This window comes from Euphorbia lathyris, chromosome 4, assembly GCF_963576675.1.
Source record: "Euphorbia lathyris chromosome 4, ddEupLath1.1, whole genome shotgun sequence".
Classification (NCBI taxonomy): Eukaryota; Viridiplantae; Streptophyta; class Magnoliopsida; order Malpighiales; family Euphorbiaceae; genus Euphorbia; species Euphorbia lathyris.
Genome location: NC_088913.1, coordinates 11,102,287 through 11,174,062, shown reverse-complemented (window position 1 = coordinate 11,174,062; position 71,776 = coordinate 11,102,287). Strand labels below are relative to the sequence as shown.

At 37.1% G+C, this 71,776-nt stretch overlaps 4 protein-coding genes and 2 non-coding genes across 15 annotated transcripts; 2 read left to right on the top strand and 4 right to left on the bottom strand.

The window, feature by feature from the left end:
• The first annotated feature begins 28,922 nt into the window (after positions 1 to 28,922).
• Positions 28,923 to 32,609, top strand: LOC136227744 (protein TIC 21, chloroplastic). Its single transcript, XM_066016485.1, has 4 exons — positions 28,923 to 29,270; positions 29,379 to 29,636; positions 30,741 to 30,944; positions 32,185 to 32,609. Exons 1-4 carry the CDS (start codon positions 28,971 to 28,973, stop codon positions 32,296 to 32,298), a joined length of 876 nt encoding a protein of 291 aa, XP_065872557.1. The 5' UTR covers positions 28,923 to 28,970; the 3' UTR covers positions 32,299 to 32,609.
• A 2,858-nt stretch (positions 32,610 to 35,467) lies between these two features.
• On the top strand, positions 35,468 to 36,385 carry LOC136227976 (large ribosomal subunit protein uL10c). The gene has a single exon (XM_066016775.1). It carries the CDS (start codon positions 35,520 to 35,522, stop codon positions 36,195 to 36,197), a length of 678 nt encoding a protein of 225 aa, XP_065872847.1. The 5' UTR covers positions 35,468 to 35,519; the 3' UTR covers positions 36,198 to 36,385.
• A 5,045-nt stretch (positions 36,386 to 41,430) lies between these two features.
• Positions 41,431 to 45,211, bottom strand: LOC136227358 (reticulon-like protein B11). 4 transcript variants are annotated; one of them, XM_066015995.1, is made up of 6 exons: positions 44,944 to 45,211; positions 44,645 to 44,825; positions 44,371 to 44,512; positions 44,167 to 44,236; positions 43,490 to 43,659; positions 41,431 to 41,759 (listed from the first exon to the last, which is right to left on the bottom strand). In XM_066015995.1, the coding sequence occupies exons 1-5, from the start codon at positions 44,999 to 45,001 to the stop codon at positions 43,490 to 43,492; spliced, it is 621 nt and encodes a 206-aa protein (XP_065872067.1). In that variant the 5' UTR covers positions 45,002 to 45,211; the 3' UTR covers positions 41,431 to 41,759. The 4 variants fall into 4 exon arrangements, with proteins under 4 accessions (XP_065872067.1, XP_065872069.1, XP_065872066.1 ...); XM_066015997.1 differs by having other exon boundaries at positions 41,431 to 41,721; XM_066015994.1 differs by having other exon boundaries at positions 41,431 to 41,787; positions 44,944 to 45,209.
• Positions 45,212 to 50,511: 5,300 nt separating this feature from the next.
• On the bottom strand, positions 50,512 to 54,567 carry LOC136226717 (uncharacterized). 7 transcript variants are annotated; one of them, XM_066015354.1, is made up of 4 exons: positions 54,382 to 54,547; positions 54,173 to 54,292; positions 52,349 to 52,738; positions 50,512 to 51,033 (listed from the first exon to the last, which is right to left on the bottom strand). In XM_066015354.1, the coding sequence occupies exons 3-4, from the start codon at positions 52,607 to 52,609 to the stop codon at positions 50,719 to 50,721; spliced, it is 576 nt and encodes a 191-aa protein (XP_065871426.1). In that variant the 5' UTR covers positions 52,610 to 52,738; positions 54,173 to 54,292; positions 54,382 to 54,547; the 3' UTR covers positions 50,512 to 50,718. The 7 variants fall into 7 exon arrangements, with proteins under 7 accessions (XP_065871426.1, XP_065871427.1, XP_065871424.1 ...); XM_066015355.1 differs by having other exon boundaries at positions 54,411 to 54,543; XM_066015352.1 differs by lacking the exon at positions 54,173 to 54,292 and having other exon boundaries at positions 54,411 to 54,567.
• A 2,807-nt stretch (positions 54,568 to 57,374) lies between these two features.
• On the bottom strand, positions 57,375 to 57,446 carry LOC136228342 (small nucleolar RNA Z105). Its single transcript, XR_010688667.1, has one exon. It is a non-coding gene; the product is annotated as a small nucleolar RNA Z105 (small nucleolar RNA).
• A 12,741-nt stretch (positions 57,447 to 70,187) lies between these two features.
• LOC136228270 (small nucleolar RNA R71) lies at positions 70,188 to 70,294 on the bottom strand. The gene has a single exon (XR_010688598.1). It is a non-coding gene; the product is annotated as a small nucleolar RNA R71 (small nucleolar RNA).
• Positions 70,295 to 71,776: the final 1,482 nt, after the last annotated feature.

The window sequence follows — 71,776 nt, the reverse complement described above, 5'->3', positions numbered from 1 at the left end:
TGAAGAAATCAGATTGAAATAGAAGAGGCATAGACTACTGAAATCGGAAAAAGCAGATATGTCAGAAATTACAGGAAATTGTTATGTTTGCGAAGGTAATTATTCGATTGTTTTTCCTATGTAGTAGTTATTTTGTTCCCAATTGTGTTGTTCCACACCTCTCGCTGCCTTATCTATGTTTTTTTATTTGTCTTTTTTTTCAAAATGACTAAATAAAGATTTGTATATTTTCATTCTTTTTTACTATAAGTTGCTAAGTATAATCATTTGAATTGTTAATTCTAACTAAAATATGGATTTTCGGCTTTATATGAACTCAATTGTTAGGTTTAATTGGAGTTATATTATGATAACATTGGGATATTATCCAAATGATCAAAGGAGATATTCTCCTAGAACGGCCACGTATTGATCGCCTGATATCGGAATGTTAAGGCGTATCAAGCAAAGGGATCCGACAGGCGGATCACTAAGACCTCACCACAAGGGATCCGCGGGCGAACCTATGTGGTGAATCGCCATAACCTCTCAATCCGCCAGCGGAACAGCTGAGTCGATCCCGCAATGAAGACCATTAATAAGCTATTAATAAGCTAACGGGCATACTTAAAGGAAACCAGTAACCGCCATTAATGAAGCATTAATGGAGACTTTCTAGTTACTAATGGTTACAATTTCACTACTATATATAGCTTGTATCTCGAGCTATCAAGGTACACATACACACAATCCTAGAAACCCTACTTTGTTAATTCAGTTTACTCCTTCAAACTTTATACTAACTTTGGCATCGGAGCTTCCCCCGTCGAACCCAACGACGCCCCCCACAAGGACGGAAGCTGATCGGAAATTCTCTACAAGTCATCAATTTGTGCGGTGAGCGTGGAACCCTAACCAAACAAGGGTTTACATTCGTATTTAAAACACATGACGAGTGGAGAGCAAAATCCCACCTCAGGGATTGAAACAACGTTGGTAACACCATCAAGCCAACCTGTAACTAGCGCTGCACGCGTTGATATAAGCACTCCAGCGCCGCATGATGGAAGGAGTATGTCGCTGGATACATTCATCGAAACATGTGCGGGATCCATAGGAAGAGCGTTTGGCCCTGAGATGGAGAGTCGCCTAAGGTCGTTCATGATCGTTCCGGAGCTTCGGCGTACAAATCCTACATCATCTCAATGGCCACAAGCAGCTATAGGATCAAACGCCCATAATTCTTCATTCTTCCAGACTCAATTCACGGATTCCATGGTGACTACTACTGTAGTAGGTAATAACCTGCCACTCAATCGGCAATTATTTTCTGATGGAGCGGAGGGGAGTCGAAGGAATAACCAAACTCTCCTGGAAAGGTCAGTAAGCCATGGGATGATTCTGGGCGGATCAGGTGTCCCAAGTCGCCCGCGGTCGAGTCTCCCAAAAGGCGGATCAGAAGGTCGAAGACACAAAAAGCGGAGAAAGGGGAAAAGCAGGTGATCAAAATCACCTTCGCCCCCAAGACAAAGATCTTCCCGTCGGGGTAGATCACCCCCGTCCTCCGGTCGTAGACAGAGCAAGAGGCTAGTAGAGACACCACATCCGAATAGGCCACCACCCCCGCCAAACCAATGAGAGGATAGACATGCTCTTCCAGGAGACCACGAAGGTGATGATGGACAAGATCCTCCTGGGGGACCTGGTGGTGGAGGTGGGCGTTCGCCATCAGATCCGTCGTCCGGCTCTAGCTCCTCATCTTCTCCGAGTAGATCGCCACGTCGGGGACGCCCCAGAGCGGGTCCGGAAAATTTTGACGATCGCGTTAGAGCTGCGGTGCTCCGCATAAATGAAGAGAATGCCAGACCTAACCCATTCGCCAATCGTGATTCGCCCTTTACGGCATGGATCGAAGCTGAGGAAATGGACAGGCATTTCAAAATACCTAATATCCCGGTGTACATGGGTGCAGACAACCCCGAGGCCCATGCCAGAAAGTACCGAATGTTGCTCAGCCTTAACCGTGCAAGTGAGGCGGTATTATGCTGGATGTTTATCACCATACTAGGAGGCCCCGCTTATGATTGGTTCCAATCTTTACCTCCCGGATCGATTGTTGGTCCCTTATTTAGTTGCAAGTATAGTTCCAAGGGGGGGTTAGGAACTATTTAAACTTTTTCGCAATTTAGGCAGACTTCTTTTACTAAAGAAAATGTTTGAACAGCGGCGCTGAGTAAACAGCAAGATACTGGCTTAGTCAACAGGTGACTAGGTCAGTTTCTTAGCTTGAGTCGGGAGATAGCACTTAGAGTCTATTCCTGAGCTCTTACGTTTTAATGCGCACAACTCAACTTGACCTCTTGAATTGGTCAGTTTTGATTGTTTAAGCAAGCAATATAAATAAGGAGTCAAAGGTTTAGAAATACTTCACTCAGCAGATTTATCCAGGTTCGGCTTCTTCTAAGCCTACGTCTTGTCCCCGGAACACATCCGAGATTTCAAATCCTCTACTGAGCTCTTTAAATGTAGAGCCTCAAACCTTTTACAATATCAGCAATTGAGTATGACAAGAGTACCTTCCTCTATACTTCTACTCAATCCTAATCTCTCCAAGGAGTACTTAAAACCGAGTACTCAGCCTCTCCTTTCTATCTCTAGAAATGATAAGTGTTTCTGTCCTAATACAAAGATGTGCTAAGACACTTTAGATGATTTACAATCACTCTAGACTTTTACACAGATATGAAAATGTAGTGTAAGAATTTTGCTTTGCTTCTTGCTTGCAGAACTTGTAGAGATTTGGTCAGCGTAATGGCTTGATCAAGTTCTGTATATTGCGAAGCTTGTGATGGCACTATTTATAGAGACGTCTGGTCATTCGGTCATTTCTAATTTCGAAATAACCGTTGGAGGGAAACGGCTATATGTCGTTGTCATCCTGACTTGCACAGAGCTCTCGGCCAATCACAATTGTGTATCTTCTGTCCTCGGTCAGCATAGCAGATGGTCTCTCCTTTTATGGTAAAGTCAACTGGACAGCATACTGTGTCGTCTGAACTTTGCCAAAAGAGGAAACACTCTGTCTGGAAGTTTTCCTTTGCCAGCTGCTGTCTTGTACGCTTTGTCGAGACTACTCAGCAGCTTCATCTTGAAGTTGTTCCCGAAGGTCTTCTAGATCCTTCCGATTGATGAGTTGCGTTTTGAACAAAACGGCAACATCTTGATATACGCGGGCCGAGTGTACTGAGTTGTTTGACTTGGGCCTTGGCTTCCGTATTGGGCTTGGGCCTTCCAATCCTTATGACTTATAACATTTATACTCAACATTGAACAAACACATTAGTAGGATAAATCAAAGCATTTAAACTTAGTGTGTTTAGAATATGTATTTTAACAATTTTGTCAAATCAAAATTATGTAGAAAGGTGTTTCAACAAACTCCCCCATTTTGATGTTGGCAAAACTGTTCAGCAAGGAACTCAGTATGAGCTCCCCCATGATAGTTGACCTAGTATAATTAAGCAAACTCCCCCGTAAGGGTTGAGCTACTGACTTAGTTTTTCTTAAGACATTTAAGGATTTAAATGAGTAAGTCTAAGGTCAGTTTTCAGATATATGTCAGCTATATCACATATTCTATTTACTCAGTGTTAGGCGGAAGTTTTTAGACATATAGAGCACGCTGAGTAATTTGTTGTTCAATGAGTTCTTATCAGAATATTTCATAAGTGTATAGGTTCATGTCAAACATGTTATCAGCATATCTTTTAGTCAAATATTGTAAGTGTTAAACAAGGCTGATATAAATGAAGATACATAATAACTCAGTACTTATTAGCATATATCATAACTCAGTATTTGAATAGGAAAATTAAGTATGATATATAAGTTGAAAGAAGTCAGCAGTTACACAGCAAAAGAAATTAACACATAGATTACAAATGTTAAGACCTAGCCTATCTATTTCTTTTTCTTTCCCTGTGACTAACTTCGCTCGTACTGACGTTGCTCATGCTGAGCTCTAGCAGCTTGCGCTTTCTCCCCCATTTTGTCAACTTCAGGGAGCTTAAACGCATCGGTTAAGACAGCTCGAGTCAGTTCTTGTGAAAGCTCTTTGAGTTTGTCAGCACTTTCATTGACTCCATCAAAGATGGCAACTCCATCAGTTGATACTTCGACTGGTATATGAAGATCAGCAGCACTGCGCATATTTACGCTGAAAGCTTGTGCTTTGGCTTGCCAAATGAGAGCTTCAGTGAGACCAGCAAAGACTTGGTGGAAAGTTTTCAAGAGAGCTGAGTGATAATGATGACGCTGGATATTATTATGACGGATGTGATTGAAGGATTGCTGTGCGAGAGATAGCAACTCATTTTGTTTCAACGCGTCAGTATCCATCTTTTGTTTGTTGAGGTTAAGTAGCCTGATGGCCTCACCGATTTGCTCGACTGAGCACTGACTATAGGACACCATTTGCTCATTTGTCTTAAGTTGCTCAGTATGAAGCTGAGCAAAAAGCATCTTGAGTTCTGAGGAAGTGGCGTAGTCAGTGTTCACAGTAGATAACTTCTGAACTTGCTGATGGAGAGAGTTCAGATGTTGAATTGTTGACAGCTGTATCTCTGCCAACTTGGCAAGTGAATCCTGCTTAGCTTGCTGGGCTTGGAATGACAAGACTACATTCAGCAGATCCTTGAGTCCCTTGACTTCGTTGAGAAGTAGAGTGACTTGAGAGAGCTGAGTTGCGTCAGGAATTGAAGATCCAGCAGTAGGCGAAGCGGAATGTTGAAGATCGTGGATGAGTGCTTGCACTGAGTCAAGGAGCTTGTTGCCGGACTCAGTGGCATCCCGATGTACATCAGTATGACCAGAAGAAAGTGGGGTGAAAGGAGTACCCTGGTCAGTAACTGGATGACTTAACTCAATCTGCACTTAAGTTGGAGGTAAGTTTGATTGATCAGCAGAGAGGTTGTTGATGGAAGTCATAACCCGAACACTGTCTGTGCTGACGGCAGAGGGATGAGGATTCAGCATCATGCTTGAGGAAACAGCATAGGCAGTGCTTGGTGCAACCTGACTTGTTGAAGTGGTTGAAGGGTTATGCTCGGCTTGTTCCTGTTGAGAAGAAACCGAGGCTTGTTTTTCCAACGGCGTTGTAGTAGAGGAAGTTGATGGCCGTTTGAAAAATTTGAGTTGAACAGTAGAGGGGTCCTTAGTTGTTTTTGAAAGAACAAGGTCAGGAAGAGTCGGTAGTTGCACAGGAGGTTCACTGATGAGCTTCTCACTGGCTTTAACCAACTTTCGCCGTCTACGTGGTGGAGTGAAAGTAGGAGAAGCTTCTTCTTTTGAGTGAGTAGGAGAGGATTCCTATTGCTTAGTATGAATCTGGTCAGCTTGCTCTTCAACTTGTTCAACTCCCGCAGCCAACTCACTGTCGGTCTGCACAGCTCCACTTGCTAACCCAGTGTTGGCATTTTCAACCTCGATTTCGCTGTCATACTGTTCAGACTCCTCAGCGTCATCCTGACCGTTGGTTTCATCGTCTTTTTCTTCCTCCTCAGTATTATCTCCATCAAGTTCTTCCTCAACTTGGGAGATGAAGTGGTCATCTAACTGGACCTCAGGTTCCTCAGCATCAGTACCTTGGCATTGAGTGAAATGAGAATCACCCGGGCCAATAAAGTCGGTTGGTATGACGTCCAGAGGTGCCAGTGTTGAAGGCTTTTGCTTCTTCTGAGGTAGCTCAGCATCTTCCTCAGTTTCAGGCTCATCTTGCCTGGTTCTTTTTTCAGCTAACTTTCCAGCTGACCTCTGTCTCTTAGCAGGAGACTCAACAGTCGATGAGGGAGTCTCAGCAGACTTTCTCTTGCGTGAAGCTGGGGCCTTAGTTCTTCGCCCTTTCTTAGGCTCAGCAACAGTCTCCTCAGTCTGATTAGCTTGGCCAGCGGCAGCAGCAGCAGCCTTTCATTTCTTCAAGGGCTGTCCAAATTTAAGTGCCCTCAGAGAGGAAGCTGTGATTTCGGTTCCTCTAAAAGATTCCTCACCTTCGAGGTCAATCTTGTGGTCTATGAGGATCCTGGTGATGATTGATCCCAACCTCATTGTACCCGTGCTGCGTAGGAACCCAGCAACTAAGAAAACCGGCATGTTGATGGGGGTGTACGTCAGCATGTGCCATATGAAGCACTGTTCAAAGTTGGTTGCTGATGTAGTGCAGTTGATCTTTGGGTAAATGACGTAGCTCAGCAGGTAGTGAGCCATCTTCTGATGCTGTCCCATCGAAGATGCTGAGATCTCTCCTGAGTGACCCTCAGGTTTGCAGAAGGTATGGACGTAGTCGGTTTTGTCCTGATCTCCTGACTTCCTCAGCCTTACTCCCTCAGTTTTGAGCTGGAGGAGATTTCCTATGTACAGAGGGTTGATGAAGATGGTCTTCCCTTTTACTTCAGTGCTTAGGTAGTCGGCGGAGTCACTGGCAACCTTGAGGTTGTGGTAAAATTCCCTCACTAGGTCAGGATATGTCTCATCCCTGACCGAGAACAGCCCAGTCCATTCGTTCTTGGAAATCCACTCAGCAAATGGCTGTTCGTTCTGTACAAAGTGCTCCGAAACCCATCTGGAGGGTTCTACCTTCCATTCTCGTACATTGTCGAAGACCTTGGAGTAGGTCCTGATCTTAACAGCTTTCCCTTGGCCAGAAGTTTGGCCAGTTTTACCCTTGCTTGGTGTAGAAGGGTTTCGTGAAGGTTCATCGGAGCTGGACTTTTGGTGGCCGGCACCGGAGACGTTGAAAGACAACTTAGTCATTCTTCGAATATGGAGGAATTAAAGGAATTTGAGAGAAAAGAAGTTCTAAGTGATTTCTTTTCCTTAAGAATTGATTAAGCGTAAAGAGTAAAAGATGGGGAAATACCCATAATTTATAGACGAAATGAACGGTGTGGATCTTAATCGAATCCATGTGTCAGTTTTGCCTTGGGATCATGTACCGACAATGATCCTGGCATTTATGACACATTACGGCGAATACGTCATCCTAGGCTATACGCGTGCTTTGCATTTATGCTAACGGATTAATCACTCAGTATTTAGAATGTCAAGCGTTTGATATTCTGAGTGGTCAGTGCAGTATTTAAGGATAATTTTAAGTTCAAGTTCTAAACTAATTTACTCAGTATGCAAGTTTTACTCAGTTATTGTATATTCAGACAGTTCCGATGATTAACTCAGCAAACACTAAATCATTCAGTATGTAATTCACTCAGCATTCATATTCATTTAGCACATGAATTTACTGAAGAGGATTAAACATACCAATTGCTTCTCTCAGTATGCTGAACTGCTCACGAGCCAGTGGCTTCGTGAAGATATCCGCAAGCTGTTCGTCCGTTGGGACAAAGGTCAGCTTGATCTCACCCTTGAGTACATGGTCTCTAATGAAGTGATGTCTGATGCTGACATGCTTCATTCTGCTGTGTTGAATTGGGTTCTTGGACAGATCAATTGCACTTTTGTTGTCACATTTGACCTCAATTGTCTTCGTTTGAACACCATAATCTTCAAGTTGTTGCTTGATCCACAAGACTTGAGCAACACAATGACCAGCAGCAATGTACTCAGCTTCAGTGGTGGACAAGGCTACTGACGCCTGCTTTTTGCTGAACCAGGATACAAGACAGCTTCCTAAGAAGTGGCATCCTCCAGAGGTGCTTTTACGTTCCAGCTTATCTCGTCCATAGTTAGCGTCAGTGTATCCGATAAGTGTAAAATAATGAGTATTTGGATACCACAAACCTGCGTTCACTGAGCTTTGCAAATATCTAAGGATTCTTTTTACAGCAATGTAATGAGATTCCTTAAGGTTAGATTGATATCTAGCACAGTAGCATACTGAAAACTGAATGTCCGGTCTACTGGCTGTTAAGTAAAGTAGAGAGCCTATCATACCTCAATATAACTTGCTGTCTACTGACTTACCATTCTCATCAGCGTAGAGGACAGTGTCAGTTCCCATAGGAGTGGATATTGGCTTGCAATTTTCCAAGTCATATTTCTTTAAGATCTCATTGGCATATTTTTCTTGACTGATGAAGATGCCATTGTTTCCTTGTTTAATTTGAAGACCGAGGAAGAAGTTGAGTTCTCCCATCATAGACATTTCAAACTCAGTCTGCATTTGTTTGCTTCTTACTGACTGTAGCCCTGAGCTACAAGCCTTGCTTTGTTCCTGACTACGTTTCCTTGTTCGTCCATTTTGTTCCTGAAGACCCATCTTGTTCCAATGGTCTTTTGACTCTTTGGATGAGGCACTAACTCCCATACATCATTTCTTCGAAATTGATCGAGCTCCTCTTGCATTGCGTTCATCCAGAATTCATCGTACTCAGATTCAGCGAAATTCTTCGGTTCTTGTACTGAGACGAAAGCAACATTGCTGAGGTACTTCCTGAGTTGATTCCTCGTCATCAGAGTATTCCCAGCAGAATCAAGGATTGCACTTTCGGAGTGCCCTCTTGGAATCCTTATTTCTTTGGGTAGATTCATGTCTTGTGCTGTCCCTGTTTCAACAATCTCTGCAGAAGTAGATGGGTCAGTAAAAGTAATCTTAGGTTCACTCTTACTTTTGGTCAGCCTTTTCGTGAATGACTCAGTAGCTGGTTCTGAGTCAGCGATGGTTACTGAGTTTGGATCATCTTCGGTCAGCGGCTGGTATTTACCTGCAGGGTCAGTTTCATCGAACTCTACATGTATTGACTCTTCTAAAACTTGAGTTCGCTTATTAAAAACTCTGTATGCTTTGCTGTTTGTTGAGTAGCCCAGAAAGATAGCTTCATCAGCTTTTGAATCAAACTTTGCTAAGCTATCTTTGGTATTTAAAATAAAACATCTACAGCCAAAGGCACGAAAGTATCCAATGTTGGGCTTTCGTCCTTTCCAAAGTTCATAGGGGGTTTTCTTAAGTATAGGTCTAACTAGAGCCCTATTCAGAATATAGCATGCTGTGTTAACAGCTTCTCCCCAAAAATACTTTGGAAGCCTATGCTCATCCAGCATTGTCCTGGCAATCTCAACCAGAGTTCTGTTCTTCCTTTCAACAACCCCATTTTGCTGAGGCGTTCTAGGAGCAGAGAAGTTGTGGTCAATGCCGCTGGCTTCACAGAATTCAACAAACTTTTGGTTTTTGAATTCTCCACCGTTATCACTACGGATATGAGCTAATTTTAGGTCTTTCTCATTTTCAATTTTCCTAACCAAATTTGAAAATGTCTCAAAGGTCTCATCCTTGCTGGTCAGCAAGATAACCCACGTATACCGAGAGAAATCATCTACAATGACCAATGAAAATCTTCTTCCACCCAGACTCAGCGGCTGGACTGGACCAAAGAGATCCAAGTGTAGTAATTCTAACGGACGTTTAGTTGAGACAATGTTTTTACTGTGAAAAGATTGTTTGGTTTGTTTTCCAGCTTGGCAAGCGTGGCATAATTGATCTTTTTGAAATTTAAGTTCAGGCAGTCCCTCAACCAATTGCTTTCTTGCTAGTTTGGCCAGGAGGTCCATGCTTACATGACCAAGTCTCCTGTGCCATAGCCAGGAATTTTCTTCCTTTGTTACTAAGCACACAATTTTTGAAAACTTTTTCTCTAAGTCTAGCATAAAGACATTATCTATCCTAGGGGCAGTTAAAATTAACTCATTAGTTTTACCCTCGTATATTTTACATCCAGTAGCATCAAATATAACTTTTCTCCCATTGTCACATAGCTGAGCTACGCTGAGTAAGTTATATTTGAGTCCGCTGACTAGGGAGACAGATTCAATAGTAGGATTACCTCCGATGGTTCCTGAGCCTACTATCTTACCCTTCTTGTTGTCTCCAAAACTTACACTCCCTCCTCGTTTACGTTCAAACGTGATGAACTGAGTTTCATCACCCGTCATATGCCTTGAGCATGCGCTGTCAATATACCACATCTTTGACTTCTCGGCACATCTCAGGCTTACCTGCATTGTAACTAGTTACTTTTAGGTACCCAATTCTTTTTGGGTCCTGACTTGTTAGGTGCAACAGGTATAGCATCATATTTTATTTTATGGCGACATACATGGACAGTATGGTCATTCTTTCCACAGAAGTCACAACTGACCTTCTGTTTAGGATTTTTTACCGACTTGTCAGCACCCCAGTGCTGAGCGTGCCAGCACACTTTAGTAGTGTGTCCTAACTTCCCACAAAAGTCACACTGGACTTTTCGCTGGGGATTCCATCTCTGCTGAGTACCTTGGTACTGAGTTCTCAGAGGAATGTTATTTTTCTTAGGAACCTTTAGTTGGTTCTGGATGGTTGTGACGTCCTTCCTCAGTTTCTTTGAAACTGACTGGACTTCAGACACATACTCATGCATGATCTTTATGTTATCATGCAGAGTCGAATTGTCCTGAAGAAGGTATCTGAGGTCACTCAGTTTGACCTCTTCCACTTCGTCACAGCGCCTGCTGAGTGCTCTAACCTTTTTATTACACTTCTTAACAAGTGTATAGAGATCACTCAGGGCATTAACCATATCGTTTCTGAGCTGGGGAAGAGAAATTACCTCATTTGATTGTTCTTCATCATCTGATGCGATGGATGGGTCAGCATGCTCAGAGACGCATGGCTCAGCAAGTTCGTCAGCCATAAAGCATATCTTCACTGACTCGGTGGCCTCAGTTTCTGTTGATGAAGATTCATCACTGTCACTCCAAGTAGCCACCATTACCTTCTTCCCACTCTTCTTGTCTTTCCTCAGCGTGGGGCAGTTTGACTTAATATGGCCAGCTTGATGGCACTCAAAGCATGTAATGGGCTTTGAGCTGTCCTTTCTGTATTTGCTGTCGCTTGAGTCAGCCTTATACTTATCAAACTTTTTGTAAGGCTTTTTAGAATATTTGTCGTTCTTCCTGAACAGCCTCTTCATCTTTCTTGTGAACATGGCCATCTCCTCATCATCAGTTGAACTCCCGTCAGTGGAGTCAGCCTTCATGACAAGTGACTTCTGCTTCTTGTCATCGGATTTTTCTTTCACCTCAAAGTTTTTCATGGATATCTCATGGGTCAGCAATGAACCGATGAGTTCGTCATATTTGTAGGTGGTTAAATCCTGAGCTTCCTCAACTGCTGTCTTCTTTGCTTGCCAGTCTTTTGGAAGACTCCTGAGTATCTTTTTGACTTGTTCTTCCTCAGTGAAGATTTTCCCAAGTCTCTTGAGCTCATTAATGATGTTGGTGAACCTTGCGTTCATGTCTGAAATGCCCTCATCATTGTTCATCTCGAACAGCTCGTACAGTCTCATCTGCTGATTCACCTTGGATTCTTTTACTTTGTTTGTTCCCTCGTAGGTGACTTCCAGCTTCTTCCAGATCTCTTGTGCCGACTCACAACCTGAGATTTTGTTATATTCTGCAGCATCGAGCGCACAGTGAAGCATATTGATAGCCGAAGCATGGTTTTGAAGCTTCTTGAGATCATCCTCTGTCCATTCAATCTCAGCTTTAACAACTGACTGGCCAGCAACAACTTTCACAGGTACAAACGGGCCTTGGACTATAGATAGCCAGGCACTCATGTTTGTAGCTTGAATGAAGTTCTTCATCCTATTCTTCCAAAAGGTATAGTTTGACCCGAAGAATAAGGGAGGCCTAGTAATGGACAGCCCCTCAGGTAATATCTGAGTTGTCTGGTTTCCAGGGAGAAACCGAGTGCTATTTTCACCCATGGTATGGATCAACTCAAGGTTGTTAGACCTTTAGTAATGAGCTTTTAAGCTCTGATACCACTTGTTGGTCCCTTATTTAGTTGCAAGTATAGTTCCAAGGGGGGGTTAGGAACTATTTAAACTTTTTCGCAATTTAGGCAGACTTCTTTTACTAAAGAAAAGGTTTGAACAGCGGCGCTGAGTAAACAGCAAGATACTGGCTTAGTCAACAGGTGACTAGGTCAGTTTCTTAGCTTGAGTCAGGAGATAGCACTTAGAGTCTATTCCTGAGCTCTTACGTTTTAATGCGCACAACTCAACTTGACCTCTTGAATTGGTCAGTTTTGATTGTTTAAGCAAGCAATATAAATAAGGAGTCAAAGGTTTAGAAATACTTCACTCAGCAGATTTATCCAGGTTCGGCTTCTTCTAAGCCTACGTCCTGTCCCCGAAACACGTTCGAGATTTCAAATCCTCTACTGAGCTCTTTAAAGGTAGAGCCTCAAACCTTTTACAATATCAGCAATTGAGTATGACAAGAGTACCTTCCTCTATACTTCTACTCAATCCTAATCTCTCCAATGAGTACTTAAAACCGAGTACTCAGCCTCTCCTTTCTATCTCTAGAAATGATAAGTGTTTCTGTCCTAATACAAAGATGTGCTAAGACACTTTAGACGATTTACAATCACTCTAGACTTTTACACAGATATGAAAATGTAGTGTAAGAATTTTGCTTTGCTTCTTGCTTGCAGAACTTGTAGAGATTTGGTCAGCGTAATGGCTTGATCAAGTTCTGTATATTGTGAAGCTTGTGATGGCACTATTTATAGAGACGTCTGGTCATTCGGTCATTTCGAATTTCGAAATAACCGTTGGAGGGAAACGGCTATGTGTCGTTGTCATCCTGACTTGCACAGAGCTCTCGGCTAATCACAATTGTGTATCTTCTGTCCTCGGTCAGCACAGCAGATGGTCTCTCCTTTTATGGTAAAGTCAACTGGACAGCATACTGTGTCGTCTGAACTTTGCCAAAAGAGGAAACACTTTGTCTGGAAGTTTTCCTTTGCCAGCTGCTGTCTTGTACGCTTTGTCGAGACTACTCAGCAGCTTCATCTTGAAGTTGTTCCCGAAGGTCTTCTAGATCCTTCCGATTGCTGAGTTGCGTTTTGAACAAAATGGCAACGTCTTGATATACGCGGGCCGAGTGTACTGAGTTGTTTGACTTGGGCATTGGCTTCCGTATTGGGCTTGGGCCTTCCAATCCTTATGACTTATAACATTTATACTCAACATTGAACAAACACATTAGTAGGATAAATCAAAGCATTTAAACTTAGTGTGTTTAGAATATGTATTTTAACAATTTTGTCAAATCAAAATTATGTAGAAAGGTGTTTCAACATCGATAGACAGCTGGGATCAGTTGAGTAGGGAGTTTTGCGCTAAATTCGCCGGATGTATCCCTCCAGTGGTCAAGTCACGGAAGCTTTTTGAATTAAAGCAGAAGGCAAATGAACCCCTTCGAGAATATGTAGACAATTTCAACAAATTGTGTATATGAATTGTCGATGTGGATGTCTCAATGGCTGCGGAAGCTCTAGCGAAAAACACCACGTGTAAAAGCTTGCAGGAGGACTTAATTCGGAAGAAGCCCAGAAATATGGCAGAATTAATTGAACGATGCAAAGACTTCATAGAGGTAGATGACATCCGCAGAGAGTCATTGTCTCCGCCCAAGAAGGACAAAGGCGAATCTCGCCATCGAGATAAGGAGAAAGACAAGCACCAGGATTCATCCTCTAGGGGTCGGCGAAGGGGCTCTAAAAACAAATCGGCTTTGTGTCGTCATTTACGCCGCTCAATGCCTCTAAAAGCGAAGTGCTAATGTGGATTGAGAACAGCCAGCACAAGCGGAGCATTTCATACCCCGAACCAAAAGGGGGGGAGTACACCAACACTGGGAAAAATCCGAAAAATTATTGCAAATACCACAGGAAGAATGGCCATGACACGGACGCATGCTGGGAGTTAGCCAGAGAGATAGAAAGGCTTATCGAAAGAGGAAAGTTGGACAGGTTCGTCCAGAATGATAGCAAGAAAGGAGATGGTGATAGATCCAGGGATGATCAGAAGAAGAAGGCAAAAGGGACCATCAATGTCATAGCAGGCGGACCTGGGTACCAACCTGTGTTGAAAAAGGCAAAAACCACTGCTCTGGATAGGGCATCACTTAACCGCCCTTTTGCAGATGCCGTCCCGGAGATCTCTCCTCATGCGGACGCCTTGGTCATTACTATGATGGTGGAAGGCTGGGAGATGAAAAGAGTAATGATTGATACCAGAAGTTCATGCAATGTCATCACAAGAGGAGCATTCGCCAAACTCATGGTCGACCCAATCCAAGTGGAAACCGCCATAGTGGACATTCTGGGAGTAACAGGGCACACCATCCAAACAAAGGGCCAGGTAACATTAGATTGTGAGTTAGCAGATGAAGACCAAATTTGGAGAGGAGATCTAGAATTTTCCATCCTAGATGGCCAGTTAGCTTACAATATCATCCTTGGGCGACCCTTTATCTCCGAAGCTGCAGTCCTTATCTCCATACGCCACTTAACTCTTTACATCCCCACCAATGAGGAAAGTGTTGCAAAAGCCAGAAACTTCAGGAAGGTTGATGGAATGGGCAATCCGCCTAGGAGAGTTCGATGTTCGTTATGAAAGCCGATCAGCCCTGAAAAGTCAAGTCTTGGTAGACTTTGTGAATGAATTCACTGAAGAGGGAATGAATCTCCCCAAATCCAAAGTTGAGGAATGGACGATGTACACAGATGGGGCTTCTTCGGCAGAAGGTGCAGGTATAGGCATCGTGATCAAAGGTCCCCAATATATAAAGCTACACTACGCAGCAAAATTGGATTTCCTCGCAACCAACAATGCAGCTGAGTATGAGGCCTTAATATTGGGACTACGCCTACTAAAGGAAATCACTCCCGAGCGGATCGTGATCTACAGCGATTCCAAATTAATGGTCAACCAGGTGATCAAAGATTTCGAGGTCAAAGATGACATTCTTGCCAAATATGTTGAAGAGGTAAAGAAACTGCTAAATCACCTCGAAGCCAAAGACACCAAGTGGGAATTGATCCATGTACCCCGAGGATCCAACATAGAGGCTGATCACCTAGCCAAAATGGCTTCAAGCAAGGAGCATTAGGCGGATCTGCAATGCCCGTTCGAGGTTAAGACAGCATCGGCATTCTCCTTAGAGACGGTATCCTTACTCATGTCTGTGGAGAATGATTGGAGATCACCAATCCGCCAGTATCTAACAGATGGAGCATTGCCTTTGGACAAGGAAGAAGCACGACGGGTCGTAAGAAAGGCGGCCTATTTCTCTGTGATAAATGATTGCTTATACAGGAAGTCTTTTAGCCACCCCTGGATGAAATGCATCGTGTCGGAAGAGGGACAACAGATCCTCAAAGAGTTGCATGAAGGCGCATGTGGAGCTCATGAGGCATCTGCCTCCATTTTAAAGAAATCCAGGTTAGCAGGATTTTATTGGCCTACGGCGGAACTTGATGCTCAAAAGTTTGTGGAGTCTTGCCATAATTGTCAGATTCATGCAAATGAATCACACACTGCTAAGCACCTTCAAAGGCCTATCCTCGAGGGTCGACCCTTTGTGGTCTGGGGAATTGACATCGTTGGACCATTTCCTCCTACCAGAAGACAGAGGAAGTATGTTGTAGTGGCTGTGGATCATTTCACCAAATGGGTAGAGGCTGAGGCTGTCTCCTCTATCAATGCTGAACGAATGGTGGAGTTCGTCAAGGATAACATCATAGGAAGGTATGGAGTTCCTCATACGATTATCACTGACAATGGAACGCAGTTCAACTGTGCAGAGTTCAAAACTTTCTGTGAAGAATTGGGCATTCTAAACTGATTCGCCTCAGTTTATTATCCTCAATCAAACGGTATGACCGAAGTTACAAATCGGACGATCGTTAAAGGAATAAAGAAAATATTGGGAGAGCATGACAAGAAATGGGCGGATCAGTTAACGAGCGTCCTATGGGCGTATCGCACTACTCCCAGAACAGCCACTGGCGAGATGCCATTCGCCCTTTCTCACGGTGTAGAAACTGTAATCCCAGTTGAAATACAAGTCCCAAGTGACAGAGTTGCATTTTATTGCGAAGATGAAAACAGCCAAAGATTGAAAGAAAGTCTTGATCAAGTGGAGGAAAGGCGAGAAAATGCATACGTACGTATGGCGGCTTACAAGCAGCGGATCGCAGCCTATCATGACAAAAATGCCAAACTTGTAAACTTGAATGTGGGAGACCTCGTACTCCGCAAAGCAGATAAAATCCAATCTAAGGAAGGGAAAGGAAAGCTAGGACTCACCTGGACAGGTCCGTACAAGATAGTCGACAAGATTGGGTTCGCCACATTTAAAATTCAAGACATGGAGGGAAATACGCTGCCGCGTACGTGGAATCTCCAGAATCTCCGTAAATATTTCGCCAGAAAATAGAATGTAAACAAGGTCTTGAGTACTCTTTTTCCTTTAGTAAGCTTTTTTTCCCGTGAGGTTTTTCTTATTAAAGGTTTTAATGAGGCTCACATATAAGACCCGCTTGCTGTAATAAAGCGTATCACTAATCAATAAAAGGCAATTGTTCTCTTGTCAATATTCTTTTTTAAGTATTTTCTTGCAGCAATATAAATATTCCAGCCTAAAAAAGAAGGGGGGCACCCAACGCTTCCCACACACAAAAAAAATACTGCTATCATGACATAGCTACTTTTTCTCCTCAAAGATAGGAGAACAATCTCATGGGCGGATCAATCCTTAGATGATCACCATTAGAGATAGAGTTAAAACATTTCTCGGACGCGAGACCTTTACACTCTCTTATATCCTTCCCAAAGAAGGGTTCATAAGTCCTAAGGGCGGATCGATTCACCTCAAAGATAGGAAGCAAATCGATCCCTAACGGCAGCTTAACTTCCTCTAAAGGAATAAAACAACTTTAAACCTTCACAAAGGTTCACACAATGGAGTATGGCTGGCCACCTACTTCAAATCAATCCTAAAATCTATAAATTTACTTGCACAAAGCATAAAGTAAACATAAATAGTTATAGCAAGGATTAAAAATTGTACTTAGTTTTACAAAACTAAACATTAACAGGAGCATCCTCCTTAGCATCTTTTACATTAGATGCGCCCTCCAAAGGGGCTTCTTTTCTACAGAAATAATTTCTCCTTGAGGAGTGGTACCATCAGTTATCAGCTCCACATTCTGGTCATCCGTCTTCGGAGGCACTTTATCGAGGACCTCTGGCTCCAGATCGATAAGGGGTTTGCTTTCCTCGACAGATCCATTCATCACCTTGCGAATGTAATCACGGATGTAGTCCTTAACTTCCGGGATTTTGCGATACTTGAGGACCACATCCACGTCAGGAACCACGAACTCCGGATCTGTAAAATCGATCTCGGGATGCGCCAGTTTAACATACGCCATGATCCATTCGCCGTAGTAGTAAGCTCGCTCCTCCGCCAAAATCTCCGTGTCCTCTAAGGCAGCTTCATGTTCTTTAGCATCCGCCTCCATTTGTTCTTTCAATTTAAGGATCTCAGCATCCTTTAGGGCAATAGCGGACGCAACATTCTCATTAGCGACGGCGATCTCCTTTTCCAACCTTTCTATGGTTGCCTTATCCGCCACTCCTTGAAGGAGATCCGCTTCCATGGCGCGCATACGGGTATATACCTATCAATGCAAAAACCCAATTCAAGCGAAAGCACGACAACGAAAATCTCCCCCAAAGGAGATCACTCTTTCATCCAAAAATGCAAAAGGATAGAAAGAATTTACCGTGAGAAGCTCCGTTTTTCCCATCTGAACATGGGCTGATCCTGGGATCTCGTTTTGGCTCTTTCGCACCTCGCCTAATTGACCAAGAGCTTCGTCTAGGTCATTGATGGCGGACTCATTCCTCAAAGATCCCTCGTCACCATATTTGGCGGACCAGTAACCGCCTAGATCAGGCTTGACCATCTGCACAAAAGATTGGAAGGTTGAAACTTAGATTCACAATGTGGAAAGAAGAAACGTCAAAATAGCTTACCTGTTCCTTCTCCACAGCAGGTATCGCGGCTCTCATGGCATCCGCCATAAACTTTCGTCCGCCGGACACTGCAGGCTTCTTCTTCTTCTGCAGAGGAAGATCAGCCATTGTATCAGTGGGACGCTTTCCTGCGCCCTTCTGGGGATCCGCTGCCTGCTCCTTCTTTTGATCCGCCTCCTCCTTCTGTTTCTTGCGTATCTCTACAAGAGCGTGACTGGCCTTAGACAAACCCCTGACAAAAGAACCGTAAAATAATCAAGGTTCAAGGAAAAACAAAGTTACCTTCATCAATTTGTGTAAACTTCACATAAGTGATCTCGTTCCCTTCCCGACGGATCAAAGGGATGCCATTCATCATGAAGTCCAATGCATCGGCGTATGTCCAAGCCTCCACCTTGACACTTTTCATGACATTCGCCACTTGCTCATCACTGTCTGTCAATATTCGCATGTCTCCAGCCATATGCAAGGGCCTGGCACCCCAAACCGACGGAAAGCCTAGAGATTCGCCCTCCTTTATCTTTACATAGAAGAACTTTTCATCCCAAAGATGGACATTGGACATCTTGCCGCTAAACGGCGAATAGGTTCCAAACTTTGCAAAGGTGTAAAAAGACTCGGCTTTTCGTTTCGTTGGTTTGTGAAGAGTTCGGAAGGCACGAGGATTACAAACTACCCCTAAATTTGAACCTAAGTAACAATCCAGAGCTACATCTAACCAGCCATTTGGATGCAGCTGGCTGACAGTGATGTCAAAGTAAGCTAAGATGTCCACCATCATCTTAGGAAGAGGAAGCCGGAACCCTCTTTCTACGTGACAACTATATACAGATAAATACCCCGTTGGCGGACAGGCGGGTCGCTGATGAGCTTCCGCCAACATAGTCTCATATTCCTTTATCCAAGGAAAACGATCCGCCAGACTCGCTAGATCCGCGACGCTTATACGAGAGGAAGTGGACTCCGCACGAGGCGCCTTTTTCCTAGACGGGGCTGAAGAAGATGCCTCCATCCCCGAAAACCACCTAGAATCTATCGCCGGAGCAAGATGAGCAACGGCGACAGGACGGTTCCGAATCCTACCTGAACGAGTTTGACCGCTATTACACGTCGAGTTACGCAACTCGGCTAAATCACAACTAACAGTACCTTCGGAGGAATTAGAATTCTCCAAAGAGGAAGAAGTCCAGCTAACTACGGTTTCAGAAGAAGTAGTCAAATTAAGAAGCTCAAAAGTAGACCCAGAAGATGAAGAGGAACTCTTAAACATTCAGCAATCAAAGCAAAAATTCACTTACATGTGAGTTAAAAGCTCTGCAAGATTTCGAACTCTGGAAGAACTCTGGGCAAAGGAACTCGACAAAAATGGGAGAAGAATGCAAATGCAATAGAAAGAGAAAGAGAGGAAGGAAGAAGACGATTTCTCTCCCCTCGGGCGGCGCGCCCATGACACGTGTCACCCGTCGATTGGCATCGAACAGAGTGACCATTAATGCAAGTCATCATGACGGCGCGCGAAAAAGCTCAAAAGCCCTAAAGGACTTTAAAGGAACTTTAGGGGGGCTTCTGATAACATTGAGATATTATCCAAATGATCAAAGGAGATATTCTCCTAGAACGGCCACGTATTGATCGCCTGATATCGGAATGTTACGGCGTATCAAGCAAGGGGATCCGACAGGCGGATCACCAAGACCTCACCATAAGGGATCCGCGGGCGAACCTATGTGGCGAATCGCCATAACCTCTCAATCCGCCAGCGGAACAGCTGAGTCAATCCCGCAATGAAGACCATTAATAAGCTAACAGGCATACTTAAAGGAAACCAGTAACCGCCATTAATGAAGCATTAATGGAGACTTTCTAGTTACTAATGGTTACAACTTCACTACTATATATAGCTTGTATCTCGAGCTATCAAGGTACACATACACACAATCCTAGAAACCCTACTTTGTTAATTCAGTTTACTCCTTCAAACTTTATACTAACTTTGGCATCGGAGCTTCCCCCGTCGAACCCAACGACGCCCCCCACAGGGACGGAAGCTGATCGGAAATTCTCTACAAGTCATCATATTAATTTTCCAAATTCAGAACATGGTGAAGTCCACTTATTTTTTTTAAATTTGGATTTATCTAACTCATATGGATTGAATTTTTTGTTTTTATACATTTTTTGTATGAACAGATATAAAATTTTACACAGTAGTTGTTTATTGAAGTTGAAGATAATAATTAAAGAGGTATTGAAACATTATACTTACGATGAAATTTATTTCAATTATAAATCATGTTTTGTCATAATTATCATTCTAAGTTTCTTTGTCAGTTTCAGTGATGGATTCTATATCTATATTATTATATATAATAATGGAAGCAGGGAGAAATTAATTAAGAGAGTTTTAGAGGCCTTTTTGATTAATTGTCAAAATAGTAATAAAGGAAAATTATAAAAATTATATCTAACGTAATATATATTTCATAGATATAATAAAATAACTTACAAAATATCCCAATGAAAAAAATTATATGACAATAAAAAATATGTAAAAATACGTTCAAATTTTATTCATTTAACTTTAATAAATAACATTAAAACCAATATTACTGAAAAAAAATTATATTTATATTTGATAGATATAATAAAATAACTTACAAAATATCACAACAAAAAAAATTAAATAACGACAAAAAATATGTAAGGATCCATTCAAATTCCCTTTATTTAACTTTAATAAATAGCATTAAAACCAATGTAACCGACGCATTGACAAAAAAATATGTAAGATCCATTCAAATTCCATTCATTTAACTTTAATAAATAGCATTAAAAATAATTGAAAAAATTATATTTATATTTAATAGATATAATAAAATAACTTACAAAATATCTCAACAAAAATAAATTATATAACGATAAAAAATATGTAAGGATCTATTCAAATACCATTCATTTAACTTTAATAAATAGTATTATAACCAATAGAACTAAAAAAATTTATAACACATTTAATTTTTCGTTGTAATAATTAACACAATATTTAAACCTTCAAACTACTATATAAACTAAATAATTTTTTTTTAAAAAAATACATGCTTATTTCAAAATCATGGATTTATCAAAGATTCTTGAAAGCACGAGAAAAAGAATTTTGAAGAGAGCTAGAATTTGATTGAAAAAACATCGCTATAAAGTGTACGAAGTATTTTAAAATTGCAAGATTATATAGAAAAACTATTATACAAGAACGGAGAGCAAGGACCCTTGCAAACATTTCAACATGGTCAATAGATTATGACTTCAACAATTTCCAAAACTTATTATCAAGCAATTATAAAGATATGTATGTTAATTTATTTACAATTTATAAATTTAAATTATTTCAAAACAAAATATTAATATCACTACATGTAAATGATATAAATTTAAAAAATATGAAAATGTTGTACAAAAAAATTATCCACTCGCGCAACGCGCGGACAGAATACTAGTTTTTATTTAATTTCATAGGCTTTTATCGGGCCGAGCTTTTATTTAATATTCAATTTAGTTTTATCTTTAATAATATATTTATTTATTATTGATATTATTATTATTATTATTAGAACCATTATTATTATTATAAGCTTATTAATGTCCAATAGTATCATTAAAAATTTTAAAGTCTAATATCATCATTATTGTTAAATTCGGTTAAGTTCGGTAGCATTTAGTTAAATTCAGTTCAGTATTCAGTAGCATTCAGTTCAATTCAGTTTTTTTCAGCGATAAAGAACCTAGCTTTACATGGAAGTGTAAAACTACACATTTAAAAAGAAAAATTCCGCCGCCTCCCCCTCACTTTCTTTCTTTTTCTTTTTCTTCTTCTTCCCTAACCCAAGCTGCCAAGCCGAACCTCCTCGTTTACTCCTTCCTGCTGTCTAGTTGAGGAGGAAGAAGGAAGCTTGTCTTCCTTCTTCCTCCTCCCACCTTTCTTGCTTTTCTGGTTTTCCTTTGTGTAGTTGTTTTTATTCGCTTCGGTTTTCAGTTGGATCTTATATATTTTATCAGATCTCCAGATCTGTTCGAACTGTGTCTGTTGGCTACAATCTTTGTTTTTGTAACCTTTTCTGTTGTAGCAAGGACGGAAACGGTAGATCTTATCCGTAGATCACTGGATCTACGAGGTTGCAAAAGAAAGGACTTAGATCCGAAGGTTCAGAATTGTTCAAATATTGAAGATTGGTCTACAGTTGCTTTGCGGCAAATTTGGAGTTACGATCAATATATATTTCAACTGTTGTTTATGTTTGTTGTACCTTTAATGGTCTTTTCTGCTTTTAGTAGTCATTTTCTTGTCCTAGTGGACTATTTATTAGGCTTTGCCTATATGTATGTGAGGTTTTATTCCTTACTAATCTCGTGTTGTACTTGCAATTTTACTACTTAATGAAATATTAGCTTTACTATAAAAAAAAAAAAAAAAAAAAATTCCATTTTCATTTTTTTACTATTACTAGGTTATGGGTAAATCCAATTTTAATGTACATGTGAATGCACATAGTAGGTAGTGGTGGTAGTGCATTGTTTCAGTGGGCCAAATAAGAAGAAGTACTGATTATAGAATTTGAAATTCAGAAAAATAAGGTTCATAAAATTTCAAATCCCAAGATAACTTTTTCTTATATTATTTTTAATTTTTAAAATTATCATATAGTCACGAGTTCACTTCACTTGAGGTGCTCAATTATTCATTTTACAAGTCACATTTTCACTATCTATTCACATACAATACTTCCAAAATCACACATCCTTAAATAAAGGAAACTACAATTATGTGTTTTCCTTTTTATACATTAAATCCATATTCACTCAATTTTATGTCAATGTTAGTAAATAAAGTTAAAGTGATTTTTATGCTAGATTTTGATAGTCGCGGAGCTAGAAAGTTATATTTGGGGGCTAATTATAGCAGTGCAGTTGGGGGTAATTTTTCAAAAACGGTCTGAGTTAAAAAAAAATTTAGCCTTCAACACGTTAAAATATGGTCCTTTTGGCGTGTTGCCTAAAAAATTAGAAGCGTTCAACGTAAAAAAAAAGTAACATATTTAATTTTCTATAAGTTCAATGTTAATCTCTAAAAAATTATAACATTTTTACACTTTTTTATTTTAATTTTAATTTTTATATATTTTTCATAAATTAAAATTTAATTTGGAAATTAAGTTATTTGAGTCTAAAAATAAGAATTTAATTTTTTAATGGAAAAGAGATATAATAAAAATGAGTTTACAAATATATGAAAATAAAGAATCTATTGAAATTAATTAATAATAATAGTAACATAGTTCTATAATTACTGAAAAATATAATTAAAATAAATAAAAACTTTATAAAATAAAATAAGGTTAGTGTAATTTGAAGCTAAAACCTCTTGAGTTAAAACATGTATCTTAAATCATCCCATTTACTTTAAAACATTAAAAGTATACTATATAGAGTATATATAACTAATATTGAGGGTACAAAGGGCGGAGCCACCACTCCTCAAGGGTGGAGATGGTGGTCCCCCGGAGCTTAGGGGTGTACATGATTGGTTAACCAGTCCATTAGCAAAAACCATTAACCAGTCCATTTAATTTGGATAACCATATTTCGGTTAATCTATTACTTCGGTCGGTTAACCTATATTTCGGTCTGTTAAGCAGTCAATTAGCAAAAACCATTAAACAGTCCATTTAATTCGGATAAACATATTTCGGTTAATCTATTACTTCGGCCGGTTAATCTATATTTCGGTCGGTTAACCATTAGTGGATTTTCGTAGTAAATATCACTTTAAATCTATAGTTATTCACTTAAAAATAAATATATAATTATCTAAATGTTAAATAAAAATATTGAACTTCAAATTTAATTAATAAAATTGCCAAAACAAATAAATTTTAAGTTATTTTAATATTTTTAACTTAAAAATTAAATATAAATATGTATATTTATATATTGATAATTAAATTTCTACATATATTTATACTAGTTTTATGTATATCAATATATAATTGGTTTATTTTTCGGTTTCGGTTAACCATCGGTTTTTGAAATGAAAAACCATAAACTAGTCCATTGGTTACGGTTAACCTATTTTTTGGTTCGGTTTCGGTTTTGGAAATCGGTTTTTCGGTTAGTTTTGTACAGTCCTACCGGAGCTCTAAGTGGTTCCGCCCATGGGTTTTAAGGTGAGTGCTCATAATATTAATAAAGACAAAATTGAGTGATTATGGATATAATTTATCCATTTTCTTTTAGTAAAAAAAGTAGTGTATTAAAGATAATTATGTTTGGTGTAAATATACACGAATGCCTCAAATTCACATGACTGATATTTCAGTAAAATTTTATCATTTGACTTATTTTCTAAGCCAAAAAACATTGTAATGTAAATATACACGAATGCCTCAAATTCACATGACTGATATTTCAGTAAAATTTTGTCGTTTGACTTATTTTCTAAGCCAAAAAACATTGCAAAATTTTAAAAATATTTTTCTACATAATATTTTTCAACAAAGAAACGTGGCGTTAAGCAACATTTTAACTCGAATTTATGGCCACCAATCCATCCAAGTTGATGATGGAAATGGATTGTTATTTGTTGTTATAAATTTAATCTGATCCAAATACCCAATTCCAATTCCAAAGAGAAAGACAAATAATACTTCATCCTCCAAAATTTTGGGACCAACCAATTATGGTCCCCATAAAAACTCAATTTTCCAGAAAATGCCCAAATTAATTTGTCTAATATATTGCAATTGCATGCATAAAGTGTGTACTTGTGCATTTATTTTCTTTCAATTTCTTTGATAGGGATGTCTTCTCCTATCCTTCCCTCATAAAATTTTCCCTCATGTGTCAATTCAGAAAAAGAATATTTTATCATTTGAAGCTTTTATTTTTTTCAATTGTTTGTTGAAGTTTTTATTTAATTCAATTGTTACTATTAACTAATTGTAAGTAATTAAATGCATAATTTAATTGTTTAGAGTAAAATAATAAATGATCAATTTTAAATAAAACTATGTGATTTTACATTTTTGCAGATCGGTACATGTAGTTTTTTTTTGTTACAAACAAATCATGTGGTTGGCATCGTGAGCCATTTTGGGTTGACTTTGCCAAATTTGGCAAGTAACAATATCAAAATGATAATTTTCAAGAATTAAATGATATTTTAAGCAATTTTAATCATTCAACTTTTTAGGTTTGAGATCATTTAGGTGTTGTTTTTTTAGGAGAGAATAAGTTAATGTTTAGAGAGAGAAAACTCTAAAAATAGTGATTTTGAAAAATAAAAAATGTGGTTTCATAGTAAATATGATATTAAACAACTTTAATTCTTGAAAATTTTCATTTTGAAATCGTTATCGGTTAAAATTTTGCAAAGTCCACCTAAAATTGCTAATGATGCCAACCACGAGGTTAGTTTTGTTCCAAAAAATACCACAAGTACTAGATCATAAAAACGTGAAACCAACAGAGGTGTAAAAAGTTTTGAAAGTTACAAAATTTTATTAGAATAAATTATGATCATTTGAAAATGGATTATGGACCGACTCGAGGAGCCCATTTCGGTCTGACATTCGCGTCGTCCATGACAGGCTAATGCACCCCAAACTCTTTGAAGCTTTATTCGGACTCCCTGTGTATGAGAAAGCATTTCCTCTTTTAATTTATTAAAGGCTTGTAAATGGCCTTTACATATAAACCTTTGGAAATACTCTCTACCGAGCAATGTGATTAAATGAGGTAAAAGTCTAATTTCTCTCTACGTGATCATTCTAAATGGCTTACGTTGAGCTTTAACTTCTTATCATTATTTATCCGTATTGAATTCATAATATATCATTGGAAAGCTGCCACTTTACATGTTATTTAAGATGCCATCTATCCATTAAATATTTAAGTCTCAAGTTGATAAATAATACTAATTAAATTGTCATTTACGAACAATTTCTTCTATATGTGCAAATATAATTGACTGAATATTGTTTATGTAACGACCTAGTTTTCAGAGGATCGCCTTGGCAAGAAGCGATCCTAAAGAATGATGATGGAACATGAATGAACTGAATCATGTCTCAAAAATGGAGAAAAAGTGATTGAGGTGTATTAAGAACGTGTGTTTCCAATATATAGATAGATGCATTTAAAAATCGTGAGTCCTAATAAACTAGATTTAAGGTAAAGTGGGTAATATCTACATGGTGAAGCGTGAAACATCTCCTCCTTAGACGAAACAACCCTTTTCTTATTATGTGAAACTCCAAATATCGCAAACAGACTGAATACTCGACCGATCTCAAAATAGGGTTGCAAATGAGGTGAGGGTGTAATGAAAATTGTTTCCCGTATACGTATTTAAATTATATGGAGATGAGGATCCAATGAAGTAGGGAGAGAGATTCTCATCCCTCCTCAGGAGATTTTCTCTCTCATCTTCATCTCATAGAATAATAAATTGGAATCCGATCCCAAAGAGACAAATCTAGGGACAGATCCAGGGGGTTTGAGAGCTTGAGCATATATTGGTCATCAAAAAATTCCGAAAATTCTATACAAATTGCGAACGAGGCTTTAATTTTCTTTTTATATAAAACACTCACAAAATATCATTTTAACACCCATAAATCACGATAAGCACGTCATCTTAATCAATCCTGAATCTCACACAAATCCTCATTAAAAACAGATAATATCCCTTTTTTTTTTTACTGTTTTATCACATGCAACTTATTTTTAATTGGAGTTTTTTTTTTTTAATTTATGTTTATGAAGCAATTTCAGATTCATCTATGGATAATAACATTTCACCTAATACAAGACCTGTCCACGGGTCCGGGTATCCGTCCAGGCCCGTATCCTTTGAGATGGGCTTGAATTGTATAAATTAAACGTAGGTCCAGACCCGCTAAAGCCTGCCTATTTTTTGGGCGGGCTTGCGATTGATTAAATTAGCACGGACCGGTCCAGCCCGGTCCGCCTATTGATATTAACTAATTAATTTATACATTCATGTATTAAATATTTACTTTTAAATATAAAATTTATTTTTTATAATTAAAAATTATGTATATGTATTTAAGGTGGTTTATATGGGTTGGGTTTGGGATTTGATTTTTTAAGCCAGAGCCCCGCCCGGCCTGAGTCCGCCTAAATTTATAGCGGACTGGACTGGGCTTGGACTGACTACTTTTACATAAAAGCCCGATAGGCCTGACCCGCACCCGACCTAGCCCAGACCATGGCCATGTCAATTAGCGTAATTTGACATTTATAGCTTTGTTTTATAGATGATTATAAACCCTAACAACCGTGTTGTCATTTTTTTATTTTTTATTTTTGTAAAAAGGAAAGCCGAGGTCAAGGAAAAACAAACGAACTACAAGAAAAAAAACTAATTAGAAACCATTTTTGGAAGGATCACCCACACCGATCCTCAATAAAAATATTCTGGAAACCTACCGGAGGCGCATCACGTTCGTGATGATCTACAGAATAAACAAATGCGAAATTTATCATCCAATAGTAATATGATTTTTTTTTTTTTTCTGAAAGGAGTGAGCAAAATGAAAATTAAGGATAAGCCAGGTCTAAGAATGATATGTACCAATTTGTCTCGTCATAAAACACAGCACCGCCTGCGAATCCATTTAAACTTGAACTATGCGATTTTCTTTTTTTCCAAGCTAAATTAACCATAAAACCTCAACCATCCTATGATCTAATTGGGTCTTATAGGATTTGAAAGTTAGGGAATTGAATAAATAATATGATTTTCAAAGTCAGCATTAGATGTAGACTGATTAAAATCTTAAAATGGAGATTCAAAGCATCCTAAGATTTAGATTTAATCCGTCTACAGCTAACGGTGAATGACCAAATTCACATGATCATCAGTGTCCATGTGAAAAATAATGTTTTCAAAGTATTGTATCAACTTGCCCCTTACTAATAAAGAACTCCTCCTTGTTTGTACATGTAGAATAAAATAGTCGAATTACGTAATTTTTATGATTGATTATTTAAAGCTCCGGTGCATTGTTAAGCTTGCTATAGTCAACAACTGATCTAATTTTAACATTATTTTGCGTTTCTAATCTAGACTGTTCATGAGCTTGTTCCATCTTTTACGGACTAAGTCTGAACATACGTATATATTTGATTGGATTGATTGGTCTGATCCAACTCGCACAAGCCCGAACATACATATTTCATATTTGGTTGGTCTGATCCGGCTTGCACAAGCCCAAATAGGGTGGTTCATGAGTCAATCTAATGATTGTAGGATAAAAAAACAATTCAATATAATCCAATCCAATACAATCAAGATAGAAATCTATCGTTTGGTTGTTAATAGTCAATTCAACCTATAGATATTCTATATAACTCGATTGAATTGAATTAAATTTATTTTAGTTTGGATGAGATTGATTATTAACCGTCAATCCATAAATTGATTTCATACAAACTTATGGTGCCTTTTATGCTTACTTTGTTTTTGACAAAGTAAACTTTACTTTGTTTTTTCTAGCATTGAAATAATAAGTTTGAGGTTAAGTTATGCTTACTTTGTTTTTGACAAAATAAGCCTTACTTTGTTTTTTCTACCTAGAAAAAACAAGAAAAAACAAAGTAAGACTTACTTTGTAAAAAACAAAGTAAGTATAACCTAACCCCAAACTTATTATTTCAGTCAGATTAAATAATATAATCAATTGGTATCCAAATCAAATAAAAAAAATACAATTGTTTTTAATATATCAAATTTAAATAAACCTCCATTATTTTGAATTTTGTTATATTATATTTTGTTATTTAAATTAAATTTTATTTATTTTTCTTATTTCTCTGGATTTTTTTTTATTCAAAATTATGAAAGAAGCCCAAAAAGCCCAATTTCAAATTCCAAATATGGGCTTAAAAAAATGGGCCCAACTAATCTAATGGTTCTGATTTAAAACATGGAAAAGAAAAAGCCCAAACACAAATCCTCAACGTCAATTTCGACAAACAAAGGAACCAACCAACGCTCACTTCACTCACCAAGCTCATCATTTCAATATGCAGACTCTACTCCTGCCGGCGGTCCGATCACCGGCGGCGTCTACGTCCGTAACGGTGAGCCCAGCGCCTTCTCTCCACCACCGCCACCCCCTAAAGTCTCTACGACAGCTCAATTCTCCAAATTGTTCACTGAAATTCACGCAATCGGTATCATTCGCTAACACTGGATTATCTTTCAATCCTCTTAATGGCAGAGAATTATCCAAATTCTCCTTTACCAGAACAAATGCTTCTTCTCCGGTTTCTCCTGCTTTCGTCCCTTCAAGCGATGACACCGAGAGAGCCAAGCTTGCACAGGTCACTTGCCTCTTTTTAATTCTGCTAATTTTTGGTGTGAGTTTGTTTGGGGGTAAAATGTGGAATTTGGATAGAGATTGAAACTTTGTGTTGTATTGTGTTGTGTAGGTTGCGAAGAGATTAGAGAGTACATCGAGGTATTTCAAGCGGTTGGGAAGTTTAGGGTTTTGGGGGCAGCTAGTTTGCACAGTAGTGGCAGCTGTGATTCAATCGTTTTCCGTTGTAGTGACTGGGAAGATTTCATCCCCTGTTACTTTTTATGCTACTGCTGGTGGTATTGCAGCTGCATTCATTTCGGTGTTTTGGTCTTTTGGATACATTCGACTTTCTGATAAACTCAGGAGAACTTCTAATGATCCTTCCAAGGTGTGCTAGTTATTTGTTGTTGTCTTATGATTGATTGAGTTAGTGTCAAGAGAGTCAGATTTTGAATGCTTCTTATTCGTGTTTGTTTCAGAGAATTTTGTGCTCAGTGATTGAAATAAGGGCATTTTTTATTTAACCTTTGGGTTCTTCATTAGAGTTCAACTTCAATTTCTCCGTCTTGGTTTGTGTTAAAAGCCTCTGTGGGTAGATTGGTTGGTAACACATGATTAAATATCTTATGCTGTAAACGGAGATGAGTGGTTGAGGAATAATCATAGAGTGAGAGTGAAGAAGATGGACATTAAATGTGTCTAATCCAGAGGTGGAGGAATAATCAAAGATTCTCTCTCTCTCTCTTGTTTCTTCCATTGTGGTTTATGCACCTTTAAAGTCAAGTCTTTTTTTTTTTTGGACTTTAAATGTGTCTAATCCAGAGGTGGAGATTAAACATGTATCTAACTCGTTTAAAACTCTAAAGAAAAGCCCATGTGACAAATAGGCCTGCCTCTTATAACCATGGCTAGGTGCACAAAGGCGCACCTTGGCGGTCGCGTAAGTGACGACGTCTGCCTTTGGGGTGCTAAGGCGCTCGACCTAGTGCATTGTGCGCCTGGAGCCTTAGGCGCTCCTGTAACAACTATTACATGTTTCCTGTCTTTTAATTTTTTCTTTTTTCTCATTTAATTTCCTAGCTATCATTGCAACGTATTGTCATCTATGACATAAGTTTCATTGCATCATGCACATAAGATGAATCCATGATTTAAGAAGGGACTCTTAAGTGGTAAGCACAATGGCACCTTCTAAGTCTTGGAGGAGATACCTTATTAATCTATTATTATGTTGCTCAAATCTCTATGCTTGAAAAGAATAGAAGCCATGGTGTCAAATACACAACCTGCATAGCAGGTCTTTGGTGACTGAGCTTAGTTATGTTGCTAAAATTCCTCATTACTATTCAGTGCCTACATCAAGGACTCAATTTCGTGCATGTTTTATATCAAGCAGTCATAATCTTTGATATTACTGTAATACATCTTTCATACATATACATATCATTGGTTTTCTTATGTATTTTGGGAGATTAATTATTTGTGGTTTCAGGCACCTCCTCGTGCTGATGTTGTGAAGGGCTTGAAGAATGGCATAGTTTTGAATCTGTTGGGAATGGGAGCTGCTGTTCTTGGCCTGCAAGCAACAGTCGGATCGTTGGTTGCAAAGGCTCTAACTTCCTCAGCAAATCCTTACTATCAGGGAATTGCCCCTGGTTCCAGTCCAGTTCTTGCATTGGATGTATTCTTGGTACAGGTATAAATTCATATTCATAATTTTTGGTGCAGAGTTTGGTAGTTTGACTGAAACTCATCAATCAAAATAATGCCAGAATATTTTATTTTTCTTACATAGATATCAACTTATTTACATTATTTTCGCCATTTCTTTCTCAACTAAGATTATAGAGAAATAAACAACAAAATAAATAAACAAATAAAACACGTCATCTTTTCCAAAAAGACTTCACTTTTTCAGTGTTTGTCAAAATTGTGACTTGTATGACAGTCAGCCATAGTTTCACTCATTTGTTTACTCTTTCTCGGGATGCCGCATCATTCGTTTTTTTCCTGAATGAGATGTCTCATCATTCAGTAGAATTGCATATATCTGCAATTACAGTTGATAACTTTGCCTTGTTAGAACTCAGTAAGTGTCCGTTTAGTGTTCCTTTTCGCTTTTTTACTCCAAATAGTAGATATGAAGTGTTCGGTTAGATTTGAGAAATAACTGCTAATAGCTATTTTGGAAGGAAAATAAGCTAATATCTACCTGCTACAAACAACAACAACCGAACGCAATAGTTCCTTCACTGCAATGAGTTCTACAGTTGTTAAAATACTTGCTTGTTGTTTTTTATCTTCTTTTTTCTAGCTTGGTCAATTCATGAAGAAAAGTAATACATTAATGTAATGATATCTCTATTGCTCTGCTTCTTCACTTTCACACCCTGCATATATAATCAAATACTATTAAAGGTGTGAATGTACCCATGTTTTACATGGATGCTTAAATCTCAACAACACATAGACTAAAGGTCCGTTTGGTTCAATTGTTGTTGTTTATTGTTCGTTGTTTGTTGTTGCTGGTAGATGTTAGCTGATTTTCATTTCAAAATAGTTATAAGCTGCTGTTTCTCAATACTAACCGCACTTTATATTTACTCTTTGAAGTAAAACAGCGAAAAGAGCTACATAAAGGACAACTAAACGGGCATTAAGTACATAAATAAGGCCAATCAGTTTTGTTAATGAATTCACGAAGCAGAGTCTATGCGTTTGGAATTTAACCAAACACCTTATACAACAATAGGAATTACTTAGTTATGGAGCTAGTGTAAAACATTTAGTACTAATTTCATGATTGATATGTGAGAATGTGAATATGCACAAATAGAATTTGCTAGAGTTATTTCCGATATTTCATATGATCGAATGGAACATTTTAAGTTGCGCATTGTGATGTATTCTTATCATTTCTACTTTCTCTGATGCAGGCATCAGCAAACACCATCCTTTCTCATTTTCTAGGGCTTGTTTTCTCCTTGGAGCTTTTGCGGTCCGTGACAGTACCAACTGCAGATGGCATTCCAGTACCAAGAGTTGCATAAATCCTCCCTACTGTAGGTGAAAAACATGATTTTTGTAGCCACAATGTTTATGATAAGAAGAACAAAAGAAGTGTGGATTGTGAAGCAAGGGCACCTAGAAAAGTGGAATTTAATTGATTTTGAGTAATCTATTGGTAGAAATTTTACAGCATCTCAAGCAAAACTCAGAATGTCAAAGACAACATATAAATGTGTATCAATTAATAAAGTCTATGTTTGTTTTTATTGTGAATATGTTATTAGGTTTGACAAACAATGAGAAGTTTGTGCATCACCTTTGAGGAATGAATTAAGTAAGCTTGAATATTTTAGTTTATTTAGAATATAACAATTTATTGGGAGTTTAAGTACTCGTCAATTCTTCTTTTTGCGTTTTTGTTATTTTAGTCTAATACGTATATATAAAGTGTCATTCGATTTTCCATTTTTTTAGTTTATTTTTGCTAGTTTAGTTTAATTAGTCGGGTTAGTCGGGTTGTTAGGGGATCGGAGGAAATCGTATCTGATTGGAAAAAAGCTCAATTGCTGCGCAAGGGACTGTGCCCTGTTTTTAACGTCCAGGTATGTAATAATTGGCATGTTCCTCCTGATGGGTGGTTAAATGTAATGTTGGCGCCGGCACTTTTGCGTCGTCTAGACAGTTCGGTGTAGGAGCCGTTATCCGTAATGCTAATGGTCAGTTTATCGCGGCTCGGGTTAGCAGGAAGGAGGGGCTTCCGGAGTGCGGGAATGTGAAGCTTGGGCACTCCTTGAAGCTATGATATGGACTGTTCATAGAGGTTATCGGAGAGTAATTTTTGAGACCGATGTACAAGTGGTTGTCAATGCTATTAATTCTACGGTTACTGATATTTCGGAGTTTGGTGATATGATTGATAGTTGTCGTCTTTATCTTCGTTCCAATGATTCTTTTAGGGTCACCTTCATTCGGAGCTAAGCAAACGTGATTGCTCATACTTTAGCTAGAGAATCTCAACTTGCTTCTAGTCCCGTTATTTTTTAGAATTTACCTTGTTTCTTAGCTGATGTAATCAACATTTTTTGTCCAGTTGTGGCCCATTAATTCAATATTCTTTCAAAAAAAAAAAGATAAAGGCGCAAGCTATTGTTACTTTGTTTTTTCACCATTGGATAATAAGATTTAAAATTAATCTAATGGTGGAAAAAAATAAAGTAATGGTTATTTTGTTAAAAGTAGTGTTTATCATGAAATATTTGGTTAGGATCCAAAAATAACTTCTTGTAAGAAAAATTAATTAATATCTATCAGCTATAGTAACAGTAAATAAATATGCTTTTTGAAATTTTGTTTCAAAGTTCTAGTTGTTTAATGCTTCAAAAATTCTTTATATTTTCTCTTAGGTTTGATATTGAAAATAATAACTAATCTTAGTGAAATTAGCATATATAAAATGAACTTTTTATGAGCTTTTTTGGGTTCAGTAGTTTTTCTTTGTGTTCGGTTAAAATCTATACTTTTTATCGGATTTTTCCGTCTGATTTGCATTTGTTTGCTATAACTCTTCAATTTACATTTTTTTCGGGTTTAGAAAGAGCATCCATGGATCTATGGGGTTGCACCATTAGAAAGGACTTAGATCCGAATGGCCGGAAGAAACTAAATGATGATGATTGGTTTGCGGCTGCTTTCATTCGAATTTGGATTCAAGAGAAGTATGAGATTTGTTGTGTTTTTATTTTAGTTGTACCTTTTATGGTCTTTTTTGCTCTTTGTTATCTGTTTATTTCCTTTGTGGTTTTTGTATTAGGCTTTAGCATGTACTTGAGTGAGGTTTTATTCCTTGCTATTGTTGTTTTGTACTTGAACTTGTTCATCTAATATAATATATAAGTATTATCTATCAAAAAAAATAATAATAAATATTGTGCAAAAAAATATTTTTTTTTTATTTTTTAGTATTTATTTGTTTAGAAAAATTAATCAAACAAAAAAAATTAGATTAGTTAACATAAAAATTTCTAAAAAAATTGAGGAAAATATATTTTCCTCTTTTAAAAGTAACAATGTCCTATGTTTCCATTTTTTGGTGTTGTAAACACTAAAAATATTTATTTTCCAATACAAAAAAAGTTCATTAAAAAATTTCAAAATACAGTATTTTTTAACAAATAAACAGGTTTTAATAAACCAAAATAAATTGCAAGTGATTTCTTTTCCTTTTTCGTATTTTTTATATTACAAATGATATACTATTTTCATTAAAACGCAATAAGGATTAAATTGCTCCAAAGGTTATTGAAGTTTAATTTTAGTTTTATCACACAAAATAGTCTTAATGAAGTTTAATTGTAGTTTTATCATATAAAATAGTCTCATTTTATGCTTGTATTAGCAATTTTATCCTCATGATATAAAATTTAGTTAAATTTTATTATTTTCTAAATAATTTTTTTTTGGCCATTATATATGATTAATCAGCTCGAGGCTTGCTCACACATTTTTTATGAAAGTTTACCGCATACATCAAGAATTAAACTTGAAATCTCTATTTTAAGAGATTTAAGGTACTTAACATTTAAACTAACTTTAATTATAATTTTCTAAATACAACAGAAATTAGTAACATTAATTATAACATTAATAATAATATATTGACCAATTTATATAAAATTACACTATTAAATGAAAAAACACTAGCCATTTTAATATTTTGGCTAACATTTTAAAAATTATTTTATTTGTTCATAAAAAAAATAAATTATTTTATTTGTTTCTGAAAAAAAATGAAAATAAAAAACATTTTATCTATGGGTAAATTACACTCAATTTTTAACCGTATGACCACTGAATCAAGAATTAAAGTTGTTCAGATTTGTATTTTCCAAAATCATCTTTTTTGGAGTTATCTTTCTCTAAAATTTCACTCACTCTCATAACCAAACAACACGTAAATAACTTCAAAACGAAAATTTTCAAAAATTAAAGTTCCTTAAAATATTATTGAATCTTCAAATTTTTATTTTGAGGCCATTAACAGTCGTTTTAAGACATTGAGTGACCACTAGTGTTAAAAAAAAATGTAAAGTTCAGTGGCTGTACCGTTAGGAATTAAACTTCAGTCGCCACAATATTAAAATGTTTAAATTTCAGTGGCCATGGTTGTAATTTACCCTCGTCTCTGTCCAACGCAAAATAGGAAAGGGAAAAACGATGATAAGATAAGCCCCAAAACCTCCTCACACTCTCTCTCTACACAGCCATGGAAACCACTCTTCTCTCCTTCTCTTCTTCTACATCCTTACCATATCAGTCCTATTTCCGGCCGGCGAATCCTTTTTCCGTTTCAAAACAATTTCAAAAACCCACTTCCTACAAGCCCATTTCAATCCAATCCGCAATTTCCCGCAACAAAAAAGAAGAAACCGTAGAAACAGTGAAAACCCAGCTCGAAAACTGCTATCTCTTAGCCGCAATTAAATACACAGGCTTCACTGTGAAGCAATTCCAAGATTTGAGGAGATCACTACCCGAATCCTCCAAATTAATTGTAGCAAAAAACACTTTGGTCTACAAAGCAATAGAAGGTACTCCATGGCAAGCATTGAAGCCATGTATGAAAGGTATGAATGCTTGGTTATTTGTTCATACTGAGGAAATTCCTGAAGCAATTAAACCTTATAGAAATTTCCAGAGAGAGAAGAAATTAGAGAGTAATGATTTTACTGGAGCTGTTTTTGAGGGGAAATTTTATGGGCCTGATAATTTTAAGCAATTGGAGACAATGCCATCTAGGGCTGAGATTTATGCTAAGGTTTTGGGGGTATTACAGACTCCTGCAATTGGATTGGTTACTACTTTGCAAGCACCTGCTAGAGATGTGGTAATGGTGCTTAAGGCTTATGTGAAGAAATTGGAGGAAGAAAGTGGTGAGCAATAGAGAATGTAAGTTTACTTTTTACCTGTTTTTATGTTGTTGAATTGTTTGTTGTAGCATTATTGATGGATACAATGTATTGATTTTGAGTTTAGAGATTCAATTCAAGGTGTAGAAGTTTGTATAATTCTGATTTTGATAGTGAATCTGATATGTTAAATGTAAATTTATCTTTTTGTTCGTTTTGCAAATTGATTACATTGGTGGTTTGAGAATGCGGATCGGTGGTAATTCGGGTTATGTGTCACAATCGTGTTGTTATATGTTTCCAATTATATAAATGCAAGAAATATGATAATTGTGGCAATCATATCGTGCCAATCGGATAAGTAATTGACAATTCCAAATGTAAATTTACTTTTACTTGTTTATGTTATTTTTGTTGAATTGTTGTAGCAATATTGATGGATACAATGTGTAGTTTCTGAGTTTAGAGATTCAATTCAAGGTGTAGAAGTTTGTATAAGTCTGATTTTGATAGTGAATCTGATATGTGAAATGTAAATTTATCTTTTGCTGGTTTTGCAAATTGATTACATTGGTGGTTTGAGAATGCGGATTGGTGGTAATTCGGGTTATAGTGTCACAATTGTGTTGTGTTATATGTTTCGTGTGATATAAATGCTAGAAAAATGATAATTGTGTCAATCTTATTGTGTCAATCCAATCGGATTGTTTCCGTGTCAGTTGGCTTGTCTCTATAAATCCGGTTATCGTGTCAAAAATTGACAATCCCAAATGTAAGTTTACTTTTACTTGTTTGTGTTGTTTTTGAGTTTAGAGATTCAATTCAAGGTGTAGAAGTTTGTATAATTCTGATTTTGATAGTGAATCTGATTTGTTAAATGTAAATTTATCTTTTGTTGGTTTTGCAAATTGATTACATTGGTGGTTTGAGAATGTGGATCGGTGGTAATTCGGGTTATCGTGTCACAATCGTGTTGTTATATGTTTCGTATGATATAAATGCAAGAAAAATGATAATTGAGTCAAGCATATCGTGTCAGTCCGCTGTTCTGATTTGGGGTTTCAAAAGAGTTGCAAGATTGTGAAGTTGGCAGGCAAGATCAAGTAAATTTGTGTCTTTTGCTTTTGCAAATTGATTACATTGGTTATTTGAAAATGGGGATTGATGACAATTCGGGTTATCGTGTCACAATTGTGTTATTATATGTTTCGTATGATATAAATGCAAGAAAAATGATAATTGAGTCGACTGTATCATGTCATCGTGTCAGTCGGATTGTTTCTGTGTATAGTGTCAGTCGGGTTTTAAAAAAAGTTGCAAGATTGTGAAGTTGGCAGGCAAGATCATGTTTTGATTGAGAAATTCAACTCAAGATGTAGAACTTTGTAAAATTCTAATGTTGATAGTGAATCTGAATGTCAAGTGTAAATTTATCTCTTATTGCTTTTGCAAATTGGTTAGATTGGTTTTTTGAGGATGAAGATTTTGGGTAGAGGTAGAAATTAGGGCTACCGTGTCATGTTCCGTCTCAAAACCATTTTACGTTATAATATAAATTCAAGAAAAATGATAGTTGTGTCAATATGGTATCATGTTAGTCGGATTGTTTGTGTAAATCGTGTAAGAAATTGGCAGCATCTGGTTTGAGGTTTGAAAAAAGTTGCAAGATTGTGAAGTTGGCAAGCTTATGTTTTGTCTTGAATTGAGAAACTCAACTCAAGCTCTAGAATGGTCTAAAATACTGATTTTGAAAGTGAATCTAATTTGGGCTGTCAAATCTCTGACACGACAACACGATTGATTTACAATATGATCCGTTTGATATAATTATCATTTTTGTTTCATTTACATCATATATAACCGCGAAGAATATATAGATCACATAACACGATTATTACAATCATATATAAATCTAAATGTAACTTTATATTTTAATTCGTATACAAATTGTTACATGGTTGTTTGAAAATGAGGATGTTGGGTCGGTTGTTCTGGTTTGTGGTTTCAACAAAGTTGCAAGATTTGGGGTCCGTTTAGTTTATCTGTTGTTTGCTGTTAGAAAAAACTGTTTTTTCATAAAGCAGAGCTTTCTTTTTTTTTTTTTTTTTTTTTTTTTTTTGTGTGAAAAACTACTTTTCATGTATAAAGTCAAAGATGAGGTTTCTAATCAAAGTTGGAAAGATCATGTTTTGTCTTAAATTTAGAAGTTAGATCATGTTTTGTCTTAAATTTAAAAGTTTAAATTCAGTTCAAGCTTTAGAACTTTTATGCAAAATTCTAACTTTGATAGGAAGGTTATTGCAAAATTGAATTCAAGCTGTAGAGTTCTGTCATTTAATGTTTTGACATGGATTAAGGGTGGTAGTTCAGGTTAATATGTTATAATTGTGTTATTTATGTATTTTTTTGTGCGATTATATATGATAAAAATGCACCAAAAATAATAATGGTATGAAATGGATCTTCGCTAATCGGATTATTTCTATAAATCGTGCTATCGTATTGGAAGTTGTGACCCCTAACATGGATATTGAATTTTCAAATTGCTAATATTTTGTTGACAAGAATGAAGAACTGAACTTGCATGTAGAGAGTTGGGAGAGACCGTTTTAAACATTTTTTAGGTTTGTGCTAAATAAAAAAAAATTGGTCTCTATTTATTAAAAAAATTATTATTATTATATAAAAAAAACAATGTTTCTACATAATGAAACATCAAAATACTTTAATTTGATTTTTGACATAACAAATATAATAAAAATAATTTAATTAGATATTGTATAATAAAAAAATAGCCCCTTAAAGACTGTTAAATCGATAGACTTTATTTATTTCATGGTCACTTACTTTTTGACATAATAAATAATAAAAATAATTTAGTTAGATATTATATAATGAAAAAAATTAGGCCTCTTAAATTTGAAGGTTCTGTACGGGAGAGCTTTTTGTACTCCTCCTACTCCCCGAGTTGGCCTCTCTTTTTGGTATAGAAGTTAACTTGTACTAAAAGGGTAAAATAGGTGTTTGATACATGATTTACAGTGACATAAATAAGAAAAGAGTCAATCCGAATAATGTAATCAATGAGTGTTCCATTAAGATTTAAATTCACGTATCATTTTCTGGAAAATAGATTTATCTCTAACGTATAAAATACGTAATTTTAATTTGATAAATAAGATCAATTTTATTTCTACTTAAAAGCAAATTTGTTCGGATTGATAGTTTTTCAACCGTCGTATCAGATTTTTTAATAAAATAATAAATATTTTAAGTAACTTTTTGTTATTAACTTGTTAGATGATATTGACATTTTGAAAATTTATTTGTAAATATGTTACAGAATGAATATTTTAGATATAATTGATGTTCGAAAGGTTCGATTTAACAATTGAATGATGAGTAAAATAATAGTAAATTCAAGCCGGTGTTGAGTTTGGAATTTGTCTCAAAAACTCAGACCTCAATCCAACCGGCTGTCTTTATATTATATATTATTTATATATGTTTTTATTACCTTTATTTATATTATTTATATATGTTTTTATTTATATTACCTTTATTTGATTTTTATTATTTATTAGTTATATAAAATTAGTTGGCAAAAAGCATCATTAGGTTCTTGGTCTTTTATTTTTTGGTTCATTAAGCAATTGATCTTTTATTTGGATATATTAAGTCATTAAACTTTAATTTTTTATCTCATTAAGCCCTTGAAACTAAATTAGTAAGTTGTGAATATATAATTCTGTTAAAAAGATTTTATTAACTTCATATGTATTTAAAACTAGGGTAAACAATTATAAAATCTATGTGTTTTTACATAATACACTAGTTAGTCCATGTATTTTTTAAAAATAAGTATATAGTCCATTGATTTTTATTTTTGTCAACTCTTTAGTTCTTATATTTGAGTGAATGATCAAATAAGACTAAATAAAATTTAAAATACCAAAATTACCTTTTATTATATGATTTAATAATAAAATATCTATTTTTCCTATTTTATGTTTTTTCTTTCATAATGATAATCTTTCCACCATTAGTTAATTGTTTTATTAATTTTAATATAATTATAAATTTTAATTTAATAGTGTAGAACTTAAGAGAATAAAGAAATGTAATTTTTTTATATAACTAATATACACAAGTATAAGAATTTCGGTGTATATATACTACACAAACTTCATTACAACTATTTTGATTAAATTTGAAAACTAGAATGAGAAGTTATTTATTTGTATAATTAGGGGTAATTTTGTACTTTTATATATAAAAATAAATAAAAGGACTAAAGAGTTGATTAAAATAAAACTTAAGAACTTTATAATAACGTGATGGACCTACTAGCGAGTTAGGTAAACACATAGACCTTATAATTATTTACCCTTAAAATTATTTTTTAATAATTTTTATAGTTTGAATTAAGGTTTTTAAAGTTTTCTTATAACCACATTATACATCCAAAACTGCATTTCGAATGCAGGTGTAATAAATAACAGTCTATTAACTGAATTTTATGTTCAAAATTACTTTTTTTTTTGCCATCAAAAGCTTAATAAGACAAAAAAAAAATAATCAAATGATTTAATGAACAAAAAAAAATGAAAGATCAATGGCTCAATAATGCTTTTTGCCAAATTAGTTTTGTTGACTTTAATTGAAATATTACCTAAATTTTTAATTTATTGCATTTTTTATAGCTTTTTTTTTTTTTTTTTAAAGGATTGGTTTGAAGCCATAAGCAAATGAACTATGCTCATTTGATAATTTATTACATTTCGACTGTTCATATTTATAGCTTAATTTTAATTTTACTTATTTTTTTAAAATAAAATATATTTTAATGGAACGGGTTAAACTGGGATTTGAAAATCACTCAGTCCGGCTCTAGCCAAATATAAATATAATACAAGCTAAGTTTAATATAAAATCCAATTAAACCCAACCTATGCAGATCTACTTTCAATTAAACTAAAAAGTGGCCATGCAATTTTACTTGATAGAGGGGAACTCGTTGACTACCAAATTTAACTAGGGATGACAATTTCTTATACAATAAAATGATTTATAGAGATAATCTAAATGATAAAACAAGAATGACGTGATTATACTTTTTCTTACATTTGTATTATATATATATATATATATATAACGATCTTAAAGCCATAAACCCGAATTGCCACCCCTAAATTTAAATTCATGCTTAATTCTTAAGTTCAAACAGTGCAATGTAATAAAACATAGAAAAAAAAATGAGATGTTAGATAAAAATTAAAATTTTCTCTATTTTTGCATTCTCAAGTCTGAAAAAAACACAAACAGAAGTATCAATGTCACATTCTCAAGTTATCCAAAGGGAAATAAAGCCACTTCTCTCTGATCAATCACAGCAAATGCAAACCCAGTAACAATGAAAACTGAATCATTCCCCCCTCTTGTAGAACCTGGTTAGGTCAGTCCTGCTCCTAAATGTTACTATCACTAACTCATGTTTGGCTGCCACCACGTATCCAAGTGGAACGAAACCCTATCCATGTCCTTCGTCCACGCCAATCCCTGTGCTTTCTAACCACACTTAGTTGAACAACTTCACACTACAACAAAGCAAGTGAATGTTGTATTCTGCATAACAGAAATAGGTATATTCATACCAATAACAATGACAGTAACTGTACAATGGTAAAACAGAAACAGGAGGAAGAAATCCACAAAGTGTGGTGGGAGGAAATAGGGATATTGACGCACATTTGTGGTTAATCCCTAAACTATTTCTATATATGATGGATATGAAACTATTTCCAGTTTTGTGGTTTTTCGTTCACTCCATAAGTCATAAATGGCGTGCCCAATGGTTTGTGGCGTTTTGGGGTTGGGATTTTCTTATATCACATTTTTACTGCTCTTTTCATGATTTTGTAACTAGATTTTGTGTTTTTTCCCCTGTTCTGATATGGGCACCACAATGGATTTCCCTTAATCTAATGTATCACCATTCGAGACTATCATTGTTGCAAAGCCATAGAAGGGAATTGGTGTTCAAGAAACCACAAAGAGCAGGAGAACCAGTCTGCCTGTCAGACAGACGGCAGATAGGCAGACTGCTTTGTATGCCTGCAGAAAATGTTTGGGCACGCCATTATGACTGGAAGAGTAAAATAAAAACATCACAAACCCAAATTGTTTCAAATTCACCATAAATCGAGAGATGGTTTAGGGATTGACCACAAATATCAATGTCAATATCCCGATGAAATAACTAGGCCATTGAAAATGAGCACAGTTGTTTTCCAAGCACATTACTTCCTATGAAAGTCTACATGAATCATACCATAAATAAGAAAGGATGCCAATGAAAGAATATTTACAAAGAATAATGCAACTTGAGCTGTCACTTTGGATGTTGGTGAAAGAAATAGGCAAAATAAAAGAAAACCAAAATCTAGGGCCTAGCGACCATATAATTACAAGATTTTCTATCAGCATCAGTAATCTTTTGCTTAACTTTGATACAAATAAAACCTGCATCTGTAATGAGCAACAAAGGCAGGAGTATACGCAATAAGAATGTCAGTAATTACATAAGATAGCTATAGATGGCCATTAACTTTGATACAAATATGTGTCTGTAATGTGCAACAAAGGCAGGAGTCAATGCAATAAGAATGTCAGTAATTACATAAAATAGCTATAGATGGCCAAAATCAATGTACCAAGTTCTTGCAAAGAAGAATGGATCTGTCATTACGTAAAAGAGAATACTAAACTGCATCGATGTTGGAAAATTATCGCCTAAATAGCATAAACTGTATATGCAAAGTACCATTTCATTTAAAACTTTTTGACAAGACTACTACCCAGTTGTGAACTTATGATCACGTCATCAAATAAAACATGCAAATGGTAAATGCTGCAGCAATGCAATCAACAGCGTTTAGTATCCTTTCCTTCCAAAAGTTTCAGCATTTTCAGCTTATGTTACCAAATGGAATGTGGCAGATCCATAAGTCACCCGACGCTTAATTTAGCCAAAAAAGAACCAAACAAAAGACAGGCAGTGTGTAAATGTGTGTGGAAACTTCATATCAAATTCTAATGGCAATAAAGTCATCAGATATAGGTGTTTATAACAACCACAAAGTTGCAGACGGAGAAAACAAGTCTTAGGCTCCTAGCCAATCTGCAGGAGTTGACAAAGTGCACATCATATTCCTAATAAGAGAGCATCACTTCAAGCTCAAGCATCACCAACGAAATCACTCACAAGAAGACGAGATTGATCAACTACTGCTACATACGAGAGAAAGAGACAGAAACAGTGACTCACCTACTCAATCTTCTTCTCCTTGTTTGATGGGAGGGGAAGTTTTTTTAGAAAGCTATCATCAATCTTCCTATATTGAGTTTGAATAGCTTTGTGAGTTACAGACAGCTTTTCATCAATGTGGTGCTGATATTTGTCATAAAGCACAGGGACTGAAAAGCTAAGAAGAACTCCTGCAGGAAGAAAAGCATAAACCAAATAAGTAACATTAAGTCAAATCCCACAGGAATGGTAAAAGGCAACAAAGGTCATTAAAGTTTAGGGTTTGTTTTACAAAGGTTAATGAAGTTGATGTGGCACAAAAAATAGTTGACAATATGCCAACTAAGCGGAAATTTTGGATATTTCTGACTTTCATGGATGACATGGCAGCCACATGTGTGCCACGTGACACGTCAAAGTCGCAATTAAATATTCTTGTCCGAAGTGACACTTAGTTGGCATGTACTCAATAGTCTTCTGTGTCAGGTCAACATTCAGGTGAGTTTCTATACACAAAGTGACCCGGAATGACTTCATTGAAATAAAATCTGAAGCTTAGTCTAGTGATTGGACAGAATGAAAACAAAGTTCACTATGTGAGATAGAACCTAAACTGGTACAACCTAAATAAACTTCAGTGATAGTCAATACAATTTAACCCTACATGAAGAGTAACTAATGTATAATAAAGAACTTACCAATATATACGAAAGTAAGAAAGTTGCAGAGACTGCCAACATATGATACTACCCACAAGGCAGAAGCAACCTGAACAGTCACAAGTAAAATCAACACATGATAATCTTTTCCTTCTAGATCAACAAGTAAAAAAAAAACTAAAATTAAAAACCAATCCCAAAATCTACCACAAAAGGTCTAAGTTAAAGATCAAATCTCCTAACCTGAAGGAACAGTATCAAATTTCTTCCAATTGCAATATCACGTGCAATAGCCAATGCACGATTTCCATAGAATTGAATAAAACCAGCAACCAAAGCTATAGTCTCCTCAGATATTTCCAGGTCAGGCAATGGCGGCAGTGGCCTAAAACACATACAATAATCACTTCTCCACTTTACACAAAACGAAAACTAATCACTTCTATCATTTCTCTACAGAATTGGATTCAATTGAAAACAGAATCTGAAATTTGCAGAAAAGGATGTGAAAGAAAACCTGTTGAGAAGACAAGCAGATTTGGCCCAGAGGAAGAGAATAGCAACAAGAAGGAACAACACATTGGCGACGAAGGACAAAAGATTGTAACCGCCTCGCTCAAACAGTAACCACAGAGTAGTTGCAGTTACTACAACCGTTAAACTCCCACCCCATCTCTTCCATAGCAGCACATCAGCCACTACAAGACGAAACCATCGGATTCAAGTCAAAATTCAAATCGAAATAATCGGATCCAAATAGAATCGAAATTACAAGCTATAATTCAATTAGAGATGAAATCAAAGTGAGAAAAAAACCTGAGCCGCCACCTAGAACTTGATGAACGGAAATGGAACTAGGAGTGGAATCTCCCATTAAGATCGAATTAGGGTTTTACGAATAGGAAAAAATGGAGAGAGGAACAGAACAGAGAAGAAAATGGAAGAAGAAGATGATGATAAAACTGATAATTGTTCGCAAACTAGATGTTCATAAACCGTAATGTTACAGTTTTGGAGAAGAAACTGAAACAGAGAAAATATTTAGGAATTTTAATTTTGGCTGGATCTTTTATAGGTTAAACTGCCGTAATCGTAATTATATTTCCTTGATAAAATTTAACTCCACATTTAAACTCTTTCCCACTAATTTAGGTATAATAAATTCATTCAAACTCTTATTGCCAAAATATATATATATATATATATATATATTTTATATTTTTTTTAATTTAGCAAGAGCAAAAACAATTTTTTTATACATGACTCAATAGATTTATGTGATTGTAACAAAAGAAAGAATTTTAATCCAAATATTCAAAAGGCATGAATGATGAAGATCATATTACGGTTGCTTTTCTGCAGATTTGGATTTCTAAAAAATATATATTTCATTGTTTTTTTTTTGTTTTTTATACTTCTATGAGTTTTTCTTACTCTTTATAGACGTTTTTGTTCTTTCATGGATTTTCTTATTGTATTTATACTTTTTTTTCGAATCCAACGAAGATAACAACATTTTCATAAAAAAAATCAAATATTAAACTTATTACGTGAATATTACGTAAAATAACTGATAACATATCAACTAAATGTCACCTAACATATGCGATTTCTTTAAAATTGTGTAGGTATGTTCAAAAACCAAATCAGGTCGAAATATAACTAACCAAATCATTGAAATTTGGTTTTTTATTCAGTTATTTAGTTTTTTCCGTTTCATCTTAGAGCCTATTTGTTTCACATGCTCCTGTTTGCTATTTGCTGTCACGGTTAACTGTTTACTGTTTGCGGGTAGTGTTAGGTAGCAGATATTAGTTGATTTTTCTATAAAAAGCAGTTGTTTCAAATTTTTACCAAACATTTTTTGTCTTGTGTTTAGATTTAAAAGGCAAAAAACAGTTCCGAGAATTGAAAACAAACGGACACTTAATAGAATATCAGTATTTTTTTAACAATTTGGTTTTTTTTTTTAAGAAAAGCTTGCAACTTTTATTGATTAAGAATATGAGTTACATCTTGACGGATTAAACTCCAAATAACCGGAGGCCAATCCTCAATAAGAATCGTAGGTTCGTCAAGATTCGAAGCCCACTTAACTAAAGAATGAGCAACCTGATTACCCTCTCTAGAAACAAAATGAATGGAAATTCTACGAAAAATAGTAAACCATGTAGCTACACCTTCGTACTGAAACCCGTAAGGTCGTGTTTAGGAAAATTCCTTGAAGTAAGAGTCTGAACCACCCTTTGTGCGTCCGGTTCAATAATAATCTCGTTGAAACAGCAATCACGAGCAAATAGTAATCCGGCCAGCACAGCCTGCAGTTCGGCTTCCTCCGCTGTTGCACAGAAACCAATCGGGATTCCAGCCGTAGCCATTACCTCCCCACGACAGTCTCTACACGCATGGCCATTTTCTCCGAATTTGGCATCACAATTGATCTTTAAGACACCGCTACTCTCGTAGAGTCACGTACTGATCGGTTGGAAGTTTGCGCTGGGAGGTCCGTTGGTTGTTCGCTGGCTTGGGTTGGAAGTTAACAATTTGGTTTTTGACAATATATATGACCCTTTTGTTACACTTTCACTCACTTGAAACTAGTCAATAATATTTTTTTTTTGAACCACAAAAATATATTTTTTTTATTCTCTCAAAATATATATATTTCATTTTTTTAATAGATAAAAAAGAATTGATTTTTTTTTTATTTTGGCTATAAACTTAAAAATCAAAACAGGAGTATGATCAACCCAATGAAGGAAAACAGGAGTATGATAAATTAAATTAATAATTTTTGAAGTAATTAATTTTGATATTTTTATTATATTTTTTTAATAAAAAAAACAATGGATTAATGAGCCAAATCATGACAAAATTGTAACAATGAATCAGAGACATAACTCGGTAATAAATTAAAAAAAGAAGGGTAAGTGGATAAACGAGAAGATTGTGCTAACACATGTATCATCTTATTATATTAAATTCTACAACTATCCCACTTTTAATAAAGTAACCATTATTTTTGTTAATTTGATTGCATGATGAGATCATATATATTCCTTCATAGAATATTATAAAGCTTTCTTTTTATGTTACATTAAAGTTTTTGTTTTTTTTAATCGAGGGAATGTTACATTAAAGTTGAATCTTATTAAAAGTTGATATTCAACTCTTATGTAAACTTTAAAAATTATTAAAAAAGACAATAAAAGAAATTATTAAAAGCAACTCGCCTGGACAGAGAATTCCAACATTGTTCACACGTATTTTTGAACTTCCTTATTTGAAAAAAATAAAAATAAATAATCTAATGCTCCTCCGGCGTTCATAACTTGTTAAAAGTGATCATTTTATCCCTTCAACTCATCGAATATCCTATTTACCTTCTTAACTCCATAAAAGTGATATTTTTCATCCCTTCAACTTGTCCATTTACCTCTCCAACTCATAGAATGTCCTATTTACCACATTAACTCCATAAAAGTGGTATTTCTCACACTTTATAATCTGTTATCGAGGCCTAAATTCATACCATTTTTAAACTTTAAACTTATATTTGTGATATTTTGTATGTGGAACCTAAATTGGTACTTCTCCAAAAATCATATGCCTATTTTGGTACCTTATCCCTATATATAATGTCTTTAACTTGTTTATATTAATGTTCTTGTCGTTTGTATCTTTTATTCATTTTTTCTCTTTTCAACTTTTTTGGCTAGCTAAATTTTGATTATCTAATTTTTGTAATACAATATTATTGTAATAAACACATGAATGATCAATATAATTATCAAATTAAAACAAAATAAAAAAGTTGATATTAAAAAGATATATTTTCAAACTCATTTGAATAAGTCCTATTAATTTTGCACTATAAAGGGATAAGAAATACAACTTTTATGGAGTTAATGGGGTAAATAACATCATAGGGGTTAAGAAATACCACATTTATGGAGTTAATAGGGTAAATAGGACATTCGATGAGTTGGGGAGGGGTAAAATGACTAATTTGGACAAGTTAAGGGGTGAGAAATACCATTTTTATGAAGTTATGGGTGTAAATAGGACATTCGATGAGTTGGAGAGGTAAAATGACCAATTTGAACAAGTTAAGGGAGCTGAGGAGCATTAAGCCAAAGAAAAAAATCATTCATTTTAAATTAGAGATTTCAACTCCTTTAGAGGGTTTGACCTATGAACAATGCGTACGCGTACGGATACGGCAAACAGTATTTTCAAATAACATCTATCATTATATCATCCTTATATCCCGGCGTAACTCCTAATTAAAAAAGAAAAAAAAAATGGATACTTCCTAACCGTATACTGTACGTATACCCACCGTATCTCCATCTTCAGAGTATCAGATACGCGTACGTTGATCTTTAAGAAGTATCAGTGCTTCATAGATTTTGACTAGTCAAAACTTTATTAGTGGTGTTTGGTGAAAAGAAGTTTGAAATGACAAATTATTAGAAGCACTCTGTTCTCCATGTCAAACAAGAAACATTCCATATATATTTTACTATGTGTAACATGGACGCACACATATTATAAAAGGTTCCACTATTTTAATTATTAAGCGGGATACGTGTCCAAATGTGAATTAGGGGTCTTCCAAGTGACATGAAAGACCGGATACTTAATATAAGAATTCGTTTGAAAGAGCTTATTAGATCCAAAAAGCTGGTTTTATAAGCTTCTTCAATTAGTTTATTGCTCCATCTCTTTTAAAGAACATTTTTACTCCTAATTATTACCCTTTAATTCTAAATAAAGGTTTTATCATATCCTTATTTATTATTTATACAAACAGCTATTAATAATCAACTAAATTTTAACAAATAAATTTACAAGAACAGCTAATCAAATCAGTTAATAAAAAGGTAACGAATTGACAAACATTTGCCACCAAACAGGACCGATGTTTGACTTTATTATTGAATTTGCTTTCATATTAAATTATTAATTTTTTTAATTTGACATTTTAAGTTGGATTTTGCTATTTACCGCTCCAAATTACTTATCACCGTCCTCATTTGGATAATTTTATCCTTTGCATAAAAAATTTGTAAAACTGAGAAAAAAAAAATTTAAGAGAAAATTTCAAAATTTAGCCTAAACGGATAGCGCGCATTCCCCCCGGCCCATGGCGGGAACTGATGGCGCATCCGCCCCCACCATGGGTCGGGGGGAATGCGCCATCTGTTCCCGCCATGGGCCGGGGAGAATGCGCCATCTGTTCTCGCCATGGATCGGGCGGATGGCGCATCCGCCCCCACCATGGGTCGGGGGAATGCGCCATCCGTTTAGGCCAAATTTTGAAAATTGTAAAATTCTCCAATTTTTTATGACGAAAAATGCAAAATCGTCATGAAAATATGTATTATTTTCATGAAGTCTTTGATAAAAAAAAATGTAAATTTTAATGTTTCCGACTCGTAATCATCCATTTTCGGAGTTCGGGTTGTCACACATTAATTATTTTCATAATTTCAATTATTGTTGTTCGGGTTTATGATTTTAAAGAGAAAATTTTCAGTTTTTGATCAAAATTACGAGAAGGGCAAAAAAGTTCAATGGATGCGGTGATAAGTAATTTATCGGCGGTATTTAGCAGCTCACTTTTAAGTTTTTGTTTTTTTATATCGTTGACTTAGATAAAATTTCAAACATATCAATTCTTTTTTTTTTTTTTAAGTGTAAAATAAAAAAAGTTCCACCATATTCATAAACTAGGTGAATTGTTAAATATCCCCTTTTTTATTAGTTACTGCTCTCATTCGGATAATTTTACCCTTCTCATCATTTTGATTAAAAACTAAAAACTCTCTTCAAAATCACAAACCTAAACAATAATAATTGAAATTATGAAAATAACTAATATGTGACAACCTAAACCCCGGAAATGGATGATTATGAGTTGTAAACATTAATATTTACGTTTTTAATAAAAAAAAAACATAAAAATAATGCATATTTTTTGTGACGATTTTGCATTTTTCATCTCAAAAAAGTGAATTTTTTTGCATTTTCATATAAAAAATGGAACAATTTATCGTTTTTCATCGCTAAAAATGGAACACTGGGCTGGATGGGTGCTGAATCCGCCCAACCCATTGGTTGGACGGATCCGACATCCGCCAAGGCCAAATTTCGCGTTTTTTTTTAATTCAAATTTTCCAGTTTTGAATTTTTTTATGAAAAGGGTAAAATTGTCCAAATGAGGATGGTGATAAGTAATTTGGGAGCGGCAAATAGCAACACCCTAAACTAGAGTAGGAGTTAACTTTCACAAGTAACATCAAGTGATTATTCCTGCTCCGTTTGTTTGCCGGAAAATATGGAAACAAAAAATCAAAAAAATATCTAAAAATATTAGTATATCCTTAAAAGTTTGGAGTCCATTAGGTGAAAAATCACATTCAAATGTGCATACAACAAACCACCATCTTACTCCCTATCTAAGTTAAGACATTTTCTGCATTACTTAACCTTGGAGCTAATCATATATAGAAAGTGAAAATTAACATTTCTGGACTTGCCTGCTCAAATCAAGGATTTACCTTAAGAAATTCAGAAATATCTTGCTCATAGAGTTCCTGCTAATGCTTCACCATCGTCGGAGTTGGAGTCGCCTTCATCGTCTGATGATTCTACAGCCTTTTGATGTTCCTCTCCACCAGCATTTTGATGTTCCTCTCCACCAGCATTTACTTTCATCTTCTTCTCCTTTTTCTTCTGCTTTTTCTTTTGTCTTTTCAAGCGTTTTTTCGCTGTTCGTTCCTCTGCTGCTTTTAGTCTTTCCTCCCTTCTCATACTGAATTCAGCCACTTGTTTTCTTTTCTGATAGTCTGCATCCATTCTTGCAAGCCGGTCTTGCTCTTTCCGTCTCATTTGACGATACTGCAGCAGACAAATTCATTAGCAAAGTTTCAAAAAATAATGTACATCAACATATCTTCAAAAAAGTTCATGAACTAGCTCTAGTATTTATTCAATCCATTTGCGTTTGCCGAATGTAAAGTCAAACACGGTGTGCTGAAGTTCTGTACACACTACCATCATCAGAATCATTCTCAGCACAGAAACCCGCATCACTCCCAGCAATACATTCAATCAAATAATTCTATGAACTCAATGAAGCTTCTACCTTTACAAAGAGGCTGTCAATTTCTGACACGACAATACCATTCATAGAGATAACCCATTTGACACGACCATTCGATATGATTATCATTTTCGTTGCATTACATATTATATATAATCACGTGGAGTATATAGATAATATATGACATGACATCCCGCCTAACCTCTAGTTTACTATCTAGTTGGCACTGTCACAACCCCATTTCTTGGGAACATCTGTCCGCCCATTTGTCCTCCTAAGGTTATGCTTTACACATGAAAGTTGAAGTTCTAAAGTATAAGTTTAGGATAGAGTTTGATCTGGAAATAGTACGCTCTTTACCGCTCCAATAGCGGTAAGCTAAGCTCTTTACCTAATAGAAAGAAATGATAATTCAAAAAGATTTCTATATGATCATCAATTTAACTCTTTCTAAAGCATTCTCAGCTAAAAACTTATATATTATAAAATATAGTAACAGTAACCGCGCATTCAATTCCTTGTATTCTCTAAAAGCTCCCTTCCAACCATGAATCCAATTTGAAGTATGTCAGTTCCTTTAGCAGTTACGTTGTCGTCAATATTCACAGCGGATTATCCATCTGATCTGCCTAAGAGTTCTTTCTGTATCATCTGCCTTTTATTTTTAAAATTGGATGCGCTATCTGGTCTAGTTCAACTGATCTACGATGGTCGGGTCCTTGCATGTGCAAGTATTCCCTACCTCTTTCTTTCGAGAACAAGAAGAGGGCATTGCATTATCAAGCCTGATAAACTTCCTAATAAAATAAGGCATTTTCTTGCTAACAAACAAAGGAGCTACTTCTATCAAATATCAAAGAAGGGCTAAGTTTTGACACTCGTTACATAGTCACTAAAGAACATTCTGAACGTTTTTTCTTTTTTTACTAAAAACTTTGAGCATGAGATCTCCAGTTGCCAAACCATGACATTAATTAGCATATAAACTACAAAGGATCTAAAAAAATCAAATCTCCAATTCTTCATAGAAACAATAAATTGCATGACTGCCAAGCAAGGGGAAAATATTTCAGGCATAGAATGCTAAACTGAGAAAACTCATAAAAATACCTGGTGAAAGTCACCAGAGCCTGAACCTGCAGAACTGCCAGATGTGTTACTGACTCGAACAGGAACATTCTCTAGGATCCGACGGAGCTTCAATTCTAGGTCCTCTTCCTCTTCCTTGAACACGGGCCCTGTGTACTCGACAAGCGCTGTTGATCCTGATGAAACCGCCAGTGGACGCGGCGGGAGCGCAGGTTTTGGCTTCTCTTGTGGTGCCACTATCTGTAACTGTAAGTCACTCTCCTTTGGCCTACCTGTTGACATTTTCACTCCCAATCCCTTATCTGTTTGTTGAAGAAGTTTCGTCAATACTGTGGTGTCAGAGTGTTACTTCCGAAGATCACATGAAAGGATGTGAGACTCATAGAAGATAATACATATATATCAAAGAAACTGCACAAAGAAGTTAAACCAATAAAAAGAATCACTTTTCCGTCTCAGAATCAAGCAAATAAAACTTATCTCAATCACAAATCATAAAGGTAATCTAAGACAGAAATTAAAATTCCTCAATCTGGCACACATCCTCTGATCATAGTACTCAAAATCAAGTGTCATTCAGCAAAATGCAACATTCAAATATATAGCTCCAATATTGACACATGAAAATTAGAACAGCAGGCATTATCCAAAGAACAATTAAAAAATGAAATTTCCAGCAATTCTAGCATTGCAAATATCAATTGGCCATTGTTCCAGAGCATAAACACAATCAAACTTGCAGAAAACAGAGTGCAAGTTCATCCAAAATCCTATTTAGTATCTAGATTAGCCCTAAAAACACTCAAAATCTGCTTAAGGAAGGCTGTCCAAATTTTTATGCTATACCCCATTTCCAGTTGCAATAAAGGAGAAGGATAAAAGAGACAGAGAGCAGGGCCTATATTTTGGGTGGTTTAATGGCTGAGGATTGGTTTTAGATGAATATAAGTATAAAATTCCAAAATTTAACATGAGAGATGTCCAACAAAGAACCAAGCATTCAGCAAGCATTCAGCCACTAACGTTACTTCATATACCCATATAATAAGTATCCAACTCACTGAAAACCATGTAATTAACAAAACTGATTGAAAACTATTTATGAACAGCAAGCATGGTAAAATTAGTGTTATGATATGAATCAAAACTTATTTAATTTAAAACTCTTAACCGGCTAATTCTCAAACATTCTACACTTCACAATTCCATCAACACATCTACATAATCATATTGTATAAGAGAAAGGAACTTCAAAATAGCAGTTTCAATTTGGATCATGCATGTTAATTCCCACTCTCATGATCTCGTCTCACGTGTCCAACCATATACTTGAACAATAGTTAAATAATTGCTTACAAACAACGAATCTCAATTTACCAATTTAAGAACTATCTGCCCTTCTTCAATGTAAATAATGACCTAACTCGCCCCAAAAGGCACCGCAAAGAAGGAAGATTGTTTCGCCTATATAAGAAGGCATATAGCTCCCTAATTCTGCAATGTGCGCCTCCCACCCTATGCCTAGAACTATAAGGTGATACCATGTAATTGAAGACCTAACTAACCCTAAGAGTACCTCAATACCAGGAGCCATATAGTTCCCTAATTAAGCAATGCGGGTTATCTAACGTTCAAGCAATGAACACCTTTCGATTGGTCACTACTTTTAGCTCCCCATACTAGCAAACCAGACCAACATAGAGTTGCAAGTTTCTTGGAAAATTTGCCTATATCAGTATAAAATTCCTATAGCTGTTTGCCTGTCTCAAGTCTCAAGCCTCAGCCCGAAACGTCAGATTCGTCACGAACAAAAAAATCAAACAATTCTCAATGAAGAAAATTCACATTAGGTCTTAGCTTTCCGTTTGCCGCTTGTTGCCGGTTGGTGGTGATGTTCGGCGACGGCGAGATGGCGATTGAGAAGGAATCAAGGAAGGAAAGGAAGGGAGGATTAGGTTAGGTTTCCTGATGGTCAGAAAAGGAAAGGAGCGTATCGAATTTGGATTTAGGAAATATTAGCAGATACAGGAAGCAAACAAAATAAATTCAAATACTTGAAATATCTGCCTGCGTTGCCTTGTACCTCCTCCAAATCCAATTTCTGGCCGCCGACGTCGTCGTACTCCCCTATTACCGGCCGCCGATGAATCTGCAAGTAAAGTGAGGAGAAGAGTAAAGCGAGAGTAAGTTTTAGGTAATTTTTCATACACTCCCAAATCGGAGGAGAGGGAAGGGAAGTGATAAAAACAATTCTAAAATAGTCCTTGTACTTCTATTTTATTTGCATAACAGGTTCCATCTCTTTATTGTTATTATTAATCCCCCATCTCTTATTAAAATTGTGTTTGCAGCACAAAATAGGAAGTTAGAATTTATATTTTCCATTTTCCATGACTAACATACTGATACCTTGTTCTTGTTAAAGAAAAACTTTCCATGTGGAAAAAGCTTAATTGGCCCGTAAATTTACATGGTATTTTATTAATCCCTTAACTTGCTTAAAATAATATATTGACCAATTTGTTTAAAATGATCTATTAGCCCTTAAACTTGCTTACAGGATCCATTTGTTCTCTAAATTTGTTTAAAATGATACACATTTTAATTTGTATGAATCTGTAAAAAAATTCAAAACTTAAAAAATAAAGGCCTAATTCATGATTCTAAGTCTTTAAAACAAATTAATTTTCTGTTTTATATCTCTTTGCAGCGTTTTTATAGACTTAGGAACTTAATTTAAGACTAATAACACACTATGTAAGCGCAGGGGGCAATCAAACTTTTTAGATAAATTGAGTGAGCAACTGATGTATTAAGCTTTTTTTTTTAATGGTTACGAAGTTATGATTTAGCTTCCCTTATTTAACAAAATTACTAGTATACATTATTTAAATAACTTTTATTAGAATTAATTTACGGGTAAATTATAAAATTGGCCCTATTGAGAGGTTTGTTTATATATTTAGACTCATTATAACACATCTTATTAAACTAAACACTTTTAAAATTAACTTTCCCGTAATACCCTTAGTATATATATTATGGTTCAATATATCTCTCATCTTATTTGTCGCGCGCCGATTGAGGCGCTCTGAGTGACATGTCTTTCGGACTCCAACTAACGCATCATACCCGACGACGACACATGGGTGACATATGTCACGTTCTTGACACTTTCTGATAGCAAAAATCATCCCAATCTAATGTTATTGGAGTATACTCTCACTTTGATCTAGTCTGTTTGTCCATACGACGAATAAAAGTTTGGGTTTATGCAACACCAACCCTCTATCGAGAGTAAAACTCGTAGAAAATGGAATGAAAAAATTTGAAATTGCAAATCATGGGTTCAAAACCTCTTCGTTTATTACTCGCTCGTTGCGTTGAAAGTATGGAACTAGTTCTCGCGGGAATAGAGAGGTGCTTTAGTGGGACGTTTGACAGACTTCAAGCTGGGGTAACAATTGAAAAGGTCTTATCAATAAAATTTCCAGTTATCCGGGATCTAGGCATAGGTAGCAATCCATTTTTGAATGTCTTTTAATTACCTCTCATGAGAAAAGGATCCCACAAAAAAGTAGTTGTACAGTACAAAATAACATAAAAACAGACTCAATTGATAGACCGAGCATTCGAGACGTTCCAATCCAATGATTTTAACCGATATAAATATATAAATATCAAAAACGGACGGAAGGGCCCTTTTTACAAACACACATATCTATCGATCTTTATTGTTTTTAATCTTTATTTAACTTTAACAAAGAGTTTGTCATAAAAACAAAAAAAAACCTTTACCCCCCCAATTTCGAAGGAAAGTTGTTTATTTGAATTTGATGGAAAATTTTCTATTTTTCTTTTTATAGTTAGAATTGATTGTACGTACCATATCTACTCAACAATCTAATACGAATGATTCGCGATTCACTCAGTTTCTGGGACATAATCATTATGTAGGAGAGATGGCCGAGTGGTGGTGTATTCACACAATTTCATTGTTGTTTTTCACCAAAACAGAATACATGCAGAAAAATAAAACTAATATTTTTATTATTTTCATGCATAAAAAATATAGAAAAGTATAAAAATAAATCTTGTGATTATATCTGTTTTTGATCCATATCCTTATCGTTTAAAAGTTTACAAAACAGTACTTGAGGTTCATTCTGTTAACAAACACATGCTAAATTGACTAACAGTGTTAAAAGTCAAAGGGAAAAGAGTTAAATTTGATCTTATATTCGTTTATTTTATAAATTAAGAACCCTTATTATCTAATTATCACAAACAAACTCCAAAATAAAAAATAAAAATCAATTACACCCACTTCTTCATCTCTCTTTAATAAAAAAATCAAAATACATCCACTCTCCTTCTCTCTTTTCTCTCTCTAAAAATAAATCAGTGATCAAAACCAGTAGAAATTAGGCACTCGGAATGAAAAGGCACTCGGAATGAAAAGGACTTTGAATATATCAAGCAATTTCATAGATTTTACAACCTCAACATTTCATTTAATCCTCATTGTGGCCCAAAGAGCTTCCAATCCATAACCCACAGAGAAAGCAAAAAGACAACGGCTCTGTTTGGGAATTAGCTGTTAGTTGTTAGCTGATTACATTAGCTGATTTGACTAGCTGATTTGATTAGTTGTTTGTGTAGACCTGTTTGGTAAAAATTAACTGATTGATAATAACGGTTTGTGCAAAAAGACGAATAAGGGCATTAATTTTGGCGCAGGAGAAGATGGAGTCTATCTATTAGGGTTAAAGAAGTCCATTAATTTCAATATTGCAAAACGCTAATTGAAAAAGCTCCTTTTAAGAGCTTTTTCTAAATTAGTGTTTTCATCCCAAAACTCTCTTCCAAACCTCTCTCCACCAAACACTCCAATTAGCGGTTTCAGTGGTCAAACCTCTAAAGTTGGTCAAAAACGCTCTTTGTATCCCAAAACGCTCTTTACCAAACAGGGCCAACTTCCAATCAAATAAGCAAAATCAGTCAAAAAAATCAAACACAGATTTGAAAAATCAACGATGGCAAACATTCAGTATGAGTCGGAGGTGATTATTCCTTTCATTAAATTAATCGGAAAATTTCAATTTCATCATCACGATGCTCACCAGTTGCAATATTATCGAAACCAGTTAAGCAAACATAAAACAAAATCAAAGAGATGAAGACATAGATCCAAAATTTCATTTTTTAGGTCTTCTCTAAATCTAAATTTCTAATTTTTGTAGTTTATTAGCCCTTTCTAAATCCAAATTCTAATTTGTTTTTGTTATTAGGCAGTCATTGAATTCAAATTTTTATTTTTGTTTTTTACTTGTTAGGTCATTCTTAAATCCAAAGTTCTATTATTTATTTTACCTATTAAGCCCCTAAATCCGATTTTTTCTATTAGACACAATTTTTTTATATGTTAAAAATTCTATACACAATATAGCTTAATTTTGAAAAGTTTTACATTATTATTAAAAATTGATTCTTGACTTCTCTGATTATAACACGTATATATATGGGGGAAAATTGAACAAGTTTAATTTACACACTACGTGTAAAATCAGTCCCCCTAACCGAACAATCATGTATTCGCCACTGATTCCAATGAACGTTGAGATGGCTTGGTTCCTAGACTGGAGGGCACCACAGTGATAACCTCCTGCTCTTTCTAATCCTGATTTTTCTCTTATTAACATCCCATTTTTTCAATATTGATTTAATGTTTACTGTATTATTAAATTGATAACATTGAGATATTATCCCGAGGACTAAGAGGGATATTCACCTAAAAAAACGCCACGTATTGACGAGATCCGACTTGAGGATCACCGGATCACCAAGGTCCCCTCAAAAGAGACCCGCCAGCGAACCTATGAGGCGAATCTCCTTGAACACTCATTCGCCATTAGAACGGCTGGGCCGACCCAACCATAAAGACCATTAATGAGCTATCAATTAGCTAACCGCCGGCTTAAAGGTAACTTGTAACCGCCATTAATGGAACATTAATGGAGACTTTCTAGTTACTGTAAGTTACAACTTCCTAGCTATATATAGCCTACGTCTCAGGCTATCAAGGTACACATTCACTTACCCTTTGTCAATTCAGTTTGCTATCTTGTTCTTCCCTACTGACTTTGGCATCAGAGCTTCCCCCCGTCGAACCCAACGACGCCCCCACAGGGACGGAAGTTGATCAGAATTTCTCCGCTTGTCATCAATTGGTGCGGTGAACATGGAATCCTTAAACAAATAAAGGGTTTTCATTCACGATTAGAAGAAGTATGACAAATGGAGATCACAACCCCTCCACAGGGGTTGAAACACCACCAATAACTAGTGATGGCCGCGCTGATTCAAATGCTCCCACAACACAAGCTGAAAGTAGTATGCCCCCGGACGCATTCATCAACATGCGTGCAGAAGCTATAGGGGAAAAGTTTGGCCCTGAAATAGGTGATCGCCTACGGTCGTTCATGATCATTCCTCCGGTTTGGAGCTTAGCACCTTCATCTACGATATCTTCTTGGCCCTAGATGACTCTAGGACCAAACGCCCATAATTCTTCATTTCTCCAAGCCCACAATACGGAATCTATGATAACTACCACGGCGACGTTAGGAGAATGACCGCTCAATCAAGAGTTATTCCCTGCTGGCGCAGGAGGAAGTCAAAGGAACCATCAGACTCTTGCTGGCGGATCTACTAGCCATGGGATCAATCTGGGCGGATCAGATATCCCAAGGCGACCACGGTCAAATCTCTCCTTGGGTGGATCGGAAGGGCGAAAACACAAAAAGCGTAGAAAAGAGAAAAGTAGGCGGTCCGAATCGCCTTCGCCCCGAAGAACGAGATCCTCCCGCAAAGGCAGATCACCCCCACCTACTGGACGTAGATAGAGCAAAAGGCCAGTAGACACGCCACATCCAAGCGGGCCACCACCACCACCACACCACGGGAATGATGGTCATATTCCTTCGGGAGGCTCTGGAGGGGGTAACGGTCAGGCTCCCCCGGGCGGAGGAGGTGGAGGGGGAGGAGGTGGCGGACGTGGAAACGGAGGCGGGCGTGGCGAACGATCACCCTCAGATCCATCTTTGGGATCTAGTTCATCATCTTCTCCAAGCAGATCTCCACGGAGGGGTCACCCAAGGGCGGATCCGGAGAATTTTGACGACAGAGTTCGAGCTGCGGTGCTTCGCATGAATGAGGAGAATGCCAGGCATAATCCGTTCGCCAATCGAGATTCGCCCTTCACGGCTTGGATTGAAGCAGAGGAAATGGATAGGCATTTTAAAATACCGAATCTCGCCATATACACGGGTGTTGACAACCCATAGGCCCATGTCAGAAAATACCGAATATTGCTTCGCCTCAACCGTGCAACTGAACCAGTGCTGTGCAAAATGTTTGTCACCACGTTAGGAGGTCCCGCTTATGGCTGGTTCCAATCACTACCGCCTGGCTCGATAGATAGTTGGGACCAACTAAGCAGAGAGTTTTGTGCTAAATTCGCCAGCTGTATCCCTCCAGTGGTCAAATCTAGGAAGCTCTTTGAATTAAAGCAGAAGGCGAATGAATCCCTTCGAGATTATATAAACTCCTTCAACAAATTGTGTATACAAATTGTTGATGTAGATATCTCCATGGCAGTGGAATCTCTGGTAAAAAATACCACTTGTAAGAGTTTACAGGAGGATCTAATTCGCAAGAAGCCCACCAGCATGGCAGAATTAATAGAGCGCTGCAAGGACTTTATGGAGGTGGATGACATTCGCCGTGAATCAGCATCTCCGCCTAGGAGGGACAAAGGCGAATCTCGCCATCGAGATAGGGAAAAGGACAAACATCAAGATTCCTCCTCTAGAAGTAGGCGAAGGGGTTCTAAGAACAAATCGGCATTTGTCACCTCCTTCACACCTCTCAATGCTTCCAAAAGTGAAGTGCTTATATGGATTGAGAACAGTCAACACAAGCGGAGCATTTCATACCCCGAACCAAAAGGGGGGAGTACACCAATACTGGTAAAAATCCTAAAAATTATTGTAAATATCACAGGAAAAACGGCCATGACACAGATGCATACTGGGAGTTAGCTCGAGAAATAGAGCGTCTCATTGAGAGGGGCAAGTTGGATCGGTTCATCCAAAATGATGGCAAAAATGGAGATGGTGATAGATCCAGGGATGACCCAAAGAAGAAAGGAAAGGGGACCATCAATGTCATAGCAGGCGGACCTGGGTATCAGCCAGTACTGAAAAAGGCAAAAACCACTGCTCTTGACAGGATATCGCTGAATCGCCCATTTGCAGACGTAGGACCATAGATCTCTCCTCATGCAGATGCCTTGGTCATTACTATGATGGTGGAAGGCTGGGAAATGAAAAAGGTGATGATCGATACTGGGAGCTCGTGCAATGTCATCACAAGAGGAGCTTTCGCCAAACTCATGGTCGATCCAGTCCAAGTAGAACCAACTGTAGTGGATATCTTGGGAGTAACAGGACATACCATTCAGACAAAAGGCCAAGTAACGTTGGATTGTGAGTTAGCAGATGAGGATCAAGTCTGGAAGGGTGATCTGGAATTTTCTACCTTGGATGGTCAGTTAGCCTACAATATCATCCTCGGACGGCCCTTTCTCTCCGAGGCAGCTGCCCTTATCTCCATACGCCACTTAACTCTTTACATCCCTACGACCAAGGGAGGTGTAATGATCAGAGGGAGCCAAAAAGTGGCTCAGGAGACATATTCGGCATCACTAATGATTCGCCCCCAATCTAAGGACGAAGATGAAGAGGAACTCGTCACAATGGCCTTGGGCGAGACAGAAATGTACCTCATGGCGGATGAAAAGCAGGTGCGAATGGCTAAAGGGCTCAAAGGTGAAGTTAAAGAAGCAATCACCAAAGTTCTCCACGAAGCAGAGGATGTCTTTGCATGGAAAGATGAGATCCTCCCGGGGATCAGTCCAGACGTGATCACTGACAAACTAAACATTGACAAAGATGCAGTTCCCGTAGCTCAGAAACCTAGAAACCATGGCCTTGAAAGGCAGAAGGTGATAGAGGAAGAGATCACCAAGCTCCAACGGGCGGACACCATTGAAGAGGTCCTTTATACGCAATGGTTGGCGAACGTCGTTTTGGTGAAAAAGGCAGGCGGATCCTACCGCATGTACATTGACTTTACGGATCTCAATAAAGCTTGTCCTAAAGACAACTATCCTTTGCCGTGTATTGACATACTCGTAGATGGAACCGCTGGACATGCTATGTACTCCTTTACAGACGTAAAGTCGAGTTATCATCAAATCCCCATGGAGCCTTCAGATAGAATCAAGACCTCATTTGTGACTCACCAAGCCACTTATTGCTTCAAAGTCATGCCCTTTGGGCTTAAGAACGCAGGTGCCACCTATCAGCGGATGATGAACAAAATATTCGCAGAAAGCAAAGGTGATAACTACTCTGTCTATGTAGATGACATGATCATCAAAAGCACCACTGTGGAGAAGCATGCAGATGATGTAAGGGAGGTACTGGCCGTACTCCGACACCACAATATTAAGCTAAATCTGGAAAAATGTACTTTTGGTGCGACATATGGAAAGTTTCTGGGATTCATGATTAGTGAAAAAGGAGTGAGCCCAAATCCCGACAAGGTTAAGGCTGTTCTGGAAATGCAGGCACCACGGAACATCAGGGAAGTGCAACGCCTCAACGGGCGGATCATGGCCTTGGGCAGGTTTATCTCCTGTTCAGCTCGTAGGTGTCAACCCTTTTATGAGGTCATCGAGAAGCAAAAGGCGTTCGAGTGGAATGAGGATTGTGAAAAGGCTTTCGAGGGGATCAAACGGTTTCTCACGGAACCGCCCATGATGAGCCGACCCCTAAAAGGTGAAAATCTCTACATGTATGTCTCAATTACAGAAAAAGCTGTGTGCACAGTCATGATAAGAGAAGAGGATGGCCAGCAGTATCCTATCTATTATGTGAGCAAAGTATTGAAGGATGCCGAAACCAGGTATTCTAAACTTGATAAAATGGCTCTGGCCGTCGTCACCACGACAATCCGCCTTCGGCCATACTTCCAGGCCCACACTGTCATAGTTCTCATGAATATACCCACGAGAAAGGTATTGCAAAAGCCGGACACTTCAGGGAGATTGATGGAATGGGCAATTCGCCTCGGAGAGTTTGATGTGCGATATGAGAGCAGGACCGCCTTGAAGAGTCAAGTCTTAGCAGATTTTGTGAATGAATTCACAAAAGAAGGGGTGAATCTCCCTAAAACTCAAGTAGAGGAGTGGACGATGTACACGGACGGAGCTTCCTCTGCAGATGGAGCTGGCATAGGTATCGTGATCAAGGGCCCCCAGTACATAAAATTACGGTACGCGGCAAGGTTGGATTTCCATGCCACTAACAATGCTGTTGAATATGAGGCTCGTGATCTATAGTGACTCCAAGTTGATGGTCAATCAGGTGATCAAAAATTATGAGGTAAAGGATGACGTTCTGGCCAAATACGTAGTTGAGGTCAAAAAGTTGCTGGATCACCTCGAAGCTAAAGAAACCAAATGGGAGTTGGTCCATGTGCCCCGAGAGTCAAACACTGAAGCTGATCACCTAGCAAAAATAGGTTCCAGTGAGGAGAGTTGGACAGATCCGCAATGTCCCTTCGAGGTTAAAGCTGCTCCGGCATTCGCCTCCGAAGAGGTATCCCTACTCACAACAGTAGAGGATGATTGGCGGACAGTCCTTCGCCAGTATTTGTCAGATGGAGCTTTACCCATCGATAAAGAGGAGGCTCGGCCGATCGTCAGAAAAGCGGTCTATTTCTCCATAATCAACGATTGCCTCTATAGAAAGTCATTTAGCCATCCTTGGTTAAAATGTATTCTTCCAGAAGAAGGACAACAGGTCCTCAAGGATCTGCACGAGGGATCATGTGGGGCCCATGAGGCATCCGCCACTATCTTAAAGAAATCCAGGTTAGCAAGATTTTATTAGCCCACTGCCGAGCTTGATGCACAAAAATTGGTGGAATCATGCCATAGTTGTCAGATTCATGCGAATGAATCACACACTGCCAAACATCTCCAGAGGCCTATCATTGAAGGGAGACCCTTTGCCATCTGGGGAATTGATATCGTTGGACCGTTTCCTCCTACTCGTAAGCAGAGGAAATATGTAGTAGTGGCGGTAGATCACTTCACCAAGTGAGTAGAAGCCGAAGTTGTCTCCTCCATCACGGCCGAACGAATGGTGGAATTTGTTAAAGACAATATCGTGGGAAGATATGGTGTACCCCATACCATCATCACTGATAATGGAACACAGTTCAACTGTGACGAATTCAAAACTTTCTGTGAAAAATTGGGCATTTTGAACAGATTCGCCTCCGTTTATTATCCTCAATCCAACGGTATGACTGAAGTTACGAATCGGACGATCGTAAAAGGAATAAAGAAAAGATTGGGGGAACATGATAAGAAGTGGGCGGATCAGTTGACAAGAGTCTTATGGGCGTATCGCACCACTCCTAGAATGGCCACAGGAGAAACACCATTTGCCCTCTCTCATGGCGTAGAAGCTGTAATCCCAGTTGAAATATTGGTCCCAAGTGATAGAGTTGCATTCTATTGCGAGGAGGACAACAACCACAGATTAACAGAGAGTCTTGATCAAGTGGAGGAGCGAAGAGACAAGGCTTATGTACGTATGGTGGCATACAAGCAGCGGATCGCCGCCTACCATGACAAAAATGCCAAACTTGTAGACCTAAAGGTGGGAGACCTCGTGCTCCGAAAAGCTGACAAAATCCAGTCTCGAGAAGGGAAGGGCAAGCTAGGGCTCACCTGGACGGGTCCATATCAAATAGTGGACAAGATTGGGTTCGCCACATTTAAGATTCAAGACATGGAGGGGAACACATTACCACGTACGTGGAACCTCCAAAATCTCCGCAAATACTTTGTCAGAAAATAAAATGTACATACGGTCTTGAGTACTCTTTTTCCTTTAGTAAGCTTTTTTCCCATGTGGTTTTTCTTATTAAAGGTTTTAACGAGGCTCACATGTAAGACCTGCTTGCTGTAATAAGGCATTTCTCCTATCAATAAACATCAATTGTTCTATTGTCTATGTTCTTTTTAAAAAATTTATTGCAGCAATATAAATATTCCAGTCTTAAAAAGAAGGGGGGCATCCAACGCACTCCACATTGAGAAAGTACTGCTATCTCATAGCTACTTTTTCTCCTCAAGTCTCATGGGCGGATCCATCTCTAGAGGATCCCCATTCGAGATAGAGTTAAAACGATCCTTGGACGCAAGGTCTTTACACTCTCTTACTCCCTTTCCAAAGAAGGGTCTACAAAGTCCTCTAGGCGAATCACTTCACCTCAAAGATAGGTCGCAAGTTGATCCCTAAGGCAGCTTTACTTCCTCTAAAAGGAATAAAACAGCTTTAAACCTTCACAAAGGTTCGCATAATGAAGTATGGCTGAACACATGCTCCAAAATAAATCCTAGACGCTTATGTATTTACTTACGCAAATGTAAATGTAAAATAAATAGCTACCATAAGGATTAAACAAATTGTACTTAACAAGTTTTACAAAAAGACATCAAGTAATCACAGGAGCATCCTCCTTAAAATTCTTCTCGCCAGAAGCACCCGCTTGAGAAGCACCTGTTTGAGAGGCTTCCTTCTCGACAGCCTCGGATACGCTCGCCAAGGAGACTTCCTTTTCCACGGAAAGTGTTTCCCCAGGAAGAGCGGTGCCATCGGTTATCAGTTCCTCGCCAGACTTCGGGGGCACTTCCTCAAGATCCACTAGCTGGACGTTGGTGGCAGGTTTTCTTTCTTCAATGGGTCCCTTCATCCATTTCCGAACATAGTCTCGGAGGTATTCCTTGATGTCAGGGATTTTGTTAAATTTAAGAACATCTTCTGGCTCTGGAATGGCGAATTGCGGATCTGTGAAATTGATCTCAGGATGCGCCAGCGAGACATACGCCATGATCAGTTCGCCGTAAAAGAAATCCTGCTCGCCAGCCATGTACTTAGCTTCTCCTACAGCATTCTCAAGCTCCTTGGCATCAGCCTCGATCTTCTCCTTTAGCTTCTTTATCTCGGCATCCTTAAGGGCCATGGTAGTCGTGGCGGATGCTATATTCGCCCTGGCATCGGCTATTTCCTTCTCCAACCTATCTATGGTAGCCTTATCCACCACACCTTGAAGGAGCTCCGCCTCCATAGCACGTATGCGAGTGTACATCTGTCAAAGGCAACCCTTTTTGTCAAGAATGAAAGAACAAAGGTATAGCTTTTTCTGAAAAAGTTCATTTCTAGCAAGAGGACCTACCGTGAGAAGCTCGGTCTTCCCTCTTTGAGCATGAATTGATCCGAGAATCTGATTCTGATTCCTTTGCACCTCGCCCAACTGGCCCAGAGCCTCATCTAAGTCGTTGATAACAGACTCATTCTCTAGGGATCCTTCGGCCCCATACTTAGCGGACCAGTATTTGCCTAGGTCAGGCTTCGCCGTCTACACAAAGAAGTAAGGATCAAAACTTAAAATCTAAACATAACGAACAGACGAAAGGTAAAGGCAACCTACTTGTTCCATCTCCCCCGCAGGCATGGCGGATCTCATGGCATCCGCCATAAACTTGGGACCACCAAAAGCTGCAGGCTTCCTCCTTTTCAGAGGCGGATCGACCATTGCATCCGCCAGACGTTTCCCAGTGTCCTTTTGAGGATTCGCCACCTGAGCTTTCTTGCGAGCCTCATCCTCCAACAACTTCCTACGCTTCTTTGCAAGAGCGTGATTGGCCTTAGATAAACCCCTGCCAAAGAAAACAATAAAGTAATCAAGGTTCAAGAAGAAAACAAAGTTACCTTGGTCAAACTGTGTAATCTTCGAGTAAATGAACTTGTCCCCATCTTTGTGAATCAAGGGAATATCACTCATCATGAAGGCTAAAGCATCCGCATATGTCCAGGCATCCGCCTTGACACTCTTCATGAGCTCCGCCACTACCTCATCACTCGTCGTCAATATTCGCATATCACTCGCCATATGCAAGGGTTTGGGATTCCAGAATGTCGGAAACCCCAGTGATTCGCCCTCGTTTATCTTCACGTAGAAGAATTTCTCGTCCCAACAGTGGACATTGGACATTTTGCCACTGAATGGCGAATACACTCCAAATTTTGCAAAAGTAAAAAACGACTCCGACTTTCGCTTTGACGGTTTATGAAAAGCTCTAAAGATCCGCCCAGTGTATACTACCCCTAAATTCGAAGCTAGATAGCAATCTAAAGCAATATCTAACCAGCCATTGGGGTGTAGTTGGCTGGCTGTGATATCGAAGTAGGAAAGGATGTCCGCCATCATCTTGGGAAGAGGAAGTCGGAACCCTCTCTCCACGTGACTACAATACACAGTTAAAAAGCCACTTGGTGGACAGGAGGGACGTTGATGAGCCGCCGCTAATTGAGTCTCATAGTTATTGATCCATGGGAAGCGAATCACTAGATCCGCCAGATCCGCGGCACTCATGCGAGACGAAGTGGACTCCTCTCGGGGATTCTTTTTCCTAGGTCGGGCAGAAGAAGAGGCCATTATCCCCAAAAAACGCCTAAAGTCTACGGCCGGGGCAATACCGGTGGCCGAAGTAGAAAGAGTTTGACTCCTAGTGGAACGAGTTTGATAGCGATTACACGTCGAGTTACTCAACTCAGCTAAATCGGAGCAAGCTGTGTCCTCGGAGGAGGATGAATTTTCCGATGACGACGTAGTCCAACTAAAACTAACCACAATCTCAAGAGGAGGGGTCAAATTAAAAAGCTCAGAGGTTGATCTAGAAGAGGACGAAGAACTCCTAAACATTCAGAAAAAATAGAATGAGAAAAGATGAACTTACATATAAGAAAGCTTTGAAGGAACTCTGAAACTCCCAGGAAAAGCTTCGAGCAGTGAAAAGGCAAATGGAAACGAAATAGAGAGGAAAGAGAAAGGGAAGGAAGAAGAAGGCGTCTTCTCTTTCTGTTAAGCCCAAAATATACCTAAAATATCATCAATAATTACATCAATATTGCTACGAATTTATGATATTTATAACCATTTAGAAAGCTTTTACTCTCGAATATGTTTCTTTCATGCAAGGTACATAAATATTTGGTAAAATCCAAATAGGAGTAAAAAGAGCTCAAAAATAGAAGAAAAGCCCTACAAAAGGAGTCGAAGACGACGAAAATTAATAACGCCAAGTCGAGGACACGAACGAGAGCGAAGAAGTGAAAAATGCTCCGTGCCGCGACCGCGGCCCCCACTATTCACGGTCGCGACACGCGTCCCTCAGCCTCTCATTCCCTTCGTCTGAAGTACAATTGATGCTCCCCCATTCTCGGTAGAGAATTTAATATTCTCGGTACGAGCAGGAGATTTTAGAGGCCTAGTTACACACTTTCGTTTTCGACGAAACGCGATCATTCGGGTGGATAAAGACGTCCTTTCGCAGCGGACACGATCCTTCACAACGGACACAACACTTCAATCAAGACTCTTCAACATCTATAAATAAAGAGTTGATGGAGAGTTGAAATATAGTGTGTTATACGTGTAGAAGAAAGAGATTAGTGTAGAATTTATGCAGAAATTCCGAATCAAATGATTCAGAAGTTAGATTTCAATTCTGTTCAAAAGCAATATGATGTACACACATTGTTTATAAAATAATAACAAATTCAGTAGCGTTTAGACATTGTTCCAGTTTAGTTTACATTTTGGTAGTGGACCGACCCAGTCTCTATTACGAAGATTCAACGAGAAGATTGAGTAGAGGATTCGCCCCTGAGCCTGACAAACTCTAACGAAACCCAAGGAAAGGATTGACAACCCGTTCACTTGCACGCCATCGAAGAATTCAATGCTCCATGTTCTCTGTAAACTTGTATCAATTTATATTTCATCTAATAAAGTCCGTTCTATTCGATAGATTTTTATGCAGCACTTATGGTAACCAATCCACTAAAGTGATTGCTGGTGTTTTCATTAAAACGTAGTTTAATTCAAAATCTTTACAAGGAAACTTTGTTGAACACTTAGGTAAATTATTATCTCGGTAGAGTTTTAATTTGGTTAAGGGCAATTATCCCGGATAAGGGTTTTATCGCGTTCAAAGCCTATTAATTAGAGGTTCCGTCATTTATTTCATCTTTATAATTCGTACAAAGTTTAAAGTTGTTTTCTTTGCTTAATGCAAACAAATATACTTGTTTACTTTTCTAAAGTACTAAAACGTTCCTGTTTTGCAAATTCATTCTTAAATCAGATATTTTCTAACATTTTCATACTCTAATCTAACTCTTATTCTAGCAATTTCTAAACCAAAACCGATTAAACGATTTTTCAATATTATAACCCTTAAAAAGTAAATTTAACCGATTGTAAATAAGTTTTGTTAAAAAAACATTCCCTGTGGGATCGATATATTTTATTACTACAAGCGTATACCGTGCACTTGCGGAAATCGCTCAACAAGTTTTTGGCGCCGTTGTCGGGGAATGCCAAAATTTTTGACAAAATTTTAAATTTTTCGTGTTTTATTACGAATCTAGGTTTATTCATACTTATTCAAACTTTTATATTTTATTTATTTTCAATTACTAACATATTTATTTTTCAAATTCTGTTTTGTAGGTAGTTTCGGTTCGTGCGAAATTTCAAGTTCATGCGCAGTTCTCGAAGTTCAGGCACGTCACCAGATCCTATTGTCCCAGAAATTGAAAGAACTCTTAAAAAGAACAAGAAAGAAAAGAAAAACAAAAACAAAACCACAATAAAAATTAAAATTACCGAGCCAGAAGTTATGGCCACACTTATGGATTACGCTAGGCTAGGAGTGGCCGGTGTAACAAACAGTATAGTTAGACCCCAAATTAATGCGAACCAATTTGAAATTAAGCCTGCGTTGCTTAATTTGTTGCAAAATAATATAACGTTTTACGGGTTACCTAACGAAAATCCTAATACCCATTTGACAAATTTCTTAGAAATTTGCGACACTTTTAAAATACCAAATGTGACTGCAGAAGCAATCAATCTTCGCCTTTTTCCTTTTACTTTGAAGGATCGAGCCAAAGAGTGGTTAACTTCTATGCCAGCCGCATCAATTGAGACTTGGGAGCAATTAGCCCAAGCATTTTTATCAAAATTTTTTCCTTTAGCAAAAACCGCAAGTAGACCTGGCAATTATCGTGTTCGAGTCGTGTTCGTGTCGTGTCATTTCGGGTTCGTGTCAAAAAGAGTAAACCCAAACCCAACCCAAAAACTTTCGTGTCAAAGTCGTGTTAACCTGTTCGGGTTAGTGTCGATTTCGTGTCGTGTTTTCGGGTTACATGTAATTTTGTTATGCATATATATTAATAATAACTCTTAAAAATATAAGAAGATATGGTACTGTTTTTAATCATTTTTAGATTAGTGTGTTAACAATAATTATCGAAAAGTTCGATAATATCATGTTAGAGGGTCATGTAATGTGTTTATAACAATTTAGGAAATTCAAATCAATATTTGCAATTAATAATTATAATTTTATTATCTTTATTAATAAAGTGACATAAAAAACATGAGAGAATATAACAATAATTTTCAATATCCGTGTCGTTTTCGGGTTCACATATCAACACTAACCCAACCTAAAAATTAGCGTGTCAGTTTCGTGTCAACCCAAAAATGACCCATTACCTATTAAGCTCAACACTAACACTAAAAATCTGTGTCGTGTTCGTGTCGTGTAATCGGATCGTGTGTCATTTTGCCATCTCTAACCGCAAGAGTCATTAAAGAGTTAACGTCTTTTTCTCAAAATGATAGCGAAACTCTATATGAGGCTTGGGAATGTTTTAAAGAACTTCAACGTTTATGCCCACACCACCAATTGCCCACTGAACTTTTAATGCAAACATTTTATAATGGACTAAATCCTACAACTAGAGGTTCATTAGACGCTATGTCTGGAGGGTTATTCATGAAGAAAACATCTGTCCAAGCAAGAGAACTTTTAGAGAAGATGGCAATCAACAGCAGTATGTGGCCCGCGGAACGTGGACACCTACCATCAGCGAAACCATCATCCTCAACAACATCATCAGTTAAAGGTATAGTGAACCTTGATCTAGTAGCGATGTTGCAAGCCCAATTTTCTGCCTTATCGCACAAAATTGATAGGTTTATGGCACCGTGTGATTCTAATGGTAAGCCAATCCAAACAGATGTGGATTACGAAGGTATGAGTGAAATTGAACAGGTAAATTTTGTCCACGGGCAAAACCAAAATAATAACCCTTATTCCAATACATATAATCATGGATGGAGAAATCATCCTAACTTTAACTAGAGATATAATAATAATGCTAATACTAATCAAAATCGTACTACCAATTATCAAAATCAATCAAGAGATTCGATTAGCACTTTATCTTCTAAAATCGACAAATTCATTGATGCTATGAGCGGAAAAATAAGTAATCACGACGATGGTTTTAAACGGATCGAGAATAAATTCGATCAGCTTATTAAAAACCAATCATCTAGCATCCATAATTTGGAGATTCAAATTGGACAACTCGCTAAATCAATTCCATCCCGCAAAGAGGGAAGTCTTCCAAGCCATACGGAAAAAAATCCGAAAGAGCATGTTAAGGCTATCACTCTTCGTTCAGGGAAAAACTACTTAGGCCCGGAAATGCCCGAAAATTCGACTTTACCTGGAACTGATTTATCAAAGCCCAAAGATGATACATTAAAACAAAAAGATGCACCAATTGACTCTAGTACAAAAACTTTTGTACCCAAACCACCTTTTCCACACAAAGTCCGCAACAAGGACTATGATAAACAACTTTTAACATTTTTAGACAAACTTAAAAATTTGCATATTAATTTGACGTTTATGGATGTGATTACGCAAATTCCCAATTATGGTAAATTCCTCAAAGATTTAATTTCAAAGAAAATCAGTTGGGAAGGAATTTCATCCATTTCACTAACTGAAGATTGCAGTTCGATTGTGTCAAGCAATTTGCCCACAAAATTCAAAGATCCCGGATGTTTTACCATTCCATGTAAATTGGGCGATATAGAATTCCCAAGTTGTCTTTGTGATTTAGGAGCAAGCATTAACTTGATGCCATTATCTATTTTTAATAAGCTAGGCTTAGAAGAAGACATCAAACGTACCAATATGGTTTTACAATTAGCGGATCAAACCACTAAAAGACCATACGGTATAATTGAGAATGTTTTAGTTAAAGTTGACAAATTTATTTTTCCTACCGATTTCGTTATTTTAGATTTTTCTTATGATGTAAATTGTCCGCTAATCTTTGGTAGACCGTTCATGAACACGGGACGTGCTCTAGT

Bases quoted from the DNA above. Each gene is read 5' to 3' on its own strand.
- LOC136226717 (XM_066015352.1), bottom strand. From the start codon at position 52,609: ATGTCAACAGGTAGGCCAAAGGAGAGTGACTTACAGTTACAGATAGTG. The intron at 51,034-52,348 runs GTATTTTTATGA...TGTCTGCTGCAG, and splicing joins GCTCTGGTGACTTTCACCAG to TATCGTCAAATGAGACGGAA.
- LOC136227358 (XM_066015995.1), bottom strand. From the start codon at position 45,001: ATGGGAGATTCCACTCCTAGTTCCATTTCCGTTCATCAAGTTCTAGGT. The intron at 44,513-44,644 runs GTTTTCTTTCAC...TATGTGTTTTAG, and splicing joins TCTGCTTGTCTTCTCAACAG to GCCACTGCCGCCATTGCCTG. The intron at 44,237-44,370 runs GTTAGGAGATTT...GTGACTGTTCAG, and splicing joins ATTTGATACTGTTCCTTCAG to GTTGCTTCTGCCTTGTGGGT.
- LOC136227744 (XM_066016485.1), top strand. From the start codon at position 28,971: ATGCAGACTCTACTCCTGCCGGCGGTCCGATCACCGGCGGCGTCTACG. The intron at 29,637-30,740 runs GTGTGCTAGTTA...TTGTGGTTTCAG, and splicing joins CTTCTAATGATCCTTCCAAG to GCACCTCCTCGTGCTGATGT. The intron at 30,945-32,184 runs GTATAAATTCAT...TCTCTGATGCAG, and splicing joins TGGATGTATTCTTGGTACAG to GCATCAGCAAACACCATCCT.
- LOC136227976 (XM_066016775.1), top strand. From the start codon at position 35,520: ATGGAAACCACTCTTCTCTCCTTCTCTTCTTCTACATCCTTACCATAT.